Source organism: Silene latifolia, chromosome 5 (genome assembly GCF_048544455.1).
Source record: "Silene latifolia isolate original U9 population chromosome 5, ASM4854445v1, whole genome shotgun sequence".
NCBI classification, from domain to species: domain Eukaryota; kingdom Viridiplantae; phylum Streptophyta; class Magnoliopsida; order Caryophyllales; family Caryophyllaceae; genus Silene; species Silene latifolia.
Genome location: NC_133530.1, coordinates 13509072 through 13581160, shown reverse-complemented (window position 1 = coordinate 13581160; position 72089 = coordinate 13509072). Strand labels below are relative to the sequence as shown.

Genomic DNA, 72089 nt, shown 5'->3' with positions numbered 1-72089 from the left:
CTACATTGCTAATTCCTGGACGAAACCTTACTATGACTGGCTACAACAGGGAATCCTACCCTTAAATAAGCAAGATGCCGAGCACCGAAAATTAAAGTCGCCAGTATACTATTATTGACAACGTGCTTTTTAAGAAATCGCAGGCCGGACCTTACCTCGGATGCCTGGAACCACGGGAAGTCGAGCGATATTATCAAATCCATGAAGGATACTTTGGAAATCACAAAGGTGGAAGAAGCCTGGCAAGCAAAGTACTCGAATCAGATATTATTGGCCCACCTTAAGAGCCGATTGCCTGGATTTTAGCTCTAAATGCAAAGCCCGTCGATTCACGGACCATATATCCATCGCCATCCAAGAACTACATTCCATATCCGCACCCTGGCCATTTATGAAGTGGGGCATGGATATAGTAGGAAAACTACCTCAAGCACCCGGACAAAAAGTTTTCATGCTAGCAATGACTGACTACTTCTCCAAGTGGATAGAAGTCAATCATACAGGCAAGTCAAGGAGAAAGATGTCATAGCATTCATCAAACATAATATCATATGTAGATATGGCATCCCCTCCGAAATAGTATGCGACAATGGCACACAATTTGTGGGAAAAAGAACAAAAGACCTTTCCCGTGCTCAATGGAACATCAATCAACATCCACGCCAGGATATCCAAAAGCCAACGGTCGCGAGAATCCAAGAACAAAGTGGTGATCAACTGCATAAAGAAAAAGCTGGAAAGAAGAAAAGGTAGATGGGGTGAAGAGCTCCCCTGGTCCTTTGGGCGTGAAACCACGCCTAAAACATCCACCGGCCAAACCCCTACTCCTTGGTCTATGGATGTGAAGCGAATACTGCCGAGGTGGACATTCCATCACCGGATATAGCTTTGAACACAACAACAAACAACGTACCTCTAATGGAGGATAGCCTGGACTTAACAGAAGAGCTAAGAGATGCGGCAAGCATCGATTAGCGAAGATACCAAAGAAAGAGTTGCGAGAAGCTACAACAAGACCACAAAGCCAGGGTGTTCAGGGTAGGAGACCTCGTTCTCAGGAAAGTATTCCAAAACACAAAAGAGAAGAATGCTGGCAAATTGGCCCCAACCTGGGAAGGCCCCTATCCGATTGATTCAATAGTCGGCCAAGGAGCTTATAGACTACAAACCCTGGACGGAGAAATGATCCCAAGAGCTTGGAATATTACACACTTAAAACTATTTCACATATAGAATATATTTGCACAATCCAGGTATAACTTTTTACTTTAAACACTTCTTGCCTGAAAACTACATGTATGATACTTGCAATTACATGAATAAATGCCGTATATGATTTCTTCAATTTATATGTCCAAATACTTATTTATATTCTCATATTCACTTAGCGAAATCTTCAACACTTGTTTTACATATTGCATCTTAGTTAAAACAAATCTTAAAGATTGGGGGCCACCCCCCACCAAATATCCAACTGATATCCAAAATTCATTGCAAAAAAGCCTTTAAATACTCGAGCTCAACATACAAACCGGAAAATCTATTCCTAAATCAGTATGACATAGATGGGTCATAAGCCCTCCAGACAGCAAAGGACGTAAGCCCTCCCAGGCAGTGCAACAACTCCACCCATAACACATTAAATCGCTCGATCCATCGAATAATTTGATCCGATGAATCGCCGATCCATCGAACAATCGGCGGATCCAAAGACATGTCCAACATCAGTACCTTATCAAAACACGAAAAGAAACAAAACAAAGACCAAATATTTATTCACCCAAAATACTGGTCCCACCTAATAACCATCCATTCCGGGGACATTCCCCCTGGATGGGCCAAAAAATTCCTTAAAAATCTAAATATTCATTCCAGGGACATTCCCCCTGGATAGACCAAAACCCAAAAGAAGAAACTAAATTATTTTTGAGCCAGTAACCGACTCACAACCATCCACCATCTCCTGATCACCAGACTTTGCCTTGGAAGGAGGAGAATCCACTTCTTCTTCTTGACCCATGTTGGCCAAGTCAGGGTACTGAGCGTCCAAAGCCATCTCATCTCGATGCCTGATTCCAATTAGCCCTGGCCGGATCTGATCCCTCATAGCATCAACCCGGCCTTTCCCGAAGAAGTACTTGAGCAAAGATCACCAACCGCGCTTCCACTAACTCCTTTTTCAAAGCAGAAGCTCTTCATTCTTTTTCAACTGATCCCGCATTGCTCCGCTTCTCACCTCCAACTCCAACTGACAACCTTTTCAAGATTTTTCGCAGCCACCTCACAAACTATAGCGACCCTGTTGACTCCTTAGCATGCTACCAACCGAGATTGAGCACCACTTCATTACCCCGGATGAGTGCGGTCACGGTTTAGCCTATCCAGTTTTCCTCCAAACGGTAACCTTGGCACAGGCGTCCCTAAGTGACAAGCGTGAGCTGACAAAGATCCAACCCTGCGTACATACAAAATCAATTAAGCAAATACAAGGTAAAACAAAAAGCACATAAACAATAAAAAATAGGAGTCCTGCTTCTAACCTCTCTAGCCTGGGAAGCGAGTTCAGCAGCCCTTGTTACAAGAGAAGTCAGAATAGAAACCACCCTGGTAGACGAATCAAGGGTACTAGCAGACAATAGTTGGTCGCTCATCTTTGCAGAAAACTCATCTATCCGAGCCCGGGCATCATCCATGTCATCAATCCTAGCAGGCACTTGCCTTATACTCCTGAGAGGCTGAGCTTGAATAGGCTCTTTGTCTCCCTCTTCCTCTTCCAAGATCACATCCTCTCTCTTCCTTTTTTGAGCCTGGACGACCTCTGGTGACACTATCCTGGGCGGATCTTGAGGAGGCTGGACATTAGAAATCAGGATATCCAAAGTCTTGTCACTCCCACTAGTTTCCTGGCTCTTGGACTGTTCAGCAATCCTAGCCACCCCAGCCTTCAAATCCTTGGCAAAAAAGCTAGCCTAACCTAGCGAAGACCTAAACACTGGATACATAAAAAATATACGTAAATATCAAACCAAAAAGCGACAAGAAGACAACACCAAAATAAAAGCATGCGAAGACGTACGGAAAGAGCAGAGAACTAGGCTTGCCTTTGGGCACTCGACCCCATCGGCTGGTCTTCATATACCGGGCAACAACTCCCGCCCAAATCGGGTGGCCAGGTTCTTTCCTCCTCAGGAATAGCAAGGAAAGCATCTATCCTGGAAATAGCCTCCTCATCCAGAGAATCACAACCCCAATCAGGAGCTACAAAAACCACCAAAATTACACAGGTAAGAATCAAAACCCATTAATTTCATATGACATATTGCAAAATAAAAAGGTACAAGGAACCTACCACTCTCCAAGGGAGGATATCTCGAGTAATCAAAGCCCGATCCCAAAGTCTCGGTCCTGGACAAACAGAAAGTCTTTGCCCAATTCTTATCATCTCCAGAATCCAGGTTAGTAATTAATGGAGACATTTTCGACTTTATTCTCAAATTAAAACGACCATCAACAGGATTTTTCATATGATAAACTCCCTTAATATCGTTAATAGTAATTACAAGATTATGTTTAGCACATAAATTTTCAATAGAGTGAATAAGTTTCCAAACCATTGGCATAATCTGAAAAGGTGATACCTCCATAGCACGAATGGTATCAATCATCAAAGGAGTAAAAGGCAACTTACACCGCTTTGAACGCCCATTCAAAAATACAAACCAACCAAAGTGAGACCCGGTTAGCCCCGACAAGGGAGATTCGAGGATCCACACTTCGGTAGATTCAGGAATTATTTTCTTCTCCCTTAGAATCTTGTCATAGTTTGTTTTTAGCAAATTCTCCTCAGGGAAAGAAGAATCAAGAGATTGAAGAGCAGTGAATACAGAGGAGGATCAATTTCCCTTACCTCCTCCTCTTGAATATCTGTGGGTTCAGGCTCAACAGTAGCAGCAGCAGCTCTCTGGGAAGTAGGGCGTTTTTTGGCTCCCATATTTGGTGATTGTTTGATTTATTATTGAAATTTTCGAGAATATGCAAAATAACAGAACAAGATTACTAAGAAGAAGGGAAGAAATTCAGAAGAATTTTAGAAGAGTTTCAAAGAATATTCAAAGAAAGAAAGTGGAAGAAAATTGATGAAAAATAATCTTGCCCTAAATACCGTATTTATAGAGAAGTGAATAACGGCATGAAAAACCTAGGAATTGTAAAACGTCACAAGATGATGTCACGTAGCCGTTGCGGTGTTCAACGGTAAATAGGAGTCTAAGAGTCACCGAATGAATATGATTCTCTTTAATTGGTTAACCCGGTAAATTTGACATCTCACCCCTGGCCGGATCCAGCACGGGTAAAATGTCAAGGGGCAATTGTTAGGCCCAGTTTAGCCTGGTCTGACCATAACCTGGCCTGACTCAACAAGGCTGATTGATCAAGACAAGAACCGGACAAATCGACTACTATTTAGTCAAAGAATATTGTGGCAAGAAGACTACTAAATCCTGGAAAAGAAGCCGATAGTCGATATCATAGCTTGGCGAGTACTAAAAAGCACTGGATTAAGCGGATAAACAAGAAATGCGATTGTATAAGCCAGATAACCAAGCCCTATTCTCAAGGAAGACCAAGTCCAAACCTAAAACTATTTAATCCATGAATGCGGACGGAAAGAAGAGAAAAAGCTAAGGATTGGTTGAGTTGAGAACGGGTCAAGCGAACTAATAGGAAGCATGCCCTATTATTCCGGCAACAACTCCTACCTTTGGGGAGAACGTTATACATTTATAACGTTATTCATTGTAACGTTGGGAGGACGGTAGAGAACTATAAATAGGAGAATTTAACAATTGTAAAAGAGATTCATTATTAGTTAATTTTATCTATACTTTATCTTTTTACTCTTGAGCATTCGATATTTATACAACATTGTGCCTTGGTCTATCAAAATAATAAAAAGCGTTATCCTTTATATTTATTTCTTTCTTTATCATTTATTCATTCCATTCTAATTTCATAGAACTAGATACCCTGATCACTATACAACTAAGCCGGATCCCTTCAGGAAAATCCTGCTAAAACACCGGGGAAACTTATTTAACCAAGCATTACTTGACCACCAAGCTTGAGTGGCTTAAAGTGAACCCCATTGACGGCCATGAGTATTGGCAAATCAACTACAATAATTCTATCCGACTTCCCAATGTCACCGCCATTAAAATTGAGAAAGACAAGGAAGACTACCTCCTCCCGATTGAAGCGGAGGTATCCACCGACCAACCTCCCCCTAATCCTCGACGTGTGTATTCACGGGATCATAGAGTGGACACTCCTTCCTCCCTCCAATACACCTTGCCACAAACTCACCAACCCCCACCATGGCAATTTCAACCCGGTGAGAGGTCCTCCTCGAGCCAACCTTCCTACCCTCCCTTACCACCTTCCCTTACCGAGTGGATGGAGAGGATGGACATTGCTACGGCAAAGGCCGCGAGTGAGAGGGATGTATTGGGACGGAAATTGGACCGCATTTATTATGATTAATCCACCGGTTCCTACATGATCTACGACGACTTTTGTAGACGGGACTACGTCCCCTTTGATGCCCCACACCCTTCCTACTTTACTTGGCCCGACGGGAACTACCCCAAGGACGGGACGATAGTTCACGGAGGTTTTAACCTCCAACCGGACTACTTTTCCGCCCCCATTTTTCCCCCTAGGCCCGAGTTTCAACCGGAGGGGCATAACGCCCACTGGGTGGGGGGCATCCGCCCCTACTTTGCTAGTGACGTGGGTGCTACGGGGTCCGGTGGGGCCTTTATGGGAGATGCTTCTACGGGAGGTGATGGCGGTGTGATGATGATGAGTGGAGACTTTACGGGAGGTCTCATGGGCGGCGGTAGTGGAGGTGACCTAACCTTCAACCCCGATGACTTGATTCAAGGCTCCGAGTATTGTACTGGAGAAAATGATGATGATGATGATGAGATGGACTCCTAGTCCCGAGAGCCGAGTCGGTGGCCCAACCTCCTCCCTAATCAATCCAAAATGACAAGTATGATCTCTCCCTTAATCAAAATTATCTCCATCATGTTTAATTTTTCGCATGCATATAGTTAGAAATTCACATAGTTGCATTCATATAGGATTGCATTAGGTTTCAAATTTGTAATATATTGTCACATTTAGACATTGCATTCACTTAGTGTAGCTTGCATTGTAGTTTAAATATTGCATATAGAATAGAACATGCATTGCATTCATATTATAAAATCACAAAAAAAAAAAAAAAAAAATTGAAAAATGACAAAAACCAACAAAAACATGTTCTTTTATTTCCCTAAATGCCCTCCCATGTCTATAAATAATTGTGGGGAGGGCCTTAAAAAAACCCAAAAACATGCATTTTCATTTTAATTTCCTCCACACATTTATTTCCATTTAGAAGTAATGTAAATAAATAAGTGTGGGGAGGAAATTCATATATTCAAAATCACCAAAAATATGTCTTTTTAATTTTCAAAAACAAAAATCCCGAAAACATGTTATTTTTATTTTCAAAAATCAAAAATCCAAAAATATGTTCTTTTCTTTTTCCTATTCACTCCCTATGCTTTTGTCCATTGAGGACAATGTACATCTCAAGTGTGGGGAGGGAAATATCCACTCTTGTGAATATTTGTTTATACTTGTACATACTTGTAAATGTGATAAAAATTCAAAAAATGCCTAAAAATTGAAAAAAATTCAGAAAAAAAAATACAAAAACATTGCATTGTATATATATGTTGTTTGTTGGCTAACCCTTGCCATAGGCATCAACCGTATGAGGCAAAAAGGAGACTAGAAGACCGCTTGGTATACACGTTCCTACCTCTTTCTCCTTTTCCATTCTATCTCTTTTTATATTGCTGTATAATATGGTGGAGGACGGGTTTTTGTGCCTTGGATGTTCCTTTGGGGAACTATTGGATTGTTGGTGTTGATGTGCTGTTAGGCTTAGTCAACTTGTTGCATGTCTTTATTCTTGTTTGGTTCAATTTTCGCTTGCATATGTCCTTGTATATACGTGTTTTTTTTTCAAATTTGAAGTCTCGCATCCGTTTGTAAATAAATGTTTTGCATGAACATGGTCTAGGAAGGGAACCAAGTACCCCCATGATGAGTTATTGTGCCCAATTGTGCCTTTCCCCTCCCCGTGACTCGCACCCATGACCTCTTAGTTAGCCGAGGGAGGCGGGCTTGACCAATGAGTTTAGACCGATCTTGTGAGACCTAGGGCCCTAGACTAGACCTTAGGCTCGACTTAGCTACTCAAAGGAAAAGGTAGAGCCTCCTAGGGTGGGTACATCCATACCCCACCCTCATCTAGGTTTGAGAGTAGGTCTCCTCGCGAGGCGTGTCACATCATGACGCATAAGTGTGTCATTTCGTCCTTAGACCGTGAAATTGCATTACATTTTGTGCACATGATATGAAGCAAAAGTCCGTTTGCATATGAACCTCACATAGCCAGATAGCCTTGTTCTCTCCCCTCCATTATTCCCCTTTTTGATTCACCCCCTTGAGCCTTAGCCTATTCATTTGGCAAACCCACCAAAATAGCTACATCCCATAACCACCCTTCCTTAATCAAGAATTGGTCGGTTTTGTAGTTGTGTTGTAGGAGGTGATTTGGGTCATGATGGTGGATAGTGTACATGTCCACTCGGCTCAAGAGCTTGGTGTTTTCGGCATTGTAAATAAATAAGAGGTTTTAAAAAAGAAATGAAAAACAAAATAGAAAAGTGAAAAAGTCATGAAAAAAATCAAAAAATGAGTTGTGTTGTATATATACGTTGAGAAGAAAAGAAAAAGGCAAGCAACACCCCTCCTCATCATTAAACGGGGTAGAAAAAGCCGTTGCTAAATAAAAGGGCAAATTGATGTTTTTCCAAAAATGAGTCGGGTTTACACATTTTTTGCATGGCTTAGGAAACCGAGCCTTTGTTACGGTGTAGACGTTACCATTTGTTGAAATAAGAGGAGTACTTTTGAGCTTTTCCAATTTGAGTTGGGTTTATGCAATTTTTGCATAGTTTTGGTGATCCATGCTATGTTAGGGCATAGACGTGTCTCATGTGTTGCAATAAGAAATGGGTTACGATGTGTCGGCAATTCTTGATTTGAACCCCACATATCCAAACGGTGCTTGCACCAATCCCGTTTTGACCTACTCCCTAGCCTCGTTACAACCCTTTGTTTTATATTGTGTGCATTATACCATTGTTTGCATTTCATTGGACATAGGACGGTCTTACACCTTAGATTGCGGGCACGTTTTCGCTAGTCGAGTTAGGAGAGTGATTTTGGTTACTATTCGTCACAAAAATCACCTTGTTCTTTCATTGAGTGACGAGTGAAAACCGTGAGGATGTCGTTGCCTAGGTCTCCTTAGTCATGGGTCTTTATGGTTGAATCTCGTATCGGTTTAGTAATTCTCGGCGGACTTGCCTACTTCTCCTTACCCCGCTCTTGAATTTGTTTCTCGGGCATTGCTCACACTAGGGTTGCTAAACCCATGCTTAGGGGGTTGGCACCTCAATGGGAACTTCTGAGACGGTACTCCCGACCAAGACCGTGTTTTGTTGTTTGAAAAATCCGGCCACTTAGATGAGGAAAGTGGACCATTTTGTTAGATGTGTTCTATTGTTTGGTTACGTGCTTTCATGATAGATGCATCGCAATTTTGTAGCAAGACCCAACTTGCCTTGCAATAGGGCACTCTTCCCTCATGGGTGTCAAATTGTGAGTTGAAGGGGCGTTGAGTGCGCTAATACTCATTTGGCTATTATTTTTAGAATAATTGAGTGATGCTTATATTGTGCACGCACTCTCAATGGTAACTATGGTTGTCTCTTTTGCATTGCCTTTGGACTTACTCGAGGACGAGTAAGGCTTTAGTGTGGGGAGGTTTGATATGTGATTAGTTTACACCTTTTTACTTCCCATTTCCCATGCGTTTCAACCTCCTTACCACGCTTTTAGCTTCCTTTCGCTCATCTTTTGCCCTTTTATTCCATGTACAACCATATTACGGTTCCCCGTGATCTTTTGCGGGGAATTAGCCTCGAAAAAGGGAAGACGGAATGAAACCCGAGTGAAAGGCTAACCCGTGTTAGCTTGAGAAGAAAAAGAGGTGAAGAATGCTGAGAAGAGTGTTCTGCCGGCAGACCGGCAGCCGGTCTGGCCACCGGCAGAACACACTCCCCACAATGCCAAGAAAAATGGAGAAGGAAGCTGAAGGCTGTGTTCTGCCGGCAGACCGGCAACCGGCCCACCGGCAATCGGCCCACCGGTAGAACACAGCAGCTAGAGTGGATTTAGAATTAGAGAAGAAAAGGAGTTTGGCCTCGCTACCAGTAGACACACCGGCAGCCGGCCAACCGGCAGAGCGCATCACAAGGAAGAAATTGAAGACCTGAAGACAGTGTTCTGCCGGCAGGCCGGCAACCGGTCCACCGGCAGAACACACTTGCCAGCTATTTCCAAATTTTCAAGGTTTATTTGACCCCCCAGCCGGTAGGCGAACCGGCAGCCAGTCCACCGGCAGAACGCAACATTTGACGAATTTTGGGCTTTTCTCCTCTTTTCTCCTCTTTTCTTCTTAATCTTATGAAAGACTATAAATACCCCCTCCCTTAACCATTTGTACACACAACCCTAGACTTAAATTAATTTCCTTTTCCAAGTTTGAATCTTGTTAATTACATTGCTAATCTTTCCTTAATTAGAACAAGTTCTTCAATTATTTAGTAGTAGAAATTGGGTTGTAAGAAGATTGAAGGTTCCTCCTTCTTTATTGTTCAATCCAAATTCCTTTCTTGCTATTGAGTTGGTATTATTTCTCTTCCTAATTTCATTAGTTTACATTTGCTTTTCCTTTAAGTTTTGCTTGATTGTTTATGTTAAATTTCCATCCTTGTTGTTTGATTGTTGTTATTTTCACTCTTGTTCATCTTCCCTTTGTTCATCCTTGTTATTTACACCCAAAGATTGAGTCTTTGATTTCCTTGTGTTAAAGATTTAATCTTTGAGTTGCTTGTGTTAAAGATTGTGTCTTTTAGTTCAATCATCCTCATTATTAGATTAAATTATCTTTCTTCATATTTATTGTTGGATTGTTGCATGTTTAGAAGTAGAATTCATCCTCCCATTATGTTTATGCTTAAAGACTCCATCTTTATTGTTTATCTTGCCTTTAGAGACATGATTAGTGAGTAGTCTTCTTCTAGGACTCGGCTTGACCCGGTATGGGTAATTTTACTAATTAATTCTCATTAAGGCTAATTTGTTGGGGGAAATTGGTGAGCGTAGTTTAGAGGAATTACATGGTTAAGGATTGACTTTTGGGTAGTGTCGACTTGTGATCCTTGTCCACCAACGGGAGTTGGTTAGGTTGTAAATTGGATACCCGAAATTTGGCCTTGTCACCAACTAAGGTTGAGACCGGATGGGAGAACCGAGGGAGGGTGCCTCTAGACTAGCGTTTGAAATCGGCCTCCGGGAGGAGGAGCGGGATGACCAGGAATACGATGAGTACTTAATGACCTCGACCAAATTTTTGACCTCCTTGGAAAAATGCATGTCTTCGTGGTTGTTGGGTTTTGAGTTAGGAATACCGACTTTCGAACCCGGAAGGGGGAGTTAGTTGGGATAGCTAGTGTCCTATTGCGAACCCGGAAAGGAGGTTCTAGGCGAAATAGAGCCATCTCCCCCTTGCCTTTCTACCCCTTATGATTAACCGAGAGAACTAACTTGTGGAATTACGTATATCCGTGGGAGGACCGAGTTCTAGCCTTTCCTATTATTTGATCTACTCTTAATCCTTTTTAGCTTGTTCTTTGCTTGTCTAGTTTATTAGCCTTTTAATTTGCTAGTTTAGTGCTAGATCGTTACCACCTCTCTATTTATTTTGACTTAGCTAAGCTCGTGAATTAGAACAATTAGTAGTCCACCTACTCCTTGTGGGATCGACCCTCTAAAGTGTGCATCGACAAATCGTGCACTTGCGAGGTATAACTTGATACCATCAATTGATTTGAAGAAATAGCAAAATCTAATTATAGCATGTCGAACCTTTGGAGGTAGAATGGAACGAACTACCATAGCTAGTAGTTGTTGCATCAATGTATGACAGTCATGTGACTTTAAACCAGTAAGTTTTAGGTCCTGCAATGAAACAAGGCTTCTAATATTAGATGAATAGCCCTCTGGCACCTTAATTGTAATACTACGGTTTTATGAGTCTCTGGGTACTCTATCGAGTGGGCCTTACTCTGTCGAGTATGTGTGTTTTGCAATTTAAAATAGTTTCTGACCTGTAGGGTACTCGATCGAGTAGCCTTGGTACTCGATCGAGTAGGCGGCACTCGATCGAGTACGTCATTTACTCGATCGAGTAGCCCGATTTACGGGTAATGTTTTGTCGGGTTTTGTTAATAATGCGAATTGGTATATAAACACTTCCGTCACTTTCATAATACGCTTTTACAACCTAATTACTTTGAAAAAGAGATTTCAACCTACGTACTTCGCATTCGTCGCATTATTGACAAATCCCGGAGCTTGGAAGGTCGGAATTCATCTTTCTTTACATCTTTGTGATCCTTGCGTCGAGGGTAAGATCTACGTACCGAATTTGTTATATTTAATTAAGTTTTGTTAAACCCTAATTTTAGGAATTGGGGATTTGTGTTAGTTTTGTGTGGTTAGTGATATATGTGATGTTATGTTAGGAGGAGGATTCGTAGAAGAGGCTTTTTGATAACAGCTGTTGAGATCGTCTGACTGTATTGCATTCCAGGTAGGGTTTCCCTACTCAGTATTAGTCCCATAATGTGTTTGACACGTCTGTCGCGTACCTGTCAAAAATACCAACTGGCTCTAACTAATATAGCTAGGGAAGTCGGGTCGAATCCACAGAGAGGTAGGAAATTGTCAGCTTAATCTAAGTTCGTCAAGGTAACCAAATTGGGGGGTTTTAAAAATGATGTTCTAAACTAAGAAGAATAAGGAAGAGAAAATAAGAGGAAGGAATTGATCAGATAAGGAGAAACAGCTAAGACAGACGGTTCACCATAATCATTCAGTCAAGTAATCTAGGTCTCAGATTAATGCAAATACGATCTAAGGGGTAGCGAACGTAACCTTTCGGTCCTTAATTCACCCTAAAGCGTAAACAGCTTAACTTTCGCCCTCACTGCAATACCCTATTGTTCGCTACTAGTCTCGCCTTTTCCAACCTTTCGGTTCAGGTTAAGGATCACTAAGAAATAAAGGTCTAATTGCGTCGACTCAATTAGACGAATACAGTTAATTGTAACATTTAACCAACAAAGACAATACCAGCATTAACCCAATAAATCGATTACTCTCCCTTCATAATTATGGATCCCCTATAGTCTTAGCAGAGGGGAATTAGCTACTCATAACCAACGAATTATCAATAACAAAAAATAGATAATTGGAATTCAACATTATAAAAGACTAATAAGAATTGAATTAAAGTAATTACGATAACTATTATAGGGAAGAAGGAATTAAAGCAATAAAAAGGATTAAAAGATTAAGGAAGAATGATAATACCAATACAATCTGAATCCGAGTATCAAAAGTATAAGGAAAGAGCAAAATCCAAAGAACAGTAAAAAAGTATATCGTCAAAATGGACCAACGAGAGAAGAGAGAGCCCCCGTAACGTAGTTCACTACTTTAGTCTTATACTAAAAATCCATCCTATAACCTAATCTATGGACTAATTACGAAAGCCCATAAAGTAATTAGGCGGATAAAGGCTGTAGAAGGGTAAACCACTCGATCGAGTGGAAATAAACCACTCGATCGAGCAATCAGGCATCAATCTCCTCGATCGAGTAGAAATAAACTACTCGATCGAGTATTCCTTGCTTTGCTTCCTCTTGCGTGTACTCAAAAGTGGTCGATCGAGTAACTTTAGGCAAATAAAGCATTCGATCGAGCAATAAATCACTCGATCGAGCTGTTTAAGCTCGTTAGACCTTGAAATACTTCCCGAAACCAGTTCACGCGTCTCCAAAAAATGTTAGATTCCAAGCTCCGGCTCCTTATTCTCCATGAATGCATGCAATTGGGACAAATTAGGCTCGATTTAACTCATCTTCGGTTAATTCCTGCAAATTACATAAAACGAACCAAAGTAGGATATTCGGGGGCATTTGTAGCTAGATGTTACATAAAAAGTACAGAAATGCGTGTGAAAATGAGGTGAAAACCTTATATAAAAGACACGCATCAAATCTCCCCAAACCAAACCTTTGCTTGTCCCCAAGAAAATATGAATGCAACTAAGAATAAACAGTGGAACGGGACCAACGCATCAGCTACAAATCATCCACTAGAACCAATTTAATGCGACAAAATGACAAAATGGCAAATGAGAAGTGCAAACGAGTTAAATCAATGTTTCAAACTTACTGAACCGTCGACCTTGCAAGATTCAAAAAGATGTCGGACTCTCACGAGTCGCTCGTCACTCAAAATTAGGCACAAGGTAAGTATATATGTGAAAGATAGGAAGAAGTAGAGACACTCACCTAACTCGACCTATAAGAACATGCATGCAGTTAACATGAATAAAGTCTCTACAACCGTACATATGCATTCCAACCATACTAATGACCAAGACACATGCCGAGGACTTACATTTGGGTAAGTGAGGTAATGGGTAAGAAGGGGCTAAAATGAATTTGGATATGTGGGATTAATAGCCAGGCTAGCAACAACGGATCCAAATATAAACTGCATCCCAACTTCGTACTCAAAATAGCAAGATGAAACGGTGCAAAAATTTATGCACTAATGTAATACTCCGTATTTATAAGTCTTGGGGTACTCTATCGAGTAGGCCTTACTCTGTCGAGTAAGGGTAAGTTGCGTTTTAGAAAAGTTTCTGACCTGTTGGGAACTCGATCGAGTAACTAGGGTACTCGATCGAGTAAGGGGGTACTCGATCGAGTACCTCGGGTACTCGATCGAGTGTCCGGTTTTACGGGGAGTTTTCTCGAGTTTTGTTAATTATGCGATTAAGGTATATAAGCTTTGTCGTCATTATTCTAAATCACTTTTGCAAAACCTAAATTACTGTTTAAGAGAGAAAGCAAGCAAGTTCTTTATCCTAATCGCATTATTAGCAATCCCCGGAGTTTGGAAGGTCAGTTCTTAGCGTTGATTATACCGTTGAGTTCCTTGCGTCAAGGGTAAGATCTATGTACCCTTTTTATTGTCTTTCCTTTGATTTGGTTCAACCCTAATATAGGGATTTGGGGGTTTTTGAGTAGTATGTAATTGGGTAGCATTTATATGTTGTATGATAGGAGGAGGTTTCATAGAGGAAGCTTTTTGACACAGCTGTAGAGATCGTCTGACAGTGTGCTTTCCAGGTAGGGTTTCCTACTCAGTATTAGTCCCATAATGGGATATTGGTTGATGTGTTGTGATTGGTTGTTTGATGTAGTAATTGTATTGTGATTGTGGTTGTGATCGTTGTCTATGGTTCGCGAGGCGTGGCCTCGGCTGAGTGGGGTCACTTGCGGGAGTGGCTTCACGCCCTAGTTTCGCCTTCTGTGGAACCCGCCACAGAAGGGATGTGCACATTAATGGACAGGGTTATCGCTCACTATGTGGAGCGGGGATTTGGTGGGTACGGCTGCGGTCCCCCATTGGCAGGGCTGGTCCTGTGGACAGTCAGTGATGGAGATGATTGGATTTGGCGTGTTTGTATGTGTGTGACAGTTAAGTTGTCTGTTTATCTTATTGTTAATATATGTTGAATTGTGTGATTAGTACTGACCCCGATGTTGTTTTGTAAACCTGCGGTGATCCATTCGGGGATGGTGAGCAGATATTGAGCAGGTATGAGATGAGTACTGGGATAGCTGGGATGGCCACGACATGATGATAGGAGTCTTCCGCTGTAGTTTATTAGTTTATTTACATTTCAGCTAGAACAGTCAGTTTGAGAACATGTATTACATTTTTGGTTTGGTTTTGAGAATTGTAACTCTTCGCTAAGTATTTATATTTAAACGTTGTTTCTTCATTGTTTATTTGATTATCATTGCCTCGGGTAACCGAGATGGTAATGTCTTCATACCTGAGTGGTCCTGGTAAGGCACTTGGAGTATGGGGGTGTTACAAATGGTATCAGAGCGACGATCTTGAAACCTGTAACCAATGAACCTAATGAACATAGGGAGTCAATTAAAATGAACCCGGGGTAAAAGTTGTAGGAGCTAATGCAAAGGCTTGGGAGACGTCCTAAAGTCGCGAAGTCTCCCTACAATTTTGAACCGGTCACATGGGGGGAGTGTTTGTCAAGTCGTATGTGTTGTTTGGTTAACTGGAGTGTGAAGGTGATGAAGTGTGTAATTGTTGGATGTTTGAAATAGAAAATTTGAAAATGTAAAAGAAAGGTTGGTGATATATGGAAATTTGTAGTTGGAATGATAACATGTTGGATGTTTACAAGATGGCGTTTAATAACATGATATAATGATCTCGTAGATCGTATGAAAAGATGCATAGCATTATACGTTTAGTTATGATATAATATGTGGTTTTATGAAGTTTTTAGCATGTTAGCATATGATATAGCATGCGGGTAGCGTTTCTGAGTTGGCATGACTCGATCGAGTGGGACCGACTCGATCGGATGGGTTTTTGATGATTTCGAGTCCGGAATCGTGTTTTTGGGCACTCGATCGAGTACCTGGGGCACTCGATCGAGTAGGGGGTCACTCGATCGAGTAGCCTAGCCACTCGGTCGAGTATGTTAGAGACCAGAAGGTCTGTTAGGGGTCTGATGTTTGGGTACTCGATCGGGTATGTTGGGCACTCGATCGAGTAGCCCGTTACTCGATCGAGTGTGTTTGGGAACTCGATCGAGTAGGTTCTGGGAAGCGTGTTTTCATGTTTTGAGGTTTAGTACCTGTGTTTATGTCTACCCTTTCTTATATATAGTTTCAAGATGCCGCCCAAGAAGACTGCTTTATATGCGAGAGCTGAGCTTATGAACATAGATGACATCGTTAAGATGTTGGAGCATCAGGATGCTCTCACCGAGGCTTTAAATACTGTGGGGAAAGATTAAGATAAGGATAAGGAGAAGGAGGTTGATCATTCTAAAATCAGCCTCTATATAGCGAGGTTTAACCCGAAAGAGTATAAGGGGGTTGGGGAGCCTAACCTTCTCGATAGTTGGCTTAGGGAGATGGAGAACATATTAGATTTAGTTCACTGTCCTGATGAGATGAGAGTGGAGCAGGCTGCGTTCTATCTGAGGGAGGCAGCTGGCAAGTGGTGGGATACAGTGAAAGTGAGTGCTAAGGAGATATATACAAACCAAGGTTTACCTGCTATACCTTGGGAGGAGTTTCGTAGGGCTGTGAGAAAGGAGTTTGTACCGGAGCATGTGAGGAGTAAGTTGAGAGAAGAGTTTGACAGTTTTAAGATGACCGCTGAGATGTCTGTGGCCGAGTACTACAGGCAGTTCAATGATAAGTCGAGGTATGCTGAGGATATGGGTTTGAGTGAGGAGAATCTGGCATTGAGGTTTGAGAGGGGGTTGACCCCTAAGATTATGGATAAGTTACTCGTGGGAGTCCTTACTGATGTTAAGGAAGCTTATGAGAGGGCTGGGAGAGCTGAGAGGTTGGTGGAGATGGCTCAGGAGAGGTTAGGTGGTGAGAAAAGGAAGTCTGAGAGCGAGGGTGGTGGCCAATCTAATCACAAGAAAGGCAACCACGGTCGATCTAAGGGGTTTTCTTCGGGTCGGGGTTGATCTTTGGGGCTTCCTTTGCGCGGCCGGGGAAGTGTTAGTGGTAGTTGGGGTGTGACCTGTTATAGCTGTGGTGGTGTAGGCCACAAGAGACATGAGTGCACAAGTGCACCGAGATCTTTCCAAAGACCTGCGCAGAGCTACGCGAGCAAATGCACCCGGGCCGGATCATGGCCAAACCGGGAAGTCGAGTTACCAGTGGGAGGCAACCGCAACGGCGGTAATTCTTATCAGAAACCACCGACGAACAACAACAATAATCAAGGGTCGGGTGCTAAGCGACCACATCACCAAGATCTTTTCTAGGGTGGTGGACGAAGACCAAAGTGGAAAGTTATTCATGATGGAGAAGAAAGCAGCTGAGGAGGATGCTCACTTATCACCGGTACTTTCCTTGTTAATGGTATTCATACCTTTGTTTTGTTTGATTCGGGGGCTTCTCAGTCGTTTGTATCTTCGAGTCATGTTAAGCGGTTAGGTTTGAGGGTATATGAGTCTGTTAATGAGCATGTTTTTATACCTTCGGGTGAGTCTGTATCATGTGGGAGGTTGTTTAGAGATGTATCTATGATAGTTGGGCAAGTTGATTTCCCTGTAGACTTGCTAGAGTTTCCGTTTGACGGTTTTGAGATGATAGTTGGGATGGATTGGCTGGGAAAGTATAAACCTAAGATAGACTGTCATCAAAAGAGAGTGTCTTTAAGAGGTCCTAAGGGCGTTAGTGTGTCTTATCGTGGGTTTTTAGTCAAACCCAAAGTTAAGTTGATTACAGCTGTTACTTTGAAGTCATATCTGAGGAAGGGATGTCCTTTGATATTGTGCCATGTGAGAGATGACCGAATAGAGGGTCCGACAGTTGATCAGATACCAGTGGTGGGTGAGTTTGAGGATGTGTTTCCAGAGGAGATTCTGGGGTTGCCGCCGGGAAGAGAGATAGATTTCACGGTAGAGTTGAAACCAGGGACGGGGCCAATCTCTAAGGCACCGTACCGCATAGGTCCTAAGGAGATGGAGGAGCTTAGGAAGCAGTTGGATGATCTGATAGAGAAGGGATACATTAGACCTAGTGTATCGCCGTGGGGAGCACCAGTTCTTTTTGTGAAGAAGAAAGATGGGAGTCTGAGGTTGTGCATAGATTATAGAGAGCTGAACCGAGTGACGGTGAAGAACAAGTATCCTTTGCTAAGGATAGATGACCTGTTTGATCAGTTGAGTGGTGCATCAGTCTTTTCTAAGATTGATTTGAGGTCGGGGTACCATCAGGTGAAGATTAGAGAGGTGGACATACCAAAGACGTCTTCCACGTCAAGGTATGGTCATTATGAGTATGTGGTGATGCCGTTTGGGTTGTCTAATGCACCGGCAGTGTTTATGGATTTGATGAATAGGATCTTTAGACCGTTTTTGGATAAGTTTGTAGTGGTGTTTATCGACGATATCTTAGTCTATTCTAAGACTAATGAGGAACATGAGGAGAATCTGAGGATTGTGTTGCAAACTTTGAGGGACCATGAGTTGTATGCTAAGCTATCCAAGTGTGAGTTCTGGTTAGAGAAAGTTGCTTTTCTGGGGCATGTGATCTCTAAAGATGGGGTAGTCAGGATCCCAAAAAGATAGAAGCAAAGTGAAAAAGTGGGAAGCACCAAAGAATGTTGCTGAGATCAGGAGTTTTCTGGGTTTAGCTGGATACTACAGACGGTTCGTGAAAGATTTCTCCAAGATAGCTAGACCTATGACAGCGTTGATGAGGAAAGAGAACAGGTTTCGTTGGGATGAGAGTTGTGAGACGGCGTTCCAAACATTAAAGGAGCGTTTGACCACAGCTCCTGTCTTAGCATTGCCTGAAGGGATCGAGAACTTTGAGGTTTATACAGATGCCTCAAAGAATGGGTTGGGATGTGTGTTGATGCACAACGGTAAAGTGATTGCCTATGCTTCTAGGCAATTGAAACCTTATGAGGAGAACTACCCTACTCATGATCTGGAGTTGGGTGCGGTGGTGTTTGCTCTCAAGATTTGGAGACATTACCTTTATAGAGCAATCTTTAAGGTATTTTCTGATCACAAGAGTCTCAAGTACATCTTCACCCAGAAGGAGTTGAACATGAGACAGAGGAGGTGGATGGAACTGATTGGCGATTATGACATGGAAATCATCTACCATGAAGGGAAGGCCAATGTAGTTGCTGATGCTTTGAGTAGGAAGAGTTTACATTCTTTGTGTACAGCTCTATCTTTGATGAGGCTGAGAGATGAGGTAGCGAGGTTTGGGATACATATGATGCAGAAAGGAGATGCCATGGGTGATATGACAGTACAGCTTGAGTTTTATGATGACATTCGAGGTAAACAGGCGTTGGATCCTAAGATAGTTGAGTGGAGAGCTGGAGTAGAGAAAGGGACAGTGTCCCGATTTCTATTCATACAGATGGTAGTTTGAGGTTCGATGGTAGGTGGTGTGTCCTAATGATGAGGAGTTGAAAAAGACTATCATGACAGAGGCACATTGTACACCATATTCAGTACATCCTGGTGGTGACAAGCTATACAAGGATTTGAAGAAAACGTTTTGGTGGCCTGGGATGAAGAAAGAGACAGCTGAGTTTGTGTCCCGTTGTTTGACATGCCAAAGAGTTAAAGGGGAACAGCGATGACCACAAGGTAAGATTCAGTCTTTAGAGGTACCTGAGTGGAAGTGGGAATCCATTTCCATGGATTTCATTGTGGGTTTGCCAAAGAGTCAGCAAGGTAATAACATGATTTGGGTAATAGTGGATCGACTGACCAAGTCAGCTCACTTTGTTCCAATGAAAGATACATGGACTAAGGCACAATTGGCTATGGCCTATCGAAAGAACGTGCTTAAGTTACATGGAGTCCCTAAGGACATAGTGTCTGACAGAGATGCGAGGTTTATATCGAGGTTTTGGAAGGAGTTGCAGGAATCGTTGGGAACAACTTTGAAGATGAGTACAGCATTTCATCCTGCGACAGACGGACAGACTGAGAGAACAATCAAGACTCTTGAGGATATGTTGCGAGCTTGTGTGATGGACTTTGGTGGTAGCTGGGAACAGAGGTTGGACTTGATAGAATTTTCTTATAATAACAGCGATCACACTAGTATTGGAATGGCACCGTTTGAGGCTTTGTATGGGAGGAGATGTAGGAGTCCAATTTGTTGGGACGATAGTGCTGAGGCAGTGGTTTTAGGACCAGAGATGGTGCATGAGATGGTGGAACAGATTAAGATGATCAGGGAACGGATGAGAGCAGCTCAAGATAGGCAAAAGAGTTATGCAGATCTACATCGCAGGGACATAGAGTTTCAAGTGGGGGACAAAGTTATTTTGAAAGTGTCTCCTATGCGTGGCGTTATGAGATTTGGGAAGAAAGGCAAGCTAAGTCAGAAGTTTATCGGGCCTTATGAGATCTTAGAGCGAGTTGGGGAAGTTGCATATCGTCTGGCTTTACCAGCTGCATTAGAGAGAGTGCATAATGTGTTTCATGTATCGCAGCTGCGGAAGTATGTGAGTGATCCGTCACATGTGTTAGAGGCAGAGAACTTAGAGCTAGATGAGTCCTTATCATATCTTGAGGTGCCTAAGTAGATTCTTGACTGAAAGGTTAGGAAGACTAGGAGTGGTGAGACAGTTTTGCTTAAGATCCTTTGGTCTAACCACTTGACTGAGGAAGCTACATGGGAACCAGAGGAAGCTATGAAAGAGCGTTACCCTTTCCTTTTTGATCGGGTATGTATGGTTACGGGGACGTAACCTTGTTTCTTTTAGGGGGGTAGGAGATGATCGCGACGAGTTTTTAAGAGTTTCATACCCTTTTTGTATGTTGTGTCGGTATGTGTGTCGGGATGAGTTGGGTTAGTAACATGTTTTATGTTGAATTTTGTTTTGGTTGTTGAGTAGGGAATGTTATGGGAGTACCTTTGCTTAGTAGTGGTTTGAACTTCGGGGACGAAGTTCCTATTAAGGAGGGAAGACTGTAATACTCCGTATTTATAAGTCTTGGGGTACTCTATCGAGTAGGCCTTACTCTGTCGAGTAAGGGTAAGTTGCGTTTTAGAAAAGTTTCTGACCTGTTGAGTACTCGATCGAGTAACTAGGGTACTCGATCGAGTAAGGGAGTACTCGATCGAGTACCTCGGGTACTCGATCGAGTGTCCGGTTTTACGGGGAGTTTTCTCGGGTTTTGTTAATTATGCGATTAAGATATATAAGCTTTGTCGTCATTATTCTAAATCACTTTTGCAAAACCTAAATTACTGTTTAAGAGAGAAAGCAAGCAAGTTCTTCATCCTAATCGCATTATTAGCAATCCCCGGAGTTTGGAAGGTCAGTTCTTAGCGTTGATTATACCGTTGAGTTCCTTGCGTCAAGGGTAAGATCTATGTACCCTTTTTATTGTCTTTCCTTTGATTTGGTTAAACCCTAATATAGGGATTTGGGGGTTTTTGAGTAGTATGTAATTGGGTAGCATTTATATGTTGTATGATAGGAGGAGGTTTCATAGAGGAAGCTTTTTGACACAAATTTGTAGAGACCGTCGACAAAGTGTGCTTTCCGGTAGGGTTTCCTACTCAGATTAGTCCCATAATGGGATATTGGTTGATGTGTTGTGATTGGTTGTTTGATATAGTAATTGTATTGTGATTGTGGTTGTGATTGTTGTCTATGGTTCGCGAGGCGTGGCCTCGGGCGAGTGGGGTCACTTGTGGGAGTGGCTTCACGCCCTAGTTTCGCCTTCTGTGGAACCCGCCACCGAAGGGATGTGCACATTAATGGACAGGGTTATCGCTCACTATGTGGAGCGGGATTTGGTGGGTACGGTGCGGTCCCCCACTCGGCAGGGCTGTCCAAAGGACGATCGATGATGGAGATGATTGGATTTGGCGTGTTTGTATGTGTGTGACAGTTAAGTTGTCTGTTTATCTTATTGTTAATATATGTTGAATTGTGTGATTAGCACTGACCCCGATGTTGTTTTGTAAACCTGCGGTGATCCATTCGGGGATGGTGAGCAGATATTGAGCAGGTATGAGATGAGTACTGGGATAGCTGGGATGGCCACGACATGATGATAGGAGTCTTCCGCTGTAGTTTATTAGTTTATTTACATTTCAGCTAGAACAGTCAGTTTGAGAACATGTATTACACTTTTGGTTTGGTTTTGAGAATTGTAACTCTTCGCTAAGTATTTATATTTAAACGTTGTTTCTTCATTGTTTATTTGATTATCATTGCCTCGGGTAACCGAGATGGTAATGTCTTCATACCTGAGTGGTCCTGGTAAGGCACTTGGAGTATGGGGGTGTTACAACTAAGCTCACAAAACACCAAGAATCGTCAACTCCCCATAAGATATAAATAAGAGATGGGAGTGAAAATCATTATCCAATTCTCATTTTTCTTCACACGAGATTTATTTTCTTTTTTTTTTCTTCTTTTCTTATCTCTCTTTTTTTTCTTTTCTGTTTCATTTTTCATCATTTTTTTCATTTTTTCAGCAATTCTTTTTCTTTCATTCCCTTCAATTCCTCCACCATCTTCTGAAATCAGATAAAATAACCATATTGCAATAAAACATTCCAAAAACTACTCGTCACTAGCTCGGGTAGGGTAGGAAGTATTATAGAAAGTAGCTAATAGGACAAAAAGGCAATTTGGCTATGTGGGGCTCATGGGTAGAATGAAATAAAGGGAACTGCCTCTCCTAACATGTGTCACCATCCACAGACCGAATGCATACAGGTATTCAGAAGACTAGACTCATGCTTATGCAAATTGATGTTACATGCCTTAAAGAGAGTACTACTCACATCCTAAATGAAACCGGTCATGAATGTCACCAGTTTATAAAGCTCTAACCTCAGAATGTAGTGTAGCTTGCCGACACAATGAATCAAGTCTATTCGTTCAGATAAGAGAGAAACAAAAACTCGTAGATTATGCACATAATCATGCCAACTAAATGTCAAGAATATGCAAGGCTCAAGTAAGGATTCAATGTAGCGTCAATGTTCAAACGTTCCGACTCAATTTAAACATGAATTTTTTTTTGAATTTTTATGATTTTTTTTTGAATTAATTAAAGCAACAATGCATGCGGAAATAAGTAAACGTGCAAGCGAAAATGCAAGGAAACATGCAGACACGGATATGGATGCATACCTCCCCAAACCAAACCGTACAATGCCCTCATTGTGCCAAAAATAGGGAAAGAAATGCAAACTGAAGAGAAAAGGATAAGTGGAGTCGGAAAACTTACAAAACGTCGTAAGGAGGGACCTCCCCAAACCGACCATGAACATGGGAGGTCAAAGAAAGTCAAACAGTAGCTCCATAGACGGAAAACATCAGCTGGGAGTCAAAACTACTCGATCGAGCACTTGGAACAGCTCGATCGAGTGAACTGGTGCATGGGAGGACTCGATCGAGTAGAAAACCGCTCGATCGAATGAACGTGATTTTGGAAATGGTCGATCGAGGACAATTATCACTCGATCGAGTGAAAACTATCCCAAAAAGTGCTCGATCGACCTGAAAACCGCTCGATCGAGTACTTAGACCTGCAAAACACGCAATTAAAGCAAGGAAATACATAGGGAGTTCGTAAAACAGCGTATAAAGTTCAACAATAAGCTAAGGAAAAATGAAATGTTTAACAAAAGTACAGTAAAACAGTCCGGTCTGCCTCCCGGAGAGCGCTGGTTTAAGAGGTCCCGCACGACCTTTCTGGCATCAATTAACTGGCGCGTCGAGCTCGTCGAAGCGCAAGACTTTAACGCGATTGTCTGCTTCATTCGCCTCGTGGTAATGTTTCACATATTGGCCATTCACCTTGAATCTATGACCCTCGGAATCTTCGAGCTCCACGGATCCAAATTTGGTAACAGCCGTCACCGTATAAGGACCACTCCACCTGGACTTCAGCTTGCCAGGAAATAGTCTCAATCGGGCATTAAACAGCAGCACCTTTTGCCCAACATGAAACTCACGAGGTAAGATTCTCTTGTCATGCCATCTCTTCGTCTTTTCTTTGTAAATGCGCGAGCTATCATAGGCATTAAGCCTAAACTCTTCCAATTCATCTAGCTGCAAAAGACGATTCTGACCACACAACTTAGGATCATAATTAAGCTCACGAATTGCCCACCAGGCCTTACATACCAATTCAACAGGTAAGTGACACGATTTCCCATAAACTAGCTTATAAGGTGATGCACCAATTGGTGTCTTAAAGGCAGTTCTGTAGGCCCATAATGTGTCATCTAGCTTAAGACTCCAGTCTTTCCGTGATTTAGAAACTACCTTAGACAAGATCTCTTTTAACTCGCGATTAGAGACCTCTACCTGACCACTAGTTTGGGGATGATACCCCAAACCACGCCTGTTGGACACCAACTTTAGATTTAATGGAAGTTAGTTTCTTTTCTTTAAAATGCATTCCCCATCACTAATGACGACCCTAGGGACACCAAATCGGGGAATATGATCTTTTAAACATCTTTATCACGGTCTTAGCATCACAATGAGGTGAGGCAATTGCCTCAACCCATTTCGACACATAGTCTACAGCCACTAAGATATACCTGTTACCTTTACTGGATGGGAACGGTCCTTGGAAGTCAATGCCAAAGACATCGAAAACCTCAACCTCTAAGATACCGTTCTGTGGCATCTCATGTCTCTTTGAAATGTTCCCTGATCGTTGGCAAGCATCGCAAGCTGAAACAAAAGACCTAACATCAAAAACAAAGAAGGCCAAGAAAAACCAGATGAAGTACCTTAGCCACTAATGCGCGATGGACCGTGGTGACCACCATATGAAGAGGAGTGACAGCCTTCCAGGACTATTTTGGTCTCCCACTACGGAATACACCGTCTGTAGAGACCGTCTTCACATTCCTTAAACAAGTAAGGATCATCCCAGAAGTATTGCTTAGCGTTATACAGAAAACGCTTCCTCTGTTGATGAGAAAGGTCAAAGCGCGCACTTGCCACTGACAACGAAGTTAGCTATATCTGCATACCAAGGTTCTTGGTTAATAATAGATGAAATAACAGCAATTAAAGTATCGTCAGGAAAAGAATCATCAATAGGTAGAGAATCTTCCCCTTCTTGTCGCATCAATCGCGACAAGTGATCAGCTACAACGTTTTCAGCTCCTTTCTTATCCTTAATCTGCAGATCAAACTCCTGAAGAAGGAGTATCCATCTCAAGAGCCGTGGTTTAGCCTCCTTCTTAGCAAGGAGATGCCTCAAAGCTGCATGGTCAAAAAATGTGACTTCGACCCAACTAAATAAGTACGAAACTTCTCTAAGGCATAAACTACAAACTAGCGCCTCTTTCTCGATGGTAGTGTACTTCACTTGAGCCTCATCCAGAGTTCGGCTCGCATAGTAGATAGTATTCAAAGCCTTGTTTTTCCTTTGGCCTAGCACCGCTCCTAGTGCATAGTCACTCGCATCACACATAATCTCAAACGGCAAGTCCCAAATCGGGAGGTCAGATGATCGGCGCAGAGACTAAAGCCTCGCTTTAACCTGTTAAAAGCGAGAAAGACACTCATCAAGAAAACACGAAAGGGGCATCCTTAAGTAGCCACTGTGTAAGTGGTTTAGCAATTTTGGAGAAATCCCTAATAAACCGGCGATAAAAGCCGGCGTGACCAAGGAAACTCCTCACCCCCTTAACATTAACAGGAGGTGGTAATTGCTGAATCACTTCCACCTTTGCTTTATCAACTTCTATTCCCCTATCCGAAACTAAGTGCCCTAAGACAACTCCCTCGTTGACCATAAAGTGGCACTTCTCCCAATTCAAAGACAAGGTTGACCTCAATACAAATACCGCAACACTTTCTCAAGGTTAGACAGCTTTAGAAAAATCACTTCCATATACACAGAAATCGTCCATAAAAACTTCCATGATAGACTCAATATACTCTGAAAATATCCCCATCATACACCTTTGAAAGGTGGCGGGGGCATTACACAAACCAAAAGGCATCCTGCGATAAGCAAAAACGCCTTGAGGACAAGTAAATGTAGTCTTAGCCGATCGTCAGGTGGATAGGGATCCGAAAGAACCCGAATAACCGTCTAAATAGCGTAAAAAATTTATGAGAAGCTAACCTTTCTACCATTTGATCAATAAAAGGAAGGGGAAAGTGATCTTTCTTGGTGGCGGCATTGAGTTGTCTGTAATCTATGCACATCCGCCAACCAGTCACTACTCGAGTAGGTATTAATTCATTCTTTTCATTCTTAACTACGATTGTCCCTCCTTTCTTCGGGACCACCAGATGGACTCACCCATTTAGAGTGACCAACAGAATAAATAATACCTGCGTCTAGCAGCCTTCATTACCTCACCATCCCAACATCCTCGCATCTTCTCCGTTCACCTGCGCCACTGTCTCGCAAGGTTTGTGATCTTCTTCCAGCTCTATCCTGTGCATACAAACATCGGGACTAATCCCTTGATATCGTCCAATGAATAACCCAGTGCTTTCTGTTTTTCTTAAGTACAACTAGCAAAGAAGTCACCGATCATCATTAAGCTTGGCACACAATGACTGGATATTGCTCAGTATCGTCTAAGAAAACATATTTAAGATGAGAAGGGAGAGGCTTACGTTCAGGTACCTTTACCTCAATGGAGCAAAGAGTGCTAATCATTTGTTCCACTTGCTCTCCATCATGCTCATCTAAATCATCAACAAGCAATTCCAACGCAGTCATCGTCCTGGGGCTATCTCGCACACTCATCAAAAGCATAAGGGCTTCTAGTGGGTCCTTCATAAAAGAACCCGACCAGAAGTCATAAATAGACTCGTCAATAATATCAACCGAATAGCAAGTATCCTCTATCATTGGTCGAGCCAAAGTACTAGGCGACCAAAGTGATAACGCTCATTCCCTACCGCAAGAGTCAAACGCCCATGTCGACATCAATAACAAATTTCCCACCAGTACAAAGGAATGGTCTTCCTAAGATAATTTGGGTCCTGTGTCCTCGGTATATCCAAAACAATGAAATCTCTTGGAATAAAGAGCTTGCCTATTTTCACATGCACGTCCTCTAAGACACCTAAGGGCTTCCTAACAGATCTATCAGCCATCTGTAGGGTAATGTTAGTCACTTTAAAATGACTCATGTTCAGTTTCTTGCAGACAGGAAGGGGCATGACACTGACACTGGCACCTAAATCGCAAAGGGCCTTATCAATGACCATGTTGCCTATAATACAGGTAATAGAAAAGCTGCCCGGGTCCTTCATTTTAGGCGGACTCTTATTCAAAAGCAAATTACTAGACTCTTCCATAAATGAAATCGTCTCAAATTCACTCAAATTTCTCTTACGCGTCACAATATCTTTCATAAATTTAGCGTAAGTGGGTACCTGAGTAACAAGTTCGGAAAGAGGGACAGTTACCTGGAGGTTCTTCACAATGTCCACAAACTTACCGTACTGTTGCTCGATCTTTGCGTCCTTCAGACGGCTTGGGAAGGGTACCCTGGTAGCAACGAGTGGAGCCGCAACTTTTTCTTTACCCTTATCAATGCGTGACGTCTCCACAGCAGGGGAAGATGACACGGTGGCGGTATTAGATAGTAAATTAGGATCCCCGCCATTTAAAGTACTCGATCGAGTACTTTTATCAGTCGATCGACCATTTTCTTCTTCTGTTTCACTCGATCGACCATTTTTATCACTCGATCGAGTGATTTCCTCAGCAAACTTACTCGATCGAGTAATAAAATCACTCGATCGACCAACATCAACTTGTGCACTCCTCGATCGACCAGTATTTTCACTCGATCGAGTGGTAGGATGAACTAAATCGCTCGATCGAGTAGAAAAATCACTCGATCGAGTGTTTACAAAGACACGCAGACAAGTATTTCTTCCAAAACTCGTCTAAATCATCCTCCGGTATCGTCACTATCAAAACCCCGTCTTCTGGAACTTTTGGCTTTTCACCAGTAAAGCCAACTTGGAAATTCGTTGCACTAACTGAATTGCATGTCGGTAGAAGCTCGGCTTGGTCTTTCGCGAGTGTTAACTGCGCGACTTGTTCCCTCAATTCCGCTATGACCGTGTCCTTACTATCGCACATGCTCATCACAAAGGATTTTAATTCAGCAACTTCTTCATTTGCAGAAGGAGAAACTGCTATGCAGATCGGCGTAGAAGGGGCAGAGACATTCTTTATTTCCTCATACAATTGAGAAAAAGGAACTCCTTGCTTGTATTTCTTATAAGCAAGGGCACGCTCTACACTTGCCATACATTCAATAGGGTCATTCCTTCCTCGCCACATCTACCACATGGCTCTATATGCTCGGTGATCGAACAACCTTGTAATTTAGACATTCCTACAGAGATAGACTTACAAAGCAATGAACAACCTGCAAAATTAATCAAAACTTTGCAAAAAATGAGATCAGCCTCAAGGAATAAATTCCTTGAGACGAGAGACAAACTTAATTAAAGCAACAAAATTGCGCCACCTCCCCGGCAAAGGCGCCAAAATTTGACACGTCCCTGTCACGTGCACTGTCAAAAATACCAACCGGCTCTAACTAATATAGCTAGGGAAGTCGGGTCGAATCCACAGAGAGGTAGGAAATTGTCAGCTTAATCTAAGTTCGTCAAGGTAACCAAATTGGGGGGTTTTAAAAATGATGTTCTAAACTAAGAAGAATAAGGAAGAGAAAATAAGAGGAAGGAATTAATCAGATAAGGAGAAACAGCTAAGACAGACGGTTCACCATAATCATTCGGTCAAGTAATCTAGGTCTCAGATTAATGCAAATACGATCTAAGGGGTAGCGAACGTCACCTTTCGGTCCTTAATTCACCCTAAAGCGTAAACAGCTTAACTTTCGCCCTCACTGCAATACCCTATTGTTCGCTACTAGTCTCGCCTTTTCCAACCTTTCGGTCCAGGTTAAGGATCACTAAGAAATAAAGGTCTAATTGCGTCGACTCAATTAGACGGATACAGTTAATTGTAACATTTAACCAACAAAGACAATACCAGCATTAACCCAATAAATCGATTACTCTCCCTTCATAATTATGGATCCCCTATAGTCTTAGCAGAGGGGAATTAGCTACTCATAACCAACGAATTATCAATAACAAAAAATAGATAATTGGAATTCAACATTATAAAAGACTAATAAGAATTGAATTAAAGTAATTACGATAACTATTATAGGGAAGAAGGAATTAAAGCAATAAAAAGGATTAAAAGATTAAGGAAGAATGATAATACCAATACAATCTGAATCCGAGTAGCAAAAGTATAAGGAAAGAGCAAAATCCAAAGAACAGTAACAAAGTATATCGTCAAAATGGACCAACGAGAGAAGAGAGAGCCCCCGTAACGTAGTTCACTACTTTAGTCTTATACTAAAAATCCATCCTATAACCTAATCTATGGACTAATTACGAAAGCCCATAAAGTAATTAGGCGGATAAAGGCTGTAGAAGGGTAAACCACTCGATCGAGTGGAAATAAACCACTCGATCGAGCAACTGTGCATCAATCTCCTCGATCGAGTAGAAATAAACTACTCGATCGAGTATTCCTTGCTTTGCTTCCTCTTGCGTGTACTCAAAAGTGGTCGATCGAGTAACTTAGGCAAATAAAAGCATTCGATCGAGCAATAAATCACTCGATCGAGCTGTTTAAGCTCGTTAGACCTTGAAATACTTCCCGAAACCAGTTCACGCGTCTCCAAAAAATGTTAGATTCCAAGCTCCGGCTCCTTATTCTCCATGAATGCATGCAATTGGGACAAATTAGGCTCGATTTAACTCATCTTCGGTTAATTCCTGCAAATTACATAAAACGAACCAAAGTAGGATATTCGGGGGCATTTGTAGCTAGATGTTACATAAAAAGTACAGAAATGCGTGTGAAAATGAGGTGAAAACCTTATATAAAAGACACGCATCAGTGTTGGTGGTGATCTGTGATTGTTAATTGTTATCATACGAGTATTGTGACGGTTGTTGGTTTTGATTGCTGGTTGGTAGTTGTGATTGTTTGTATCTGTCTGTGTTCTTCGGGGTGCGTCCCTGGCTGAGTGGAGTCACTTGCAGGAATGGCTTCACGCCCATTATTCGCCTTTTGTGGAACCCGCCACATAAGGGATGTGCACATTAATGGATTTGGGTTAATCGCTCGACGGAGATGAGCGGGGCTTAGGTGGGAACGGCTGCGGTCCCCCAATGGCGGCGAGGAGTAACCTGTTGCGATGGGTACTGGCATGGGGCTACACACTTTAGTGTAGTCGTGATTGTGGAGTTGATGATGGAGTTCGAGTGTATCTCGTGATACTGAGCCGTGTTGTTTGTTGTGTTGTTGAGATTATATAAATTGTGTGATTAGTACTGACCTCGTTTATTGTTTTAAAACTGTGGTGATCCATTCGGGGATGGTGAGCGGTTGTTGAGCGGTATGAGTCGAGATACATGGGCTAGGCGGGATGTGTCACCTTCGATGATGATAGAGTCTTCATCGTAGCTTGAATAGTTTGTCAGACATCTTATTTAGTTGATGAGATAGTTGTTTTGAGAACATGTAACCCGTATTTTGGGTATTTGGTTTTGGATTGTATTCTTTCACTAAACTTATACTATTTAAATGTCGTTTCGTTATTGTCTTATGATTATCATTGCCTCGGGGAACCGAGATGGTAACATCTTTATACCTGAGTGGTCCTGGTAAGGCACTTGGAGTATGGGGGTGTTACAAAATGGTATCGAGGCGACGATCCGAAACCTTGGAACTAATGAACCTAATGAATATAGGGAGTCAAATTAAAATGAACCCGGGGTAGAAGTTGTAGGAGCTAATGCAAAGACTTGGGAGACGTCCTAAAGTCGCGAACTCGCCCTACAATTTTTGAACCGGTCACCATGGGATATGAGTCGGGATCGCTATGTATTTACCTTGTGAATTGTGTATCTATATAGTAATGTGTGGTATGAATCAGTGGATGTATGATTGTGGTGGAATGGGGAATGTGGTAAATGATAAAGTGTTGTGAATAGGCATGTTGCATGATATTTGGTTTACAATGATGTTTGGAATTGTTGGAAAAGTACATGAGAAAATGAATGATGTGGTGGAAAAAGGGAAGTAGATAATATGATAATATGTGATGGGTAATGATGTTGCAGGATGAATGGTTTATAATGTGTTTATACTAGTAACATGATATTAGGAGGTGTGATATGATTATAAATAGTTTGTTTGCGTAAAGTTATATACTAATTTCATATACTTGCCTACTGTTATATCATATGCACTTGTTAGATGAAGAATGTGGTTGAAATAGATGAATTGATTGGAAAAGATGGAGTGTCAATTGCATGAGAATATGAATTTTGTGAATATGAATATGTTTAGATGATGAAGTGGATTTGTAATATTGTTGCGTTAGTAACATGGAAATAGGATTTGTAATGTATGAGAATGTTTTGTGTTACGAAAAGTTATAAAATTAAAGCATGCGGTTAGTACATGATTAATAAGTTAAATAATATATGTGCATGATGGATGTTGTTGCTTGACTTTTGAAGATTGTAACATGTGATTAGCAATACTGGTTTTATGAGTACTGAGTTGTTTTTGTCTACCTTGTTGTTGTTTAAGTCGTTTGGAAGTAAAAATCAAGTAGTTGTGTTTTTTCGATTATAGAGAGGTTGTTTTTAAACTGTTATAACTTCAGATGCATAAATTATTTTAATGTGATTCTAATTGGAGGTGATAGCTTATTCTTTTACGATTCTAACGATAGGTCACACGCCCAAAACGACCAAGAAATGAGTGAGTTATGACTGTTTTACGAAAACTTGACAGTGCTGAGAAATGCATAGGGTACTCGATCGAGTGGCCAACACTCGATCGAGTGCACCTTGGTACTCGATCGAGTAGCCCTGGTAATTTTTTTTTTTATACGTCTCTGACTTTCACCTACTCGATCGAGTAAGTCATTTACTCGATCGAGTGGCATGTACTCGATCTAGTGACCCCTGTTTTGGGTCATATGCTTATCTTTTGACTTCGTTGCCTATTATGTTTAATTCAAAGGTGTCCTTTTTGCTTCTTTATGCATTGCTTTACGTATGTGTTGGTCCTGATGCGTAAGTTACCTAATGTTGTGATGTAAGGAGTGGCACCTGTGGTGAGTAAGAGTTCGGTGAGGAGGACATGAGTTGTATGTGGTTGTGATAGATAGAGGAAAAAGAAAAGGAAGCGCTCCTAGTGCTCTATACTCTGGTTCGGCTGACGATCGTGCAACCGTTGTTTGCCTCCTTGCTTTCCATGAAATGGGGGTATGCCTCAAAGCTACACAATTCCCGGTTAACGATCTCCTCGACAATGGACAACTTGCCCTGTCCGAGTCCGAGTAGCCATTTAAACGAAGGTCGCAATTTTGGTCCATTACTTGTTTATATAGTATAGTGAATGACCTAAATTGCCGCATCAAGATGCTCCTTCCTCGGTGCATGTACAAATTAAGATAAGACATGAAAAGTATACGCTAAATCAGGCGGTGTAATCGTCAAGTATATTAGCCGGCCTACAAATCTGTACTTCCTAGGATCCTTCAAAATATGCGTACCCATCTGCCAATGCCAATTTATGATTCGGCAGAATCGTTGTACATACTGGCTTTGCTCCTTCCATTCCTGGTTCCTTTACAATCTCCATGTACCCGGGAAAACAATGACAAGGTTTATGCTAAAAAGCGTCACAAAATTCTAACAACCCAAAAAACCACGTACCTATAAGCGTCGAGAAATAAATGTCAACGCTTTTAACCGTCATAGTTAGCCTTAAAAGCGTCGAAATAGTAAGAGATTTGTATCTGGGTGGGTGATGGAGCCATTGAGGTGAAGAGAGGGTAGGGCGTGGTAAATAATGAGGGAGGGAGTCGAGGCTTCTGTTTTTATCTGGGTGAGACCGATCAATCCTAAATTATGTCGGTAATAATGTAATATTATTACATATATCAGTCAGTAATGCTGTTTTTTCAAGACCAAGTTTTTCCGTCGATAATTTAGCGACTAAAAATCTTTTACTGTCTATTTGAGTCGATAATGCTTCTTACCGTCGGTAAGCAACACTTTTCTTGTAGTTACTAGCACCATTTTTTTTTTGGAGGATAAGAGTTGTCATTGTGAAGGGCGACTTTACTCTCATAGTCGCCTTGTGGCAACTCTTAGCTACCGAGGCTCGTACATAATAAATCATCTTACGTGAACCACAAAAGATTAATTATTTTCATTTTAGGCCCAATTTGATAAATTTGTTTTTAGCATTACCTTAAAAAAAAAGAAATATCAAACGGAAACTAAAGTGCAATATAAAGTTTTATTCCATATTATTCGCTTATAGTGCGTAAATGAGACCATCAAAGGAGTTGGTTGATTTATTTAGGTACAAATATAAAGTAGCCAAGTAGGTGTAGTTGCCAATAACCATGGTCTTCTGGTTGGCAATTCACAGCTCTTACATATGATGGTCTTACATGTAACCGAAAGCTGCCTCAAGGGTTGCAGCCGTAGGATCCGTAATCGTGTCATCAAATTTGGCAGTCACCTCGGTTTGGGTAATGGCGTCGTCGTCTAAGTTAGATGGGGGCGCTATCTGCAAGTTCGATTCAACCTGCATCCACTCTATGGCTTCAAGCCTGTCCTTCTGGCCACAATCAACATATACCTGAATGCAACAATACGAGATCTTATGTCAAGGTGGAAAACAAGTAACAAAATTTACCGGAAAAGTCATCGATAACTCCCAAATTACTCCCTCCGTCCCGGTCATTTGTTGTCCTTTGATTTTGGCACAAAGACCAAGGAAAGGAGTGATGGTCAATTACTAAATGACATGTTGATGAAATTGAGTGTGAATGACCAAATTGTTCATCAAATGCAATATTAAAATAGAAAGGACAACAATTAACTGAAACACCCAAAAATGAAAAAGGACAACAAATGACCGGAGTGAGTATAAATATATAACAAATTTTTTGATGCGCATTACAAAATACAAAGTACACAGACACATAATTTACTAATTTATTACTATGTTCACTTATCAATCAATCAATCAATACTATATATTAATTCCTGAAACCAAGGAACTTCAATGTAATTAAAGAAAGTTATACAAATTAATTATACTATATAGTTTTAAATCACTAGCACCGTATGATGGACCCGATTACGGGATCTCAATGCAAATATTGTATAATTTGGGTTAAAATTAAATTATATAGAAGCTTGGTAATTTTCCTAAACATTTGTAAGAGATTAAAACATGGTCAATTTCCTTAAAATAAAATAAGTAATTAAGATGGTTAATTTCGTTAAAATAAAATAATTAATTACGATGGTCAATTTTAAGGAGATTAAAAGAAAGAAGATGCTTGGTAATTTTCCAAAATATTTATAGAAGACTAGAAGATGGTCAATTTCCTTAAAAATAATTAATTAGTATAAACATGCACACTTATGGTATTAATTATTATCATCATACAATTATATATTAAATTTAAAATCTATACAATTTTATTAAACTTTATAGTTTATTAGATGTATAGAGATGTTAATTATTTAACATATAAAAATATAATATAAGTAGGTTATAGAAAATATATACAATTTTATTAAACTTTATAGTTTATTAGATGTATAGAGATGTTAATTATTTAACATATAAGAATATAATATAAGTAGGTTATAGATAATTCAAGTTAGATTCCATAATATATAATATTGCATAATTTTTTCGATTTGATTTAATGCATATATGTAATATATTTATATAAATATATAATACTCTTAAAATTACATGCCTAAGTAGTAAAATTAATTTTGTTTGTAAAGAAAAGAATTGTTGTAACATTGGATATAGTTATATGATAATAAGCACTCATTTAAATAGTAAAACTAACAATATTAAATAGTAAAATTAACAATATTATCAGCGATGATTAGTGAAAGTGGTAGAACAACAACGAGGGAAGTGAAATAATCAATATTAATGCGGCAATAGTGAAAGTAACAATAATTACGACGAGATTAGTGAAATTATCAATACTAATGCGGGAGTGGTGAAAGTAACAATGATTACGACAAGTAGTGAAATGTTATTACTATTGTTTCATTAATGAGAGTAAAATATTAATAGTGGGAGTAGTGAATTTGCTTGTCTCAAAATTTATTTCATCGTAATTTTAGAATATGTCATAGAAAAATATATTAATGACAAATTGATGGGTTATGTAACTTTAAGTAATTTTATTTAATGAAAAAAAAAAAATTAAATGGTAAGTAGAGGTAGCCCGGGCGAAGCCGGGCACCAATACTAGTACCATATATTAAATCCACAAACCAAGGGACTTCAATGTAATTAAAGAAAGTTATACAAATTAATTATACTATATAGTTTTAAATCAATAGCACCGTGTGATGGACCCTATTAAGGGATCTCAATGCAAATATAATATAGTTTGGATTAAAATCAATACTATATATTAAATCCAGAAACCAAGGGACTTTAATTTAATTAAAGAAAGTTATACAAATTAATTATACTATATAGTTTTAAATCAATAGCACCGTGTGATGGACCCGATTAAGGGATCTCAATGCAAATATAATATAGTTTGGATTAAAATTAAATTATATAAAAGCTTGGTAATTTTCCTAAACATTTGTAAGAGATTAAAACATGGTCAATTTCCTTAAAATAAAATAATTAATTAAGATGATCAATTTCCTTAAAATAAAATAATTAATTAAGATGGTCAATTTCAAGGAGACTAAAAGAAAGAAGATGCTTGGTAATTTTCCTAAATATTTATAGAAGACTAGACGATGGTCAATTTCCTTAAAATAAAACTTATGGTATTTATTATTATCATCATAAAAAAAAATTGTAGTAACATTAGTTTATATGATAGTAATCACTCATTTGAATAGTAAAAGTAACAATATTATCAGCGAGATTAGTGAAAGTGGTAGAAACAACAATGGGAGTAGTGAAATAATCAATATTAATGCGGCAATAGTGAAAGTAACAATAATTACAGCGGGAGTAGTGAAATTATCAATATTAATGCGACAGTAGTGACAGTAACAATAATTACTGCGGGAGTAGTGAAAGTAACAATGATTAAAGGCGAGTAGTGAAATGTTATTACTATTGTTTCATTAAAAAGAGTAAAATATTAATAGCGGGAGTAGTGAATTTGCCTAAAAATTTATTTCATCGTAATTTTGGATGTCATAGAAAAATACACTAATGATAAATTTATGGGTTATGCAACTTTAAGTAATTTTATTTAATGAGAAAAAAAATTAATAGTAAATAGAGGTAGCCCGGGCGAAGCCGGGCACCAATACTAGTACTATATATTAAATCCAGAAACCAAGGGACTTCAATGTAATTAAAGAAAGTTATACAAATTAATTATACTATATAGTTTTAAATCACTAGCACCGTGTGATGGACCCGATTAAGGGATCTCAATGCAAAATATTATATAATTTGGGTTAAAGTTAAATTGGATAGAAGCTTTGTAATTTTCCTAAACATTTGTAACAGACTAAAACATGGTAAATTTCCTTAAAATAAAATAATTAATTAAGATGGTCAATTTCCTTAAAATAAAATAATTAATTAAGATGGTCAATTTCAAGGAGACTAAGAGAAAGAAGATGCTTGGTAAATTTCCTAAATATTTATAGAAAACTAGAAGATGATCAATTTCCTTAAAATAAAATAATTAATTAGTATAAACATGCACACTTATAGTATTACATAAAATTATATATTAAATTTAAAATCTATGCAATTTTATTAAACTTTATAATTTATTAGATGTATAGAGATGTTAATTATTTAACATACAAATACAAAAATATAATATAAGTAGGTTATAAATAATTCAAGTTACATAAAAAATGAGATTTCTAGAGAGATTTTCCTCTGACTTCTCTCTAGGGTTTCTGCGATTTTGATTTGCACAATGGCAAGGAAAATCACAAAAAAATCTCAACCAAAACCTAAATCACGACCTAAAGCAAAATTAAGACTTTCTTTCTCGCGTTTTTCTGATCTCAATTTAGACATGGATAGACCAGAATCTTCTCAAGGTACTGCTGTGATGCCGCAATTGTCTGAAAGTATTGTGTTCCTCAAACGGCGGATGCTCAAAAAACCAAGGAATTGAGTGAAATTGTTGGCATACCGGTGTTGGTTATGGATGATATTGTTGATGATACTCCTATTTCAGAGCCTGAGCAGGAAGATGATGCTGCGGCTGAGGAATGGACACAGGTGAAAGGTAAGCGTGCTGTTTCTCCTAGATCTAAGAGCCCTATTGCTGATTCATCTCGAGATTTACTGCAACTTACTTGTGAAGATGTTAATTCTGAGATTGAATACTGGGATACAGCCGTTGTCTGTTATGTTCTCGGTAGTAATCCTCCATGGGAGTTGCTCTCAGGTTTTGTTCACAAATTATGGGGGGTTTACAAATTTGATAAAATTTCTTTCCTTCCTAATGGGGTGGTTTTGGTGCGATTTCCTACTAAAGAGTGTCAAAGTTTGGTATTACAACAAGGCTTTCCCATGTTTGACAATAAACCCTTAGTTGTCAAACCCTGGACTGAATCTTGTAGTTTACTGAAAGAACGAGTCAAGTATGTTCCTATCTGGGTTCGCTTATGTGGTTTGACTCTTAAATTTTGGAGCAAGACTAGCCTTGAGAAGTTGTCTGGGCTGCTGGGTAAATTTATTAAGAGGGATGTTGCAACTGAGGAAAAAACCAGATTAGGATTTGCTAGACTTTTAATTGAGGTGGAAATTGTCAGGACTTTCCTGATAATTTGGTTTTTAAAGATGAGAAAGGCAGTGAGGTGAGTATTCTTGTGGAGTATTAGTGGAAACCGACTATATGTGGTAGCTGTAGAGGAATTGGGCATACAAGGGAAATGTGTAAGAAGAAAACTGTAGTGCCTGCCTCTAAACCTGCTTCTGGTCCACCTACTAAACCTCCTCAGAAAATATGGAGGCCTGTTCAGAAATCAGTACAGAAGGCTCCTCAAGTGGCTGCGCCTGCTGTAGCACAGATTCCTGTTGATGTTCCTTTTGGAGGGGTTACTTACCATGACTCATCTAGAATTATTTCTTCTCCTCCTGTTATTCAATAGGTCACTAGACTAGAACATCAGAGCTTAAGAAAGGATGTTTCACCAACTAAATCTTATGTGGAGGCATTGAGTCCTTCAAAGGTTTAACTGAGTGGGAGATTGGAGGAACAACCTGGATCATCTGTTAATGGATAGTATTGGATGTTGGAATGTGAGGGGAATTAATGGGATCAATAAGCAGCAGGATGTTAGGAAATTTTTGCATCACAATAATATTGGTCTCTATGGACTTGTGAATGTTGGGAAATGTGTCCTCAACAATAGTGCGATCACATGATTTAAATATCATTATTAAATCTCATTTCAATAATACGGAAGGGATGATACATTACATATATATAGTCAACTGGTCCACACATATCGGTAATGATTGGCTGGCTAGAGTTTGACATTACTGTCGTGCGACGGTGGTGATCAGTTGATCCCTTGAGGTCACACCTAAAGGACGATTCCCTTAATTGAAAAGGTTAATTAGTTGTATACCGATACAGATTAATTAATTCCTTAAAATTGAACAATTCGATTTGTGAGAAAGAGAATATTGATATCTTATTGTAATGGGATTAAATAAGATTTATTTTAGTAATAAAATGCTTTGTTGCTAAAATTATTTATTGTTTGAGAAACAATAAAGATAAGAATGAATGGTTAATTATAATTACAAGAAGTTGTGAATTATAACTGTATGACCCATTTTATTTAAGTGATCAAGCATCACTAGTCAATTTGTTGAATGTAATTTAATTAATTTATAAAATGATATTTATGTGATAAATATGCATTTAATTAATTAGTAACATGTATCATACTACATGTGACATATTGTGTGACAAATGACAAATTGACAAAAATAAAATGGTAGTCCATTTTATACATAATGGACCGAAAATAGTGGGTGTGTTAGTGGGTTTTGGTTGTTTTATTTTATTTGATAAAATAAACATCATGATGACTACTCTTGACTAGCCTTACAACCTACTCCACTTTCTTACACACCTATATTTTTGATAAGAGAAAAAGAAAAGCAATGATGCTCCTTTGGGCTAGAGTTGGGCGGCACACACACTCTTAATTGAGTAGTGTTGGTTGCTTTATTTTTCTTAAATACTACCATTCATAAAACATGCAAGATGTTCATGTAGAATTTCCTCTCTTCTCTCTCTTCCATCTTCATCAAAAAGGATGAGATTTTAATCTAAATTGTTCATATAAATTACTAAGATTACTAGAAGTAGTATATGAGTATTAGTAATAGATTTTAAGGTAAACTACAATACAAACATCTAGTACATGTTTATTTGTGGGATTAAGGGATTGTCTTGGGTGCTACTAATTGGAGGGCTTCTAATTTGAAGTCAAGAATGTTCATCCATTAATGGAAAGCTCAAGAACTAACAAGAAGGAGATCTTGTTAGTGCCCATTATGACCGAAATCTTTCTGGTGAGAAAATGTTTTCTTATCTTATTTTATTAATGTTTGCATGCATAAAATCCACATTTAATTTTATGACAAATTAATTTTAACATATATGAGTATGTTAGTATGTATATAGATCTACATTTCCTTCAATCGGTATCATGAGCCACGGTTGTTTGCATGCAAATTGGTTAAAAGTTTTTCCAAGTTATAAGAATAACAAATAAAACTTGTAAAATTTGTGTTATTATGAGATATCACTAAATTAATCCATGCATATTAATATTTCTGGTCCTAAAATGTTTTAGGATATTTTGGTTAATTTTACGGATTTTTATTGTTCATATTTCTCTATAATGACATTTAAATGTGATTTTATGAGTAAAAATGTCATTTTTGGTCGAAAATTAGCTATACTTCGAATTTTAAGTTGGTTTTTGGATATGTTGTTACATATATTATTTTGAGATAACCTGTAAATTTTCATAATTTTTGGACTTGTTATGCTCGAAAAATGAATTTTTCATTATTAAATTCGGATTTAAGAGAAAATAGGTTAATATGAGTTAAATTTCGAATCTGGTCATAGAAAATTAATATGTTGTCACATGCAATTTTACAAGATGTGTGTAAAATAATTGGCTATAAAGAAGTCTTTTAGCATGATTTATGAATTTTTGAAGAAAAATAGCATAAATAGTGACATTATTAGTGAAAATTAATAAAACATAATCTATGACTTAGGAAAAACGTCTAATGTTGCATTTTATTATCTTTTTCAGATCTAAAATTGAAAATTTAGTGAAAATAATTTTTCCATGTTTTTATGATTATTTTATTATAAATCGATAAACCGCAACATTGTTTTTCCCGAAAAATTTCGAAATTTTTAACCTAAGATTTTGAACATTATGAGTGTCATGGAATTTTTCCAGAATGTTCATGAGTTTAAATTTCAAATTTTGAATTTATTTGAAATTTTTTGATTTATTTGAAGTTTAATAGCTTATTTTTGTAATTTTTGGTCCATTTATGAACAATTTTATAAATAAAGGTTAATTATGGTCAAATTATTAGTGAAGACTATATTTTGAGTCCTAAGAGGTTAGGGTAATTAACTTATGCATAAATATGAGTTTATGTATTTTTGTGATTATAAAATGTTGAAATCACGCAAACCGTAAAAACCGAGTAATATACGATATTGGCTAATTAAAGGCGATTTAGCATAAAATTGAGCATGTTCATACATATTATAATGCTGCATTTTTCTTTATGATTGTCATAATTTTAATTTATGTAATTTTGAATTATGTAATTTTACTTAGTATGGCCTTAGATTTTAATTGGTATTTCCCGAAATGTATGGGAATACCGATTCGGTTGTAATTTTTATTGTGATCTCGTATCACCGTTTTGTAATTTAATAGATTTATTTTATTTTAAGTTACAAATGTATAATAGGAAATTATGTAATTTATTATGTAATTTTATTCATTCCGGAGTTCCAAAAGATGGATTTCTTCAAGAATGGCGATACATAAAGACGGTGTTACCTAGAGATGCGTGCCACAACCGAAGTTCAAGGGACCAATGGAGTTGGTTTCCGAATGTGTAATAGGTTAATAGTTTTTCTTTTTTAGGAAAGGCCATACTAGGATTTATTTATTTTTATGCTTGCATTTTATTTTATGTCGCATGCATCGCTAAATCGCCATAACTAAACATGCATCCTCTTTTTTTTTTTATCGAGTTTATCGACCGTGTCAATTAGAATTATCATAGTTCACCGCTTTAGTTCACTTAAAACGTGATAGATAATAAATTGACATGACCTCTCGCTAAAACAAACAATTGAGACATAGCCTTACCAAATAGTAGAAACCATGAAAACCTATTTCGCGAGGGAGTGCACTCGCTACCCCGGTACAAACCTTGTTACGTAGGGGAAGTGGGTGATAAATGTCTAATCCACCGAATTCATGTTGATGAGGGTTTCATCGGCTACCCCGTGCCTAAGTTAATGTGGGTTTGGATAATGGACACATTTATTCGAAATTTGGATTGAACTCAACAAAAGTAATTGATGAGGGTTTCATCGGCTACCCCGTGCCCTTGTTGATGTGTTTTGGGCTATAGATAAATATTAGAGTAATTTTATCGACCAAGAGTTCTAAAAGTAGAATCGATTAAAAGGTTAATCCACCGAGTTATATTGATGAAGGTTTCATCGGCTACCCCGTGCCTAAGTCGATATGAATTTGGGTCTTGGAATCATTTATCATAGTTGGGTAGAGGTCACTATGTAAATGCTTTACTTGTTTTTCAAGTATTAATAAAACGATAAATGTTAAGTTTTCCACTATTCCGTTGTTATATTGTTCTATTTCTTTACCACAATTCATATACGATATCATTTCGTTTTTGATTCAAATCTCCATTAAAACATCGTAACTAAAGACAAAATTTGAATTTGCTTCTAAAACCTCAAACGAACCATTGCTAAGGATCTCTTGTTAAGAGTATAGATTAAAGTTATTCATTATCAAACAGGTTTTGATTCTTGACTAACACATCTACTTACAATGGATTATTTTTCATGTACTTAAATGAATTAAGTACCTTGAAGCGATAAATTGTTTTGGTAATTAGTTTTGTCAGAATTCGTAATTGACCAAAATAACGCAACCACTTCAATGAAAGTTTTAAGACTAAAACGAACAAATGAAGAGTGAATCTTCATGAATTCAATTTTGCTTCTCAAAGCAAAGACTCATTGAATTAAGTGGGAGCATTCTCTTAAACCGTTAAGATGAGGACGAGGTTCAAGAAGTAAAGATTATAATGGAATTGATACAAGGTAATGTTAAAGGTAAAGTTGTTGAGAATGACGATACTAAACCTATCAAACCCGACCGATAAAGTTTCCATTGTCTTAAATGTTAGACACGAGAAAGGAAACTACCCCAAATTATTGAAGAATCAACAAGTTAGTTGTGGGACATCTAATTGAACCTTCTTCTTTAAATGTTTATTTGATTAAACATAAATTTTGCTAGTATTACTCCGTCAATATTAGAAACCGGTGGTGGTTTTCATCATTATGTTTGATACATAGGATGATTAGAATATGACGACTAGCAACAATGAAGTCGAGAGATAGAGTAATTGTGTACTCAATCTAGTTTTTGGATTTAAAGTTGTACTTAATTATGACTATTAAGTGCATTAACTCTAAATAAGAATATAAACTTGTTAAGATACAAAAGAGGTTTTCACTTTTGTGACCCTATACACCATGATTTGATGTATGGCTAGCCCATCATCAAGGTGATTATATTCTAAACCAAACTAGAATGATATATCATGAAGATGATGTAAGACTCAAATTGGTAACCCAAGATTAAACCTTAAATTTTGGAATGATGAACGCAAAGAGTTATCGAGTACTCTTGAAACCATTAGATTGTTAATGGTATATGCGTATCTTGTATTCAAAGCAAGATGTCTCGTGCTTTTTGGTTGAAAAGGAGATCGAGGTTGTAAATCATCGATCCAAAATAGGTTGATCATTTTCTTTTACCAACGATTTAAGTTGACGCTAGTATGTTCACTTAATAAGGTAAATAGAGAAATCTTTGAAGAATTTCAAAGAGTTCAAGGAATCACGATTTAGTCGTGATGAGATTATCAAAGTGAAGACTTTGATATAAGCCAAAGGAAATGTGATATAGTATCACAAGTTAATCTCTCTTAGCACGCATTATGAAATAATGTGTGGATGGATAAGAGATCAAACGCTATTCGATATGGTTTGGACTTCAATCAAGTTACTTTGAGTTACTTGATCCTTTTGGGGATTTTATCATTTTTGTCTAAATTATTTTTCCACTAAATCGAATCATATGAGATATGAAATGGTAAGGGTACCATGGTTGTAAGTTTTCACAAGAAACAAATGCTCATTTTTCCCTTGCAATTATCACGAGCTCGACGGGTTTGCGGCTCATGAAGTCTTTTCTAAAATACAAGTTTATTTCTAGAAGACAGAGTGGGAGAAATTATTCAAGAGCCACAGAGAATGTTATGTCGCAAGAAACTGGTCTTTTCTTGGCTACATGAGACGTTTTGTGTAAGACATTGTTTCTTCAAAACCTAGGAGGTTAAATTCGTCACTTGTTAAAAATGATGAATTCATGCTACTTTTAAGAAAGCAAAGAGCTTATAACTTACAAAAGAAATTGTTTGATTCAAGTTGATTACTTCTAGAAAGTAATGAACGTATGACTTACATAAGAGTGATTAAGTCACAACTCAATACAAGGCTTAGAGCCATGAGAATCCGAAATAAAGGCTTGATTAGTGACAAAGGGTTTTGCACTAATAAAGAGATATTTCAAAGCAAGATTGGTTGCAAAGAGTTTTGCACTAATTGAAATGCTTAAGTATATTTGGATCTTCTTAGGGATTGTGTTTCAATATTATGAAATACATAGCGAATGAATCTAAAACCCACTTCTTCAATAGAAGGAATGTATTCAATACATATCATGAGTTTAGTAGATTCTTGCAATCCTAAGATAATGTGAAACTTAAGAGAGGGTCTTAAGTAGGACATCAATGAGTTAGAATCAACATTTTGATCATGTGATAAAATATTTCTCGATAAGTCGAGAAGTTGTGGTTATACATGAAGTTTAGTGGGAGTTACGGAAATTTTAATTAGTCTGATATGTGGATGACATATTGATCATTAGGAATGATTTAAGACTTTTGGAGTATTATAATACATCTTGAATATCCGGATTTATGAAGATAAATCCACATGATATTAGAGTCAGTGAGAAGTCTTATGTTGATAAGATTCATGACTAGTTCAATTAAATTGAACATATTTGATTGATTTCATTTGCTTCCGCTGCTAAATCAATTAAAAAGAAATGATGTATAACACTTCATATGCTTTAAGTATGATGAATTGTTTTCAAAATCGAATTTAAGTAATCTTTACCAAGTGAGCTATAAAGATTACCCTTAAGTGCTTGCATAAGCATTAAGGCTATGATGCAAAGTGTTTATGATGCAATATTGTGTAAGGGTGTTACACAAGTGACAATTGACAATTGAGATTGCGCATGGTTTCCGACAAAACCATAATCAAAACACATTAAGATGGTTAAGATACCATTGTGGCAATGTTTATTAAGAAGTAGATTTTCTAGAATCGTTCTAGGCAATAAAGAACAATGAGAGATATTTATAACGGAAATTGAGTACACTTACGATCATGAGATGTGCAAGAAGGATGAGTCCCGCACACTGTGAAAACAGTGGGAGCTATTCTAAGGCTAAAAGGCCTATGTCTTGATTGGATCTCGACACGTACTCATAAAGTTTTGTGATGCAAATGTATACATTACAAAGGAAAACGAGTATGTAGTGAGGTTGAGTAAGGTGCAAGAAATTGATAAAACCTACTAACCAAAGCATTCTCAAAGGCTAAACATGATGAGTCATGTCATTTCAATTGAATTGAAATGAACAACTACGTACAAGATCAAATTAGATTATAGAACATGAAATAGTAATCATGCATTGACTATTCATGTGTGATAATCGCATTTGTCGTTCGAGTTTTATTTTTAAAACTCTTTTATTATACTTTGTTACATCCAAACGGGTTGTGGAGACAATTGAACCCCGTTAAAGTGAACACGGATTAACATTGTATTTGCCCATAGTTACTTGCATGAGGTGACGTCTCGAAGTGACTAGAGTGTGAGGCGATTGATGGCAAGTTCAAGTGCCATAGAGTCATTTGAGATGACTAGTCGATCACATAGGCAGATTGTTAGGAACATTTTGTCGGGCCTTATGACCGCTTATAGAGTTCTCGCAATTTATATATAGCCTGGTCGTGGCGAGAGCTACTATAGTATTCTAATGAGTCGATTCTTTTGACTAAAGACTATTCACCTAAGATGGCACAGTTTCAGATTAACTTTGATTTGTGTTACTACGACCTTCGTAAATGGGGTCAAATGGGCATATTTTGGGTTATGATGGTGTGGCTAGTCGAAGGGAATGAGTGCAATAGGAATTGTCCATCCCCTTGTCAGGGTTAAAACAATATCTCGGGGCCACTCGAGGAGTAATGAATCGGAAATGCGTGGCCACGCTCGGAAGGTATCCGAGTGGATAAATCGTCAATCGTTATTCTCCAGATCGAGGAAACCACTCTCGATATGATCACTTGCAAGTACGACCGAAAGACACCTTGCATTGAGTGGGAGATAGTAATAGGACAAGAGAATTGGTGACGCACACTTGTCGAGGACAAGTGGGAGATTGTTGGGAAATGTGTCCTCAACAATAGTGCGATCACATGATTTAAATATCATTATTAAATCTCATTTCAATAATACGGAAGGGATGATACATTACATATATATAGTCAACTGGTCCACACATATCGGTAATGATGGCTGGCTAGAGTTTGACATTCCTGTCGTGCGACGGTGGTGATCAATTGATCCCTTGAGGTCACACCTAAAGGACGATTCCCTTAATTGAAAAGGTTAATTAGTTGTATACCGATCTGATTAATTAATTCCTTAAAATTGAACAATTCGATTTGTGAGAAAGAGAATATTGATATCTTATTGTAATGGGATTAAATAAGATTTATTTTAGTAATAAAATGCTTTGTTGCTAAAATTATTTATTGTTTGAGAAACAATAAAGATAAGAATGAATGGTTAATTATAATTACAAGAAGTTGTGAATTATAATCGTATGACCCATTTTATTTAAGTGATCAAGCATCACTAGTCAATTTGTTGAATGTAATTTAATTAATTTATAAAATGATATTTATGTGATAAATATGCATTTAATTAATTAGTAACATGTATCATACTACATGTGACATATTGTGTGACAAATGACAAATTGACAAAAATAAAATGGTAGTCCATTTTATACATAATGGACCGAAAATAGTGGGTGTGTTAGTGGGTTTTGGTTGTTTTATTTTATTTGATAAAATAAACATCATGATGACTACTCTTGACTAGCCTTACAACCTACTCCACTTTCTTACACACCTATATTTTTGATAAGAGAAAAAGAAAAGCAATGATGCTCCTTTGGGCTAGAGTTGGGCGGCACACACACTCTTAATTGAGTAGTGTTGGTTGCTTTATTTTTCTTAAATACTACCATTCATAAAACATGCAAGATGTTCATGTAGAATTTCCTCTCTTCTCTCTCTTCCATCTTCATCAAAAAGGATGAGATTTTAATCTAAATTGTTCATATAAATTACTAAGATTACTAGAAGTAGTATATGAGTATTAGTAATAGATTTTAAGGTAAACTACAATACAAACATCTAGTACATGTTTATTTGTGGGATTAAGGGATTGTCTTGGGTGCTACTAATTGGAGGGCTTCTAATTTGAAGTCAAGAATGTTCATCCATTAATGGAAAGCTCAAGAACTAACAAGAAGGAGATCTTGTTAGTGCCCATTATGACCGAAATCTTTATGGTGAGAAAATGTTTTCTTATCTTATTTTATTAATGTTTGCATGCATAAAATCCACATTTAATTTTATGACAAATTAATTTTAACATATATGAGTATGTTAGTATGTATATAGATCTACATTTCCTTCAGTGAAAACTAAGATTAAGATACAGGACTTTGATACTGTTTTGAATAATTTGGGCACTCATTGGTCTGGAGTGAATAATAGTAGTTATCATAATGGGGGTAGAGTTTGGATAATTTGGTCTTCTCAAGTTTCCAATGTTACAACTCTTTTAATGAATGCACAAGAAATTATAACTAAAGTGACTGAGATTGCAACTGGTGATGAGTTCCTCTTTTCTGTAGTGTATGGTTTTAATGAGGATACTGAGAGGGGTGACCTGTGGGCTCATATGAAGCACATTAAGGATTCTTATTTTGGGCCTTGGGGGATTTGTGGAGATTTTAATAATGTGCTGAATTTCAATGAGAGGATTGGCAGAGATATTCAGTGGTCTGAGATTTCTGAGTTTAGAGAATGTGTGCAATATTGTGGTTTGACTGATATCAAGGGTCAAGGTGCCTTTTACACATGGAACAATAAGCAAGATCCATTGTCTCGAACTTTTTCTAGAATTGATAGATTCCTGATTAATTCTGAGTGGCTGGACCTATACCCATGTTCTTATGCTCATTTTTTACCTGAAGGCCTTTTTGACCATAATCCTTGTTTTTGCTATAGGAGGCAAGTAAGGCTTCCTCCTAAGAGACAGTTCAAGTATTATAATATGTGGAGCCTTGATGAGGACTTCCATAGGGTGGTGCAGCAGGTGTGGAGAAGGTCTGTTTCAGGTACATTGATGTATCAATTAGTTACAAAATTGAAACAGTTAAAGAAACCATTGAGAGATTTGAATAGGAATAAGTTTTCTGATGTTGAGAAGGCTGTTGGAGTTGCACAAGCTTTACTGGAGAGCATTCAGATTCAGCTTCACACTAATCCTACTGATTCTGCCTTGATAGCTGCTGAATGTGAGGCTGTTGATTCTCTCAGGAAACTTTCTAAAATTCAGCATAGTTTTCTCTGTTAAAGAGCTAAGATTGATTGGATCTGTAATGGGGATGAGAACACTAGATTTTTTTCACAATCAGATTTGGTCTAGACAGATCCATAACAGAGTAATAAGCATCAGAGGGCATGATGGTATTCTTTATCAGGATCCCCATGACATTGAACAGGCTTTTTTGGCTTACTACCAAGAGCTACTGGGTACGTGCCAGCCTACTGCCCATGTCCATATTCCTACTGTGAGGAGTGGAAAGCTGATCAATGCCCTTCATACTCATGCTCTTCTTGCTCCTGCTACTCCTGAGGAAATTAAAGAGTGTTTGTTCTCTATTCCCTCTACTAAGTCTCCTGGTCCTGACGGTTTTTCTAGTCAATTTTTCAAAGATTCTTGGGATGAAGTTGGGGGTGATGTTACTCAGGCTATTCAAGATTTCTTTTTGACTGGTCAATTGCTTAAACGGGTGAATACTACTACTCTTACTCTTATTCCTAAAATCCAGAATCTTTCTAGTGTGCTAGAGTTTAGACCAATAGCTTGCTGCAATACCATCTATAAATGCTTGTCTAAAGTATTATGCAATAGGCTAAGTAAGGTGTTGCCTGACATTATAAGTGAGAATCAGGGAGGGTTTGTCAAAGGGAGATCTATTGTTGATAATGTTTTAATTTGTCAAGATCTTGTGAGGTTATATAATAGGAAGGCTGCTTCTCCTAGGTGCTTAGTTAAGATTGATCTTAAAAAAAGCCTATGATTCAGTTGAATGGGGTTTTCTTGAACAAATGCTACAAGCACTTAGGTTTCCTGGGAGATTTATTGATATGGTCATGACTTGTGTGAGTACTCCTTCTTATTCTTTGTCTGTGAATGGGGGATCCTTTGGTTTTTTCCAAGGCAAGGAGACCCATTGTCTCCTTTGCTTTTCACTATTTGTATGGAGTACTTGTCTAGAATTTTGAAGGCAGTTGTTTCTCATGAGAGCTTCAAATTTCACCCTTTATATGGGCATCTAAAGTTGAATCATTTACTTTTTGCTGATGATCTGCTAATGTTTTGCACAGGGAATGAGAGTTTGATTATGTGGCTACTTAGAGGGTTTGCTACCTTCTCTGCTGCCTCAGGACTTCAACTGAACAAGTCCAAGTCTGAAATTTATTTCAATGGTGCCTCTAGTAGTGTTGTGACTAATATTTTACAAGTGTCTGGGTTTAGAAGGGGTTCCTTGCCTTTTAAGTATCTTGGCATCCCTATCTCTTCTAAGAAACTCACTAAGAATGAGGGTATGAAACTGGTTGATAAGGTAGTGGCTAGAATCATAGGGTGGGGGACTAGGCACTTATCCTATGCTGGTAGACTTACTCTTGTCTCTTCTGTTCTAGCTACACTTCATTCTTATTGGGCTACTATTTTTCTGATTCCCATTGGGATTATGAACAAGATCAGTGCTACTTGTAGAAACTTCTTATGGTCAGGTAAAGCTGGGTATAGGAAAGCTCCTGCCATCAGCTGGGATTCTTGTTGTTTACCAAAAACAAAGGGTGGTTTGGGGCTTAAGGATGCAAAAACTTGGAACAAAGCTTTGTTAGGGAAGTATGCTTGGTGGCTGGCAGATAAAAAGGACCACATTTGGGTTAAATGGGTTCATCATGTGTATATGAAAGGTGCAGATTGGACAGGTTATTCTCCTCCTTCAGACTGTAGCTGGTCTTGGAGGAAAATTTCCCAAATTCTTACTCTTTTTGCTCCTGCTTATACTAATAATCATTGGTTGAATTCTGCTAAGCCATATACTGTTCATGATGGGTACAATTGGCTGAGACATGTCAAGCCTGAAGTGTCTTGGAGGTTTTTATGTTGGAACAGGCTCAACATTCCTAAAAGTTCTTTTATTTTCTGGGCTGTTCAACATCAGAGATTGCTTACAAAAGATAGACTGCAACGGATGGGTCTCCTAATTGATGTTACTTGTGATGTTTGTCATACTCTCCCTGAGGATCATAGGCATCTGTTTTATGCTTGCACTTACAGTACAGCTTGCTGGCATCTATTACATCAGAAGCTGCATATCACTCTTCCTATGGACAACCTGGTGACCTGGTTTTCTAGTGCAAGAATGTCAAAACTGCAGAAAAGATTTATTGGAGCTTGCCATGTATATCTGTTCTATCTTATTTGGAAGGTACGGAATGAAGCTAGAATCAAATCTTATGTTCGAAGACCGGAGGCTGTAGTTCAGATGGTATTGAGAGATGTTAAAGCAAGATTTTTTCGCTGCAATACGAGCAAGTTGAAGCAAAGAGATGAGCTATGGTTTCAACAATTGTAATTTTTTTGAGTGTAGTTTCTTTGCTGTGTGTTTTTGCTTGTGTATGAGTTGATTGAGTTGTAACATTATATTATTCCTTGATTCAATATATTCTTAACTTTCCCCAAATAATTCAAGTTAGATTCCATAATATATAATATTGCATAATTCTTTCGATTTGATTTAATGCATATATGTAATATATTTATATAAATATATAATCCTCTTAAAATTGCATGCTAAGTAGTAAAAGTAGTTTCGTCAGTAAAGAAAAGAATTGTAGTAATATTGGATATAGTTATATGATAGTAATCACTCATTTGAATAGTAAAAGTAATATTATTATCAGGGAGATTAGTGAAAGTGATAGAAACCACAACGGGAGTAGGGAAATAATCAATATTAATACGACAATAGTGAAAGTAACAATAATTACGGCGGAAATAGTGAAATTATCAATATTAATGCGGCAGTAGTGACAGTAACAATAATTACTGCGGGAGTAGTGAAAATAACAATGATTACGGGAAAGTAATAAAATGTTATTACTATTGTTTCATTAGTAAGAGTAAAATATTAATAGCGGGAGTAGAAAATTTGTCTCAAAATTTATTTCATCGTAATTTTAAGATATGTCATAGAAAAATATATTATTGGTAAATTTATGGGTTATGCAACTTTAAGTAAATTTATTTAATGAAAAATAAAATAATGGTTAGTAGAGGTAGCCAGGGCGAAGCCGGGCACCAATACTAGTAATATATATTAAATCCAGAAACCAATGGATTTCAATGTAATTAAAGAAAGTTATACAAATTAATTATACTATATAGTTTTAAATCAGTTGCACCATGTGATGAATCCGATTAAAGGATCACAATGCAAATATTATATAGTTTGGGTTAAAATTAAATTATATAGAAGTTTGGGAATTTTCCTAAACATTTGTAAGAGATAAAACATGGTCAATTTCCTTAAAATAAAATAATTAATTAAAATGGTCAATTTCCTTCAAATAAAATAATTAATTAAGATGGTCAATTTCAAAGAGACTAAAAGAAAGAAGATGCTTGATAATTTTCCTAAATATTTATAAAAAACTAGAAAATGGTCAATTTTCTTAAAATAAAATAATTAATTAGTATAAACATGCACGCTTATGGTATTAATTATCGTCATCATAAAATTATATATTAAATTTAAAATATATGCAATTTTATCAAAATTTATAGCTTATTAGATGTATAGAGATGTTAATTATTTAACATACAAAAATATAATATAAGTAGGTTATAAATAATTCAAGTTAGATTCCATAATATATAATATTGCATAATTCTTTCGAGTTGATTTAATGCATATAATTAATATATTTATATAAATATATAATCCTCTTAAAATGGCATGCCTAAGTAGGTAAAAGTAATTTCGTCAGTAAAGAAAAGAATTGTAGTAACATTGGATATAGTTATACGATAGTGGAATAAAACTCTAAGGACACGAAAATGGACAGAAAAACAAGCTTAAAACCGTGACTCAAATGCTAAGGATCGAGTGAATTGGATATGAAATAAACCAAGCACAAAGCCAAGGTTTAAGACTAAGAGCTTGTTCAAGCACCTAGCAAAGAACTCACTCAACCCCTAGCACTAAGCATAGGAGGATCTTCTAGCACAAAGCAAAGAATTTAAGAGGAAAAACTAGGTTTTCACTTGTATTAATGTTCATTTCAAATCTGAAGTTCTCAAGTGCTTAGCTTGGTTTATATAGACCAAGGCTTACAATCTTGACCCTTGATTACTAAGTACATCTAAAGGTCACAAAAATAGCAGCTAACAACCAAGAAAAACGGCAGCCAAGGCTATGACAAAGCTGAAATGAAAAGGACATAAAGCAAAGAAAGTAAACTAATAGTCCAATCTTCCTTGTTTGTAGCTCAACTTCTTATTTATGATTATATGGACTGAAATGGGGCTTGAGGAAACCGTGTAAGAGTCCTTGCTGCAGCCATAAAGTCCCTTGAGCTTTGTTGGAACAAAAGAGGAAGGTTGATAGCGACATAATGCACAAAAAACTAAGCATGCTCCAGCCATGGTCCTGATTGCGCACGGTTTTTAAAGTTTGGCAAACTCTATGATAGGAACGGCTTTGGGATATAAGTTCCTACACAAAAATGTCCCAAACTCACCAAAGATTAATCCCATGCTGGAAAAAGGCACGACTTCTTAGACGGAATTCATGTTAGACCTCAATCTTGTGCAAGGTCCAAAACCGGGTGAAATGTGGCCTTTCTCGGTTTGATTTGTTTCAATCTCCCCTTCTTGAAAAGGATTTGCCCTCAAATCCTCGAGCTTATCCTCCTCAATCTCTTCATAATAAGGACTTAAATCCCCAACATTGAAAGTTCCATGGACTCCATATTCTCCTGGAAGGTTTATCTTGTATGCATTGGACCCGAACTTCTCAAGTACTTCGAATGGACCATCAGCTCTAGGCATGAGCTTATTCTTCCTTTTTCTGAAATCTTTCTTTCCTCAAGTGTATCCAAACAAGATCTCCGGGTTCAAAGCTTTTGGTTCCCTTAACACCCTTGGATTTGGCCTTGTGAGCCTCATTAGCCTTCTCAATTTGCTTCTTGACTTGTTCATGGACATGGAGCATTTGTTCAACCCTTTTCTTAGCATCATAATCAATGGTATTTCTTTTGATGGGTGCCAAATCAGTAGGCATCATAGGATTCACGCCATATACCACCTCAAATGGAGACTTGCCCGTGGTTGTGGAAGGGGCTCGGTTGAAGGCAAACTCGGCTTGAGCTAGTTTGAGGTCCCAATCTTTCAATGATCTTGCAACCGTGCACCTAAGGATCCTCCCCAAGGTCTTGTTGGTAACTTCCGTTTGCCCATCGGTTTGAGGGTGATGGGAGGTGCTAAACAAGAGCCTTGTTTTGAGTAGCTTCCATAAGGTTCTCCAAAAATGACTCATGAACTTGGAATCCCTATCCGAGACAATGGACTTAGGAATACCATGTAGCTTGACCACTTCTTTGAAATAGAGCTCGGCCACACTAGTTGCATCTTCGGTTTTCTTGCAAGCAATGAAATGAGCCATTTTGCTAAATCTATCCACAACCACCATGATTGAATCCTTCCCTCTTTGAGTTCTTGGTAAAGCAACAATGAAATCCATGCTTATGTCTTCCCATGGCTGATTTGGAACCGGCAAAGGAGTGTAGGGGCCTGTTTGGAAATAGGATTTTGATTGTTGACAAGGAGCACACCTCTTGATCACATCTTGGACATCCTCAAGCATCTTAGGCCAATAGAATTGCTCTTGGAGTATGTCATAGGTCTTTTGAATGCCAAAGTGTCCTAAAAGACCATTGGAGTGAACTTCCCTTATCAATAAGTTTCTATAAGGTCCCCTAGGCACACACAACTTGTTTCCAAAGAATAAGAACCCATTTTGAACCAAGTATTTGCTCTTGAGCTTGATTTGGCCAGATTGAAGGAGCTCCCATTCTCCTTTAAAATCCGGATCTTCCACATATAATTCTTTCATGTACTCAAACCCAAGGACCCTTTGCTCCATGAAACTCAACATAATGAACCTCCTTGACAATGCATCAGCCACTATGTTATCTTTCCCCTCTATGTACTTGCTTGAGAAGTTGAAGGATTGTAAGAACTCCACCCATTTAGCATGCCTATGATTGAGCTTGTGTTGACCATTAATGTATTTGAGAGCCTCATGATCAGAATGTAGGACGAATGGTCGTGGTTTCAAGTAGTGACTCCAATGGGTTAAGGCTCGAACAATAGCATAGAACTCCTTATCATAAGTTGAGTAATTGAGTTTGGCACCACTCAATTTCTCACTAAAGTAAGCAATTGGCTTGTGCTCTTGAACAAGGACAGCTCCAATGCCAATGCCACTAGCATCACACTCAACTTCAAACAACTTATTGAAATTTGGCAAAGTAAGAATATGAGACTCACAAAGCTTCTCTTTGATGATATTGAAGGATGATTCAGCCTTGTCTCCCCATTTGAACTCCCCTTTCTTCATACATTCGGTTATAGGAGCCATAAGTGTGCTAAAATCTTTGATGAACCTCCTATAGAATGATGCCAACCCATGGAAACTCCTTACATCCGTGATATTCTTAGGTATAGGCCATGATTTGATTGCCTTAACCTTCTCTTGATCAACCAATATGCCACGGTCAGAAATGATAAAGCCCAAGAATTGGACTTCATTTTGCATAAAATAACACTTCTCTAGCTTGCCATACAACTTGTGTTCCCTAAGAGTTTCAAACAATACTTGCAAATGCTTGAGGTGCTCTTCCTTGGAAGGACTATAAACCAAGATATCATCAAAGTAAACAACCACAAATCTGCCCAAATAAGGTTTAAGTACCTCGGTCATGATCCTCATGAAGGTACTTGGTGCATTAGAAAGACCAAATGGCATGACAAGCCATTCATACAACCCATGCTTTGTTTTGAATGCGGTTTTCCACTCATCTCCTTCTTTGATTCTTACTTGGTGATAGCCTTGCCTTAAATCAATCTTTGAAAACAATTGAGCTCCACTAAGCTCATCCAAGATGTCATCAAGCCTAGGTATGGGAAACCTATACTTGATGGTAATGTTGTTGATAGCTCGACTATCCGTACACATCCTCCAAGACCCATCTTTCTTTGGCACTAAGAGGGCCGGACAAAGACACAGACTAAGGGACTCTCTCACAAAGCCTTTGCTCACAAGTTCTCCAATTTGTTGTTGTAATTCTTGAGTAGCTTTAGGATCACTTCTATAGGCAGCCTTGTTTGGTAATGTAGCTCCCGGAATGAAATCAATTTGATGTTCAATGCCCCTAAGAGGAGGCAAGCCACTTGGGAGCTCATTTGGGAACACATCTTCATAGGATTGGAGGAGCTCTTGGACCTCCTTAGGAAGTGAAACATTCTGCCCAAAAACCACATCTTTTGCAATAAGAGCATAGACATCTTCATCACCCTTTAACTCTTGGAGCATCTCGGCCTCATTGATCAATAATACCTCTTTTGAAGGCTCAAGCATGGATGGTGGTGTAGTATGCTTAAGGACGGGTGGAAGTGGTGTTAGAATGACCTTTCTTGAGCCAAACTTGAAGGTGTAAGTGTTGTCTCTCCCATGGTGTACCGAATCCCTATCAAACTCCCAAGGTCTCCCAAGAAGAAGATGACAAGCATCCATAGGTAGAACATCACAAAGGGCCTCATCCGAATAGTTCTTGCCAATGGAGAAGGTTACAAGGCATTGCTTATCCACTCTAACTTCTGCCCCCTTGTTAAGCCACCTTAATTTATAAGGACTAGGATGGTCTTGTGTGGGTAAAGATAGCTTTTCAATGAGAGTACTAGAGGCTACATTGGTACAACTCCCTCCATCAATGATAAGATTGCAAACTCTTCCCTTAATGGTGCACCTAGACCTAAAGATTTGTTGTCTTTGGTCCATTTCCAAGGGTTGGGGTTGGGTATGCATCACTCTCCAAGTAACCAAGCTAAGACCCGCATCCGGCATAACCACATCATCCTCTTCATGGTCCGTTCCCTCCATTTCCTCATCACACACAAGAATCTCATCATCTCCCCAATGAACCACTTCAAAGCTACTAAGGGCTCTCTTGGTTGGGCATTCTTTGGCAAAGTGACCATAACCTTGGCATTGGTAACATTTTTTGAGAGGCATGGTCTTTTTTTGTGAGGTTTCGGCTGCTTTTCCCTTGTCAAGTATGGTGGTTTTGTTTTGAGAGGGTGGTTCATTAATTTTGAAACTGGTTGGGGGTCTAAAGGTGGCTGTTTTGGTGGTTGGTTTGGTGGTTTTAGCCTTCCCTTTACCCATTTTCTCAACCCTTAAAGCCAAATTAACGGCTTCATCAAAGGACCATACTTGTTGCATTCTAACCCTATGAGCAATCTTAGTATCTAACCCTTCAACAAATCTAGCAATTTTACTTCGGGCTTCTCATTGAGTTCACATTGCAAAGTAAGTTGTTCAAAGTCTCTAAGATATGACTCAAGTGGTTGTTGGTCTTGTTTAAGTTGTGTGAGCTTAATGAAAATGTCTTGAGTGTACTCTTTAGGTATAAACTTCTCATTAAGCTTCTTTTTCAGTTTTAACCAAGACTTAATAGGTTCCTTACCATCCCTTCTTCTCTGATTTTTTAAGTTCTCATACCAAAGGGAGGCATAGCCTTTGAGTTTCAAGATTGCAACTTTAAAAGCTTTGCCATCAGAATAACCTTTAAACTCAAAGACTCTTTCAATGGTCCTAAACCAATCTAACAAATCCTCGGGGTTTAAACTACCATGAAAATCAGGAATTTCTACCTTTAAGTCTTTGTTGGGCTCTCCATGAAAGGCCTCGGCCATGGACTCCTCCGAATCAGAAAGCTCTTCTTCCTCATGGCCACCATGAGCTCGTCCTCTCCCCATGAGGCCACGACCTCTACCCCTGCCTCTAGGTGGTCGTCCTCCTCTTGGTGGTGGTGTTGGAATATTAGCCATGATAACATTGAGAGATTCTAGCAACAAATCACATTTTTCGAAAGTTGAGTAACTTGTGTTTCAATTCCAAAGAATCCTTTCTTCACTCATGGTTGTTTTTTGTGTTTTTAATGTGGTTAGGGTATAATGAACTCACAAAGAAAGGATTTTTGTTGTTAACCAAAGCTCTGATAACCAATTTGGAATAAAACTCTAAGGACACGAAAATGGACAGAAAAACAAGCTTAAAACCGTGACTCAAATGCTAAGGATCGAGTGAATTGGATATGAAATAAACCAAGCACAAAGCCAAGGTTTAAGACTAAGAGCTTGTTCAAGCACCTAGCAAAGAACTCACTCAACCCCTAGCACTAAGCATAGGAGGATCTTCTAGCACAAAGCAAAGAATTTAAGAGGAAAAACTAGGTTTTCACTTGTATTAATGTTCATTTCAAATCTGAAGTTCTCAAGTGCTTAGCTTGGTTTATATAGACCAAGGCTTACAATCTTGACCCTTGATTACTAAGTACATCTAAAGGTCACAAAAATAGCAGCTAACAACCAAGAAAAACGGCAGCCAAGGCTATGACAAAGCTGAAATGAAAAGGACATAAAGCAAAGAAAGTAAACTAATAGTCCAATCTTCCTTGTTTGTAGCTCAACTTCTTATTATGATTATATGGACTGAAATGGGGCTTGAGGAAACCGTGTAAGAGTCCTTGCTGCAGCCATAAAGTCCCTTGAGCTTTGTTGGAACAAAAGAGGAAGGTTGATAGCGACATAATGCACAAAAAACTAAGCATGCTCCAGCCATGGTCCTGATTGCGCACGGTTTTTAAAGTTTGGCAAACTCTATGATAGGAACGGCTTTGGGATATAAGTTCCTACACAAAAACGTCCCAAACTCACCAAAGATTAATCCCATGCAGAAAAAGGCACGACTTCTTAGACGGAATTCATGTTAGACCTCAATCTTGTGCAAGGTCCAAAACCGGGTGAAATGTGGCCTTTCTCGGTTTGATTTGTTTCAGATAGTAATCACTCATTTGGATAGTAAAAGTAACAATATTATCAGCGAGATTGGTGAAAGTGGTGGAAACAACAACGAGAGTTGTGAAATAATCAATATTAATGCGGCAATAGTGAAAGTAACAATAATTACGGCGGGAGTAGTGAAATTATCAATATTAATGCGACAGTAGTGACAGTAACAATAATTACGGCGGAAGTAGTAAAAGTAACAATGATTACCCCTTTGCACTCCTCCAGGCTCACTAAAGATCTGTTCCAACCTTTGATGGCTAAAATCAGGAGCAAGCTTGGGTATTGGGCTAGTCTTCATCTTACTTATGCTGGCAAGGTGCATCTGATAAATTCTGCTATTTTTGGTCTTGAGTCTTTCTGGTGTGCGTGCTTACTTCTTCCAAAGGGAGTTATTTCTGAAATTGAAAAAGTTTGTAGACAATTCTTATGGGGGTCTGATGGTAAACGCAGGCTTGTGTTTTTTAGCTGGTCTAAGGTTTGTAGGAGTAGGACTCAAGGAGGGTTTGATATCAGAGAAGTGCTTGGATGGAACAAAACGCTTTTGCTGAAAATGTTTTGGTCTTATAATCACTCTTGTACTTCCATCTGGCTTCAATGGTCCAGGGAGTACATCTTCAAGCAGTCCTCTGGTTGGGATCTTGTTGCCACTACATGCTCCTCTCCTATTTGGCGGCAGGTCCTGTCCATCAGAGACGAGTTTGTTTCTAAGGTAGGCTCTGAAGCTGAGGCTAAATGCCTATTTCGGGTTTGGGCTGCAAAGGACAGGCTGCCATTGCAGGAAGTGTACTCTATTTTCCATGGGACTCACCATGATCTTAGATGGATGGCCCCCATCCTGGATGGCATTGTTCTCCCCAAACATGCTTTTGTTGCGACTCTAGCTGCCCATAATGCCCTTGCTACTGTCGACAATGTCTGTAAGAGAGGGGTCCTCATTGTTAACAGGTGTGTGCTTTGTCTTCAGGCTGCTGAAACCTGTGCTCATCTGTTCTTTGGTTGTCCCTATTCCAAAGCTTTGATGCAGCAGGTTTTGATTTGGCAAGGGATAACTAGACAAGTTTTGAGCTTAAAGCACGAGCTTTATAAACTTGCACTTAGTAGGAATAGATCCTGGAGATCCAAGCTTGCTCGGTGTTCTTTTTCTGCTGTCATCTACTTTTTGTGGCAAGAGCGTAATTTAAGAGTATTTGATGGGGTGAGTAGAGATGTAAGTGTGTTGTTAAAACAGATTAAATACGTTGTTTGTGTCCGTATGTATGCTTGGAGTAATGGGATATATAATTCCCAAATGCTCCAACTGCTTCTAGGATGATTAGCTTGTGGTCCGTTGGGTGTTAGTCTTTTAGTTGGTTCTGCTTTGTAAGAAACTTTATTCCCATTTTTTAATGAGAATTCTGACTTTCTTCAAAAAAAAAGTAGTGAAATGTTATTACTATTGTTTCATTAATAAGAGAAATATTAATAGCGGGAGTACTGAATTTAACTCAAAATTTATTTCATCGTAATTTTACGATATGTCATAGAAAAATATATTAATGATAAATTTAGGGGTTATGCAACTTTAAGTAATTTTATTTAATGAAAAAAAATTAATGGTAAGTAAAGGTAGCTCGGGCGAAGCCGGGCACCAATACTAGTGTTTGTTTAATTAACGACTACTTCCTCCGACTTAATATTGCGATATTAGATATTTTCGAGATATTTTGTTCTCTTGTGGTACAAGTTGTGTATATTTAGGAGATTTGGTTTTGTATATACTTTCCTTATTCTGGTTAACTTTTTGGTCAATATAGTTAGCTATATATATACTTGTACGTTTGACGTTGTAACACACAATTTGATATATCAAAAATCTCCTCTCTTTAATTTTATCACTTAATATGATATTTATATTTGCTTTTTATACGGATTTTTAAGAAGCTAATTATAAGATAAGCCTTAACCAGGGGCGTCTAAGGCCACCGGCAACTACGGGCGACGGAACCAGGCCTCCGGTTATGACCACCGAATTTAAAAATTTTATTGATGGAATTAAATAGAAACCTCAATGTATAATTCACTTATACATTTATATATGAGGCCTCATTATTTTTAGGATTTTTTGTCAAACACAACCTTTAAAAAACTTTTTTTTTTCAAACACCACCTTTAAAAAAAAGTTTGTCAAACACAACCTTTAATAATTTATTTTTTGTCAAACACGACTTTTTGGCCGCTTGCAATGGGACGACTTACAGTCTATATTTGAGATAGCAAACGAGGTCGGTTTGAGATGTTCTTGGACTCGTTAGAAAGGTGGGAGTATAGGCTTTCTAGGAGTTGTCAACACGGTGGCCAAAGATGGCCTTATGTAGGGTCGATTGGTGCATAAAGTAAGGCTGGTCAAAGAAAGGGTTAGAAGTTTGAGTTTATAGCGGGTTGTTAGAGGGGTTTTCGAGGGTCTTTTAATAGGGCTCTAATATTTTGTTTGGTCTGAAATTTGGTATGTAGGTTAAAGGGAGTATAGGGTATATCGTAGTTGTGTTGTTTGTGGTGGTCGTTGGTTGCAAGTGGTGGTTCAAGGGGAGTGAATTGACCCACGAAAAAATCCTACTTTGACTTACATCAACCCCATGTGACCAGCCTTATTTTATACACCAATCTACCCCACATAAGGCCACCTTTGACCACCGTGTTGATAACCGCTGGAAAGCCTGTATTCCACCTTTCCAACGAGTTCAAAAACACTTCAAATCGACGTCGTTTGCTATCTCAAACATCAACTGAAAGTCACCCCATTACAAGTGCTCAAACATTGGCCAAAATGTCGTGTTTGACAAAAAAATTTTATTAAAGGTTGTGTTTGACAAACTTTTTTTTTAAAGGTGGTGTTTGGAATAAAAAGTTTTTTAAAGGTTGTGTTTGACAAAAAAACCTTATTTTTATGGTACACCGGGCCTCATTTACTTTAAAACGTCCCATGGCCTTAACCCGCCGAAAAACACCGTAAACAACCTCAGGATGTTGGAAAATGCCACTCATCTGTCGTAGAACACCCCCAACTTCCGACAAGTCCATTTGTCCCTATGTGAACACCACCCTAAAAAATATCACCCACCATAAAATATTATAGATCTTTCGTGAGTCAGAGGGAGTAATAAAATTGTCGAGTCACAATAAAGTTATGTACCAGGGGTGTAACCTAACGGAACTTGGTAAGCTCGTGATCGGCTTTTATATCAATGTCGAACTCGGGCACGAGCTCAATCTCGAATCGTATAATTTTTCCCGAGCACATACTCGGGCTCGGCTCTTAGGCTCGAGTTCACTTTGTAATCATATTCTTTAACTCAAAATATATAGTTTTAAAATGCAAGCATAATAATTTACTAAAAAAACAAAAATTATACTCCCTCCAATTCGCTATAATGTTCCCTCTTTCCCGAAACGGATTATTCAAGTAATGTTCCCCTTTCCTTTTTTGGTAATTTTTTCACCTACACAATTACCATTCTATCCTTACTTCTTTTTTGTTTTTTACAATTAATACCCCTACTTTATTTCCTAACCCAAATACTAACCCACCTAATTAACCCAACCCATTAACACTAATTATAACCCAAATATTAACCCAGCCAATGAGCTTTCTATCTACACAAATTCTTAATAGAGACGGTCTCTCATTAATATTAGTGAGAGACCTCATAGTTAGTTTTTTATGTATTTATTAATTCTCTCATTAATGTAGTGAGAAACGGTGTGACTGAGCCACTTTGGTTCGACATATATTTGGTAAAGCTTGGCTCGTGCGGTCAAATTGATCTTGAGCCTCACTTTGACCAAACCGAATAAATTCAGCCTCTTAAGTTTAGTTCAGTTTAAGTCCATTCAGTTGAGATCAGTCTAGTCCAATTCAGTCCATCCAGTTTCAGTCCAAAAAAAAAGGCATTAGGCTCTATTTGAAAAGAGATTTCAGATAGCATATTTGATCGACCAAAGTTTGAGCTTACCTTTTTTTTTTTTTTTTTTTTTGCAAGTAGTAACCTAAAATGAAATGCTAATTAAGTTAGCATTTAAAAATTAAGGTATCTAATCCTATTTTCCTCTTTTTTATTTAGTTCTTCAATCTATAATATTATCTAATTGTTATATTGTTTTACGTCATAACCCAAAAATAGCCACTTTTTCAACTAGTTTGTCAAACATTTTTTACATAATCAGTTATCTTATCTTATTTTTCTGCTACCTAACTTTTCAAGTTTCAATTATCTTTTTTCGTTTTCAGCAACATTTTTTTTAATTTCAGCTATCTTTTTAGCTAGTTTTACCAAACGAAACCCTAAGCCTTAGTCCATATCATGTCACTTACTTCTTCTTCCCTACTCCTTTCGTCCTGGTTAATTGTTGTCCATTGGTTGTGGTACAAAGATCGAGGAAAGAGGAGACAATTACTAAATGAAAAGTGGACCAATTTAAGTGTGAATAATCAAATTGTTCATCAAATTCATTCTTAAAATAGAAAGGACAACAATTGACTGATACACTCTAAAATAATATAGGACAACAAATAACGGGACGGAGAGAGTAATCTACAATCAATATTGATTTAAACATGATTGGAGGGACTAATCTACAGTCAATATTGATTTAAACATGAATTGATTCCTTAACCTCAAGGCTAATATACTAGTTTCTCAAGTAATCTATAGTCAATATTGATTTAAACATGATTTGCTTCCTTAACCTCAAGGCTAATATACTGGTTTCTCAACCATTGAATCACTTGTATTTATTGTTCACATATATATGTTTTCGAATGTATTATGTCTTATAAATTATAATAGGATATTTATGAATAATATTAAAATAAAATATACTTTTTAAAGAAAAAATTAGACAACCCCGTTATTTTTCCATTTTTTTACTTAAAATGCTTTTTAAGCACAAATTCTCATTTGTGACGGCACATATCCGTCACTCTTGAGTGACGGATACCATTTTACCTCACAAAGTACCCACTTTTTCTCTCTCTGCAACAATATTCATGTAGTTTCATTTCTCCACTAACCCATTTTGTTACCATTTTAACTCACAAAATATCTGCCACAAATGGTGACCCGTCACAAGGGAGACCAATTGCTTTTTAAGATGCCAAAAAAATGTATCGAATTTTTTGTAGGTGCCCATATTATATCAGAATTCGGTGTCTACCACTGCAATCTGCACATGAGGACCCCTCACTGATAAATTAGAGATGATCTAATTTAAAGGTCTCATATGATATTTGGTGGTTAATTAAACCCAAATTTTTAAGAGAGACGGTCTTTTATTAATGTTACCGAGATACCTCTTTCATAAGAAGTGGTTTAACAGTTATATGAGACAAATATATCATCCCTACTAAACTAAAAGAATAGGAGTTGCTCACCATTTTCCCACTTAATTGATTGACAAATATGGTGGGCTCACATTAAAATTATGACTTTTAATTTATTGACTAAAGATTGCATCCACCGAATAAAATATTACAATCAAATCAAATGTCAACTAAAAATAGGCTTAACACTGCTATTACTCACGCTTAATATACCTGTAGTTTACTAATTTGTTCTTTTTTAAGTTGGTGGTTGGAGTTGATAAGGTTTCAATTTTATTTGCTTTTTTTTTCTAGAATAAATTGTCCTCTTTTTTTTTTCTTTTTTTCTTTTTAAATTAACTAATCCTTATTAATATGGGTTGTTTTTAATAAAGGATAATGAGTAAGAATCAATAATTTTAATTTTTACTATTAAAAATAAAAGAAAAAAGAATATAGCTAGGAGTAAATAGTATTTTTAATTGTTTGTAAATCGTCCTTCTAGATGCGTCGTATAGTAAAAGAATACTAACCCTATATTATATTATGTTATTCCATAATAGTCAGTTATCATTATTTTTAATAATAAAAATAGGTTCACACAAAAATAACTTAATCTAAAAGTACTTTGAATAGTAGATCTTTATTTTATAATTTTATTTAACATTATACTCAATACATTACAACATACTATTATAACTACAACTCATTTATGTAAATTTTTTAATTTTTACAAGCTCAATTAATTTAACTCTCACAAATGTCGTGCTTTAGCACGAGATCTCAACTAGTATACTTATATGCATATGCACACAGGTCACCTATAGATTGATTATATCCCTTCTTGGCTTATTCGATGAAATATTCGATACAGATTAATTAATTTATTTATTTTTGTGTCAAGGAAATTGCAAAGCCCAAGGACGATACGATGTCAATGGAGTTTGAATTCAGGTCATTACGGATTGATTATTATGCATACAATATACAACCATCCCACACAAAAGCAAAAACCATGAATACAATTGAAAGTTTGAAACGATACCCGGTTTGGAGTCTGGGGAGTCACGGAGGCGGGGGCATCCCAAGCTAGCAGCCATGCACAAGCCTTTCCTGTGGCAGTAAGCCCAGCATAAATCACGGCTCCCCTGGAACCGAAATTGCCCTCGCTCATATGGGTGAATTTTGCACAACCATTGCGTGCAATTTCCACAGGAAAGCTTGTTTCGGGTTCCCCAGACCAACTTATGTTTCTGAGCAACGTCATCTTGTATGGAGTTTGGTTCTTCATGGTCGCATTCACACGGTCTCGAATCTGAGTAACACACTTCTTATTTGCAGGGAATTGTTGTGCTGAAGACATGACTAGCTCGCTACCTTAGTCCTTACTGTAATCTCTCTATGATTTTAGTTTCGGAAAAAAAAAAGAGCGTGTATATAGTGAGTAAAATGTATGGGGCCCACCTAAACCTAGCAAAATTGACGCGGCCCCGAATAACCCGACTCGAATAACCTGACCAATACCCAACTCGACACCAGAACTGAAGACCCAAGCATAATCCATAACCCGAATTGACCCAAAGCAATATCCCTAAAGAACTTGATAACAATAGAACCAAAAACGACCCGAACATGAAATTACACACACCCAATCCAATCTGACCTGAATTCTTGTAAACCCAAAAATAATCCAGTAATGATTTGACCCCACTCGAACCCGGCCCATTGATCTGTTTGCAATGTCTAGATTAGACCGCCACCATACTTGAGTAATTGAGTTAATTTAATTCGCTGTATTAGACAAATCGTTCGCATATGATTATTTGTTTATCTTTTTATTTTGCAATAGATCTCGCTTTAATAAAACCAGTGATATACATATATACCTATTTCAATATTTGTGCGGTTACCTTAAAATGATTATACAATCGCTTGTATATGTATCCCATCTAATTTTTAAACATAAATTTTGTGCTCTTTTATAATGAAAAAATCGACCTCATTTTATGGAAAATTGATGTTTTTGCTAGAGTTCTTGAATTGAATAAAAATAATCCTTAAACATTCGGAAATTTTCCATATAATTGTGAATTTGTAATTAGATTAGTAACATAATGTATCTACTCATCCACAATGGAGGCAAACAAAAAAGCACAGGCAGGGATTTCTTACAATAAATTGTTTCAGAAACCAAAGCTATTTCTGCCTTCATTTTTGTAATCATCTTTTCTCATTTGTGAAAAAATTAATATAGAGAGAGAGAAATAACAATTTTTTTTGTTAATTTAGCTATAGCTTTAAAAACTATAATTAATTATAAAAATTTTACTTAAATTTTTTTGTAAAGTTACTGAGATTTCAGTCTAAGGCATTATTAATTTAGGCCGAAAAAATTGGACTAAAAAAAGTTGAGCAGACTTAAAAGAAATTGAATTAAATTTAGTTTGAGTAGAACTAAACAACATTGTACTGAAATGAACTGAATAAAGCTAAATTGAACGGAGCGGATCAAAATTAGGCTCAATTGAAAAGAGAAATTTAGTCGAAGGTGTTGGGGTTTTACAGAAGGGACTTGCTAAATCCAACACGACAAATTACTAAGGGGGCGTTTGGTTCGGGGGCTTTAAGAAAGGGAAAGAGAATCAAATGGGACGATTCCATTTGTTGTTGTTTGTTTGACACAATCAAAGGGTAACCCATACCCTCCCTTACCCCCAAAACCATACTCACCCATACCCATCTCCCCCCCGGGTAACCCCATAACCCCCTTTCCCTTCTACTCCCTTCCACCATTGCCACTAACACCAATCGTCAACCACTTCCACCATCAACCACTTCCACCAATACAACCACCATCAGCGACGCCGGCGGTCTCTCATTCCGGCCCACTCACCGGCGCTCCACGCCACCCTTGCTCTCCATTCGGACCCATATCCCCAACCAGTAAACACAACATCAACACCTTCAATAACTTTCCCACCCCACCGAAACTCCCTCCCTCGTCGGTAACCTCTCTTCCCCAACACCAGATCTTGTGTTTATTAGGGTGAGGGAGGAGTTTCGTGGGTGGTGGCTTATTTTTAATTGTTTGTGAGGCTTTGGGTTTTGGTGTCCGACAAGGGATAGGGGAACAGCGAGGTGGTTGTCGGTGAGAAAACGACGGTGGGCCGTCGGCGACGCTACTGTTGGTGGTCTCGGTGTGGGTAGTGGTGACAGGTGGTGCGTGATGGCGGTGGCAGGTTGTGGAGTTAGTTTTAAGGGTGACGATTCCCTTTCTCTTTAATATCTAACCAAACAATAAAGGATATTAGGGGTGATCCCATACCTTTCCCCTTCTTACCCTTTCTTGATTTCATTCTCCTACCCTTTTCCGTACCAAACGCCCCCTAAATCCTACACATTTTTCCCATTTTTTTCGACTTTACCCTTCTCATTACTCCCACACCATGAGAGACTATGAGAGAGAAAACCTAAAAAATCCTTAGAAAACCACGATCTACAAGTTTAGTACCATGAAATTATGGGATTTCATCTGGGCCATCGCGGTTGTGATGTGTGACCACCGATTGGGTCGTCGGCGATGGAGGATGAACGACAATGAGTAAAGGGCGATGGAGGATGAACGACTATCGGTAAACAGCGATGGTGAAGAGCATTTGAGTCATCGGTGACGGAGTATGAACGGCGACGAGGAGTGGATGATGGTGGATATTCGTCGGGAATAGGAGTGGGTGAACGGCGATTGAGGAATGGGTAGTGAAAGACGATCGAGGATTGGGAAAAGGGGATTTAGCATTTTGTTCATTTGCAGTGTGTTAACTCAAACTTTCGATGGATGGTGGGTTTGGTGTACGGTGGTCGTTGGGGCTGACGCAGAGTGGTGATGGGGATGGCTGATCGGTGGTCCGGGATGATAGAGGTAGAGAGAGATTTTTTTTTAATTAATGAAGGGTAGTGATGGAAACAAGGGGTAAAATGTGCGGGATAGAGTAAAATGGTGTGTGGGATTTAGCAACTACAATACAGTACTCAATTACATGAATTAAACATGCGGTCAATTTTTTTTTTTTAAAAAAGAAAAAACGAAAGCATAACCGTTATGTATACCGCTACATCTACTCTAGTGATTCGATTTTCTTTCCGTCTGATTATACTAGAGGTGCCAATCATTTACCCGACACAAAATTAGCGGGTCAGGTTTAGGACAATATGACCTATTTATGTAATTGAGTGTACACCGACACGACACGAAATTTATATGAATCGGGTTAGGGTTGAGGTTTTTAGACACAAATCCGACACAAATAACCCATCTATTTAATTAGTCATAATTTGGTTTGGTTAAGTTGATAATCTAATCAATCTGCTCAAAAGCAAGATTTTATTATTCAAAAGTAAGATTTATTATTCATTATTTTGGGTTAATAATTACTAAAGCTTAGTTGGCTTAAGAGATTAAACGGATTAAAAGGATTACGTGGGTTGAAAAATGAAGTATTAAAGAATAAATGGGTTAAACAGGTTGGATTGGTCGTTGTTAAAAAATTAAATAAATGGGGTTAAAGTTGAGATAAGTAAGCCAACTATATAATTGGGTCGAATTGGAATTGAGCTAGTTATTACCCATTTAAAATTGACAAAGATATGGCCACGACTCGACCCGACCCGACCGTGCTCTCATTAGTTTTAGCTCCTAGTGAAAGGAAAGTAGAGAGTGAAACAACACATTATTTACTTATTAATATTCTATTTCTGTTAATTCACATAAAGATCAGAATATATTTTAGCTTTTAATATACAAGTGAGATAAGTATCACATTCTTTCATTACCAAACCAAAAGTTAGAATTTTCTGTTAGTCAAAAAGTAAGAGAGAATTTTCTTTTTCCCAAAAAATAGAGAATTTTCAAAGAAAAATCCATTGTTATCGTCAATTTTATTCCAGAAAATTATTCTTATTAGGAGAAATAAATACCATTCTTTCTTTTTAATCATGAGTATTTGTTTTCTTTTGTGACGAGAAAACCCGCAGCTACTATCTTTGACGCGCACTGGATAAACCCTCGGATATACGAGATAGCCTGCAAATCACGTTTTAACAATGGGGTGGTGGAGCACTTGGCTAGCGCGTAGTTCTCATAGCATTGTTGACATGGATATCTTTTTATTTATGGGTATCTTACAAAGTATGTGATAATATAATTCTAAAAACTTGTTTCTATTCTAATAATCTAATGAACGTGTCGTCATTTCCATAGCGGATATATTATAAAATCAATGAATCAATGACATTCATGTAAGAAACACTAGGAAAAAAAAAACTGAAGTAGCATTTTTGCTTAAAATAACACCTATTCGATAGTAATTAATATAAGTAGGGTTTTATTTGTTAAATCAGATGAAACCTGAAAAACTAGCCGAAAGCTGAAAACGAGTTGATATAGTAACTAATTATTTAAAAAAAAAAATTGACAAATTAGTTGAAATGATACCTGTTTTTGGTAAGTTGGCGTAAAATGACATGATAAGTATTATTATTATTATTATTATTATTATTATTATTATTATTATTATTATTATTATTATTATGTTATGAAATGCACGTAATATGGATGTCCATAAATGTAGGATGATTCTAGACTTATCCCTTCAAGTTCATTTGGCATAACTCCCCATTGTAATCATCTATATATATACTCCAAATGTTTTGAGTAATTATTGTGATATCTTGTGGTAAGATTGGTGTGATTGATGATCGTAAATGAATACTTGTGTTATAATAAGTTGGATGGTGCTTAGTTATGTGGATGTTTATAAGTGTTGTGGTAGTAGTTATGGGCGAACTTCGGGACGAAGTTCATTTTAAGGGAGGAAGAGTGTAATGCCCCGTATTTTGATAATAATTTATGAGGATAATTTATGTAATTTGATAATTAATTAAAAGCATTTCTAATAATAATTACAAGTAAGACGTTAATTAAATAATAATTAAATATCCAAGTCGGGAATTGGGCTTAGCTAATAATTGAGCTTTGGGCCGTGTGCCATAGTTATGTGGACCGAAATTTATTAATCTAGTATGAGTGTGATCGGGATTTGTATCGTGATTTAATAATAATAATATGAAAATAAAATAAGTAAAGGTAATAGTAATTATAATATTAATAATCCTAGTAATATTAATAATAAATTAGTAAAGGGAGTATATGGTAATCCTAGTTATGGAAAGACTAATATAATATGTAATAGTAATAATAGTTGTAGTAGTTGTAATAATAATAATAATACTAGTTTTAAACCCGTGTAAAATTGCACGGGTATGTATTTGGGCCTGATATAGGACCCTTTTGCACCCTTTTTCCCCTCTATTTTCATGCATTTCGACTCCATTTGAGTCGGTTTTGTACTTCATTTCTCTAATTTCTTGTCCCGATTCCCTTTACTATGACACTGTGGTCCCCTTGCAGAAATTGAGGCGGGAACGGGCGAAATGAAGCTAGGAAGACGGGATTACAAAGCCACGCATGAAAGATGAAGGAAAACATCTTTGAGAGTATCCCAGTAGGTAGGCGGCGGTAAACATGGTGGGAGTACGTATATATGGAAATGAAGGAAGAAGCAAGGAAGGAGCATTCCCCAGCCCGTGGCCCGGCGGCCGGCTAGCCGGCTGGGGAAATGCATGAGCTGAGAAAACACAAGAAATGAAGAAAGTTACAGGAATCTCCCAGCCGGTCAAATGACCGTGAATGTGCCCGGCCAGTGTGGGGAGTTCCCAAAGGCTAAAGTCAAGCCCAAAGTCAAGGCGTCCCAGGCCGGTCGGGGACCGGCGGCCGTCGACCGACGCCAAGCCTACCTGATGACTTCCAAAGTTTGTTTAAACTTCCAGAGATCTCCCAGCCGGCCAGAGGACCGGCGGCCGGTTGACCGGCCGGGAGTGCAAATACGTGTTTCAAAAGCCCATTCCAAATTCTATCCTAATCCTTGTGGAAACTATAAATACCCCCTCTTAAACCCTTTTGTACACACAACCCTAGATCCAGAATATTTCCCCTTTCAAGTTTAAAACTTTGTTAATCTCTTTGTTAATCTTTCCTTGATTAGAGAAGTTCTTCAATTAATTAGTGATTGAATTTGGGTTTGTAAGAAGATTGAAGGTCCTCCTTCTTTATTATTTCTATCCAAATTCCTCTTTTGCTATTTGAGTTGGTATTAATTCTCTCCCTATTTTCATTTGTTTACATTTTGTTTTTCCCTTAAGTTTGTTTGATTGTTTATGACAAGTTTGCATCTTTATTGTTTAATTGTTGTTGTTTCCACCATTGTTGATCTTTTCATTGTTCATCTTTTCTTTGATTCTATTTCTTTTGTTCATCCTTGCTAGTTGTCCTCAAAGACTTAATCTTTGAGTGGATTGGGTTAAAGATTGTGTCTTTTAGATTAGTAAACCTTGTTATTAGATAAAATCACTTTTCCTCTTAATTATTGTTGGATTGTTGAATGTTTGGTTATAGAATTCATCTTCCACTCATGTTTATGTTTAAAGATTCCATCTTTATTGTTTATTTTGCAATTAGGACCATGATTAGTGAGTAGTCTTCCACTAGGGCTCGGTTTGACCCAACATGAGTAATTTCACTAATTGAATCTCACAAAGGCTAATTATTTGGGGAAATTGGTGAGGGTAGTTTAGAGGATTGACTTGGGTTTATGGGTTGAATTTTGGGTAGAGTCGATTTATGACCCTTGACCACCAACGAGAGTTGGTTAGGTTGTGATTTGGATATCCGGGATTTGACCCTATTGTTAACCTTGGTTGAGACCGAAAGGGAGAACCGGGGTAGGACACCTCTAAATTAGCGTTTGAAATCGACCCTCGAAAGAGGGAGTGGGATGACCCGGAAATTGATGGGGCTTAATGACCTTAGCAAATATTGGACTACCTTGGGAAAATGCATGTTTTTGGGGTAGTCGGGTATTGAGTTAGGGATTCCGACCTTCGAACCCGAGAGGGGGGTCGGTGGGTAGTGCTAGTGTTCTATTTCGAACCCGAGAGGGGGGTCTTAGGCGAATTAGAGCCGTCACCTCCTCACCTAGTTACCCTTATGATTAGCCTAGAGATTTAATTGTGTGGAGTTACGAATTGTTTGGGAAGAACCGAGTCTTAGGTTTTTAATCTATTTGATTTACAACTTTTCATTTTCTCTTGCTCATTCACCTATTTCTTATTTAGTTTACTTTCTCTTGTCTTTGGTAGTTCTAGTATAACCATTTCATCCCTTATTGCCGACTTAGCTAAACGATAGGATTAGAACAATTAGTAATCTTTTCAACTCCTTGTGGGATCGACCCTTAATAGTGTACAACGATAAAATCGTGCACTTGCGAGGTATAGCTTGACTACCATCAAGTTTTTGGTGCCGTTGCCGGGGAGTTCGGCTAGATATTAATTGTTTTCGTTCTTGTTTAGACTAAGTCTTTTGTTACTAATCCCTCTCTTAAGTGTGTAGGACTTTTTGCATGTTTTCGTTCTTGTTTAGACTAAGTCTTTTGTTACTGAATAGCATTTGGCGACTGCTATTCAGTCGCCAATTTGGCGACTACATTTAATCAGTCGCCAATTTGGCGACTACCCTATCAGTCGCCATTTTTGGCATTTGGCGACTGATTTTTCAGTCGCCAAATTTGGCGACCGACTTTAGTCGCCAAAGCTAGAAAAGGCGACT

The 72089-nt window shown here is 38.2% G+C and overlaps 1 long non-coding RNA gene across 1 annotated transcript; it reads right to left on the bottom strand.

The window, feature by feature from the left end:
- Window positions 1-33258: 33258 nt before the first annotated feature.
- LOC141656787 (uncharacterized) lies at window positions 33259-64776 on the bottom strand. The gene is made up of 2 exons (XR_012548565.1): window positions 64413-64776; window positions 33259-33625 (listed from the first exon to the last, which is right to left on the bottom strand). It is a non-coding gene; the product is annotated as an uncharacterized LOC141656787 (long non-coding RNA).
- Window positions 64777-72089: the final 7313 nt, after the last annotated feature.